Genomic DNA, 72,089 nt, shown 5'->3' with positions numbered 1-72,089 from the left:
TGGATAATATGCAATTTGCTAAAACAATTTTAAATTTTCTTTGAAATGCCATCACACCGTTCATTTTCTTGTCAGTTGTAATCTTAATTCACTTCTCATTTTGTCTCATTTTCAATTCGCAAATGACAAAATCCTAAATTATTCTAATAATGCTTCTGAAAGCATGAAAGTCAACTTTCTAGGTAAATAGAATTAATATCAAAATAATGTTCCCTTATGTTTACACAAAAAAATTCAGAGAATATGCTACAGAAAAACTCTATTGAAGAAGCATTTGTATGGAAGTATGACTTGAAATCCTTTCATTTTTCACTTACAGAAGGATCCTACCCTTAGCAAACAACTGTCCCTCCTTCCTGATAATGCTGTGTACTCACAATCCCATATGCAGCATATACTACGGCAAAACTTGGTCAAAGGGTTAGTTTATCCATGAAAATACTAAATCCAAAATTTACTTAATGGTAAAATCTTACTATTAAAACTAGTGTTTTGGTTGGTTTGAAACCTGGTTCCAAAGAAAACATGAACTGAAATATCAATTGGGAAATATAAGAAAAATGAACACATAAAGATTTAGTAACTGAAGGCCGTTACTGTAGCTATTGCACTTTTTAAGTACCTATGATACTCTCAGAGATGGTTCTACCTTGATTAGGGAGAACACAAAGACAGGACTTACTTGATTCTGAAGCTGTCAGTCAAGGAGGTGGGAAGTCATTGACTCTGTGAAGCCTCTAGCTTCAGGCCCTTTTTTTGACCCAACATGTCTTTTCTAGCAATGATGAGAGAGATGTTGTAAACACATTGCAGGGTGACTTCCAGAAAGGAGGAGACCTGGGAAATCCAGTGCAGTAAACTAAGAATGTAAAGGTGATAGCAGGTGGTACATGAGTGACTGACTCATTTTGTTGAATTTAGGGTGCTGGGGAATTTGTGATTCTTACAGTATCACAATCTGAAGTGCTGTGAGTCTCATACTGTGAGGCTGTATTACTTCCTGCACAAACTGTAACTATTTTAACTTCTCAGTTTTTGTGCCTGTGTGGACATACCCATGAGGTTAAAATCTCTGATATTTTTAATAAGATATTACTTTATCTACCACAAATAATAGTGCCTAGACCTTGATAAGAATCTAGGTGTAGAACCTTTGTAGGGGTAAGTAGCTTTCTGTACACATAATAAGGTTTTAACTTTAAGTTACAAGTTTTAGGTTGGAGACTTTTGTCACCCAAGTTATCCTTTATACACATTTATGTAAATAAATCTAATTTTTTCTATATGATTCATATTGAAAATTTACTTAATGGTAATATCTTACTATTAAAACTAGTGTTTTGGTTGGTTTGAAACCTGGTTCCAAAGAAAACATGACCTGAAATATCAATTGGGAAATATAAGAAAAATGAACACATGAAGAATATTTATGAAGAATTAAGCACATAAGCAATATTATAAAATAAAAAGTAAGAACAAAGTAGAGAAAGATTTCTATGAAAACTCGGCCTAATAAGAGAAAAGAATTCTTAGCTAATTTAGTCTAAATTTCAGAACTATACAAAATGAGGAATATAGTAAATATCTGCCCTCTGAAAGCATTTTGGGATGCAATTTCTATAGGCAGAAGTGGAATATAATATCCAACATTCATGTGAACCCTCAGAAAATTGAACATTGCACTACCTAAGGACCCAGCTATACCTCTCCTGGGCATATACCCAAAAGTTGTTCCAAGATACAACAAAGACACATGCTCCACTACGTTCATAGCAGAAGCTGGAATAATAGCCAGAACCTGGAAAGAACCCAGATAACCTTCAACAGAGAAATGGATACAGAAAGCGAGGTACGTCTACACAATGGAGTACTACTTGTCTATCAAAAAATGGTTTCATGGAATGCATGAGCAAATGTTGTAACTAGAAAATATCATTATGAGTGAGGTAACACAATCACAAAATACACACACAGTATACACTCACTGATAATTGGGTATTAGCCCAAAACCTTGAATATCCAAGAGGAATCCACAGACCACATGAAGCTCAAGAAAAGAATGACCAAAATGTGGATTCCTTAGTCCTTCTTAAAAGGGCCAACAAAAATATTCATAGGAGGGTATATGGAGACAACGTTTGGAGCAGAGATTGAAGTAATACCCATTTATAACCTGCCCCACTTGGGTATATAGCCACCAAAGCTAGATAATATTGATGTAGTCAAGAAGTACATTCTGACAGGAGCCTGATATAGCTGTCTCCTGAGAGGGTCAGCCAGAGCAAGTCAAGTACAGAGGAGAATGCTAGGAGCAAACCATTGAACTGAGTTCTGGGTCTCCGTTGGAGGAATTAGGGAAAGAATTGAAAGAGGCGAAGGGGCTTGCAACCCCATAAGAACAACAATGCCAACCAACCAGAGCTCCCAGTGACTTAACTACTGCCCAAAGACTACACGTGGACAAAGCCATGGCTTCAGCTACATTTGTGGCAGATGATGGCCTTGTTGGGCACCAATAGGAGGGAAAGCCCTTGGTGCTGCCAAGACTGGACCCCTCAGTGCAGGGGTATGTCAGGGCGGGGGGCAGAAAGTACAGTTGTTGGGGAGGGAAAACACACTTAAGGAACAAGGGGAGGTGGATGGTATAGGGGGCTTATGGCCAGGAAACTGGGAAAGTAGATAACATTTGAAATGTAAATAAAATTATCCCATATTTAAGAAAAAGATAAAAGTCCAAGCCCAAACTTTATATAGCAAATGTAGAGTCCTCCTGTCCTGTAGAGACACTATCTCAAAAATACAGACAGAAGAACTAATAACAGCTACAAACCTTTGCTATTTTAAGCCTTTCCAGTAACTCAGCATGCATAGTATACGTATGTAGAATTGTTTGATGCTTTTGGAACTCCAACAAAACCACATTAATCATGAGGAAAGATATATGGAGCTGAGGCAGAAAAAACTGAGAAGCACAGATGTAAAGGAAGAGTTGAATAAATCATCTGAAGGTTGTCTATTATCTTCCACCTAGGACTTTGGACTTTCATGTTGCAAAACAGAAGTGCAAGAAAATGACTGAACTAGAAATGGGGACTATTATTCCTGAATGCTATTGTAAAACAAACTAAGTACTTATTGATAGGAATCACTACTGACACAAAATGTGTAGAGACAATTCTGAAGGGTGCCCTGTGATGGAAAGGGACTAAGAAGACAGAAATAATTACCCTTTCCTGTAAATAGCGAACAACATATGAACAGGGTGTTAGGCATGGCTGCTGGCCTATAATCCTCTGACAGAGGCACAAACAGAAATTTAGGAGCCACCAGCTAGCTGTCCTGGTCAAAGCAGCTAGCTCAGTTTATAAGACAGAGATCAATCAAGGAGGAAAGCCATGCCAGTCTCAGGCCTCCCTACACTTTCACAAGTGTGTGCCAGCACATGGGACATATATACAGACATGTATACTATTACACCCATGTGTATCCACACAATGTTAACTCAAGTCATACTAAGTATAATAACACCAGAAGTCAGATTGCCTCACTATTAGAACATGGGCTTTAATAACAAAGAAAGAATTATGAACAACTCCATACACTTTCTCTTACTGATTTTCATTAACATGTAGGCATATTTACAGAGGAAGTTTGTAATTTTGTTTCCTGTATGAATGGGTTTCCCATACCTGGTGCATATTACTTTCTACCTGACCAAAGAGGTGGATTTGTGATCTATGCAGGCAGGTTTGCTGGACAGCAAATTCGCAGATATTCACACTTCCTTACACACAACCTTACTGATTACCTCAGAATCGACCCTGTCTCAGGCAGAGCTCTTCTCTATGCTGCAAGGCAAAGCTGTCTAGATCAGTACCTCAGCCTGTTGCATTTCACCATATTACAGGGCTCAGGAAAAAGGCTCAATGAAGGAAAAGAAGCCTCAGGAGAATGAAAGGTTGTTCAATCTGAAACTCAAAGGCTTCTTGGTAATACATTTACTTTTCATTGTTAAAGAACATGATTGTTTTCATGTGTGAGGCCACATTATAATATCTGAGAATGTGTTTACACAAGTCCCCCATCTGAGGCCATTATTTTGCTGCATTACCACAATTTCTCACTTAGAGATTGGATATCGCTGTCCCTGAAATTTTAGGACCTGCAAGGGTCAAGGACATGTGTTTGAGGTCATGATTTTATTATAAGAGATTAATACGTATGTCATGTGTCACTCTGTTTGACTGTAATAGTACATTAACCAGCATAATCGCAGACCCACTTACTGTGCAGATTTATCTTAAATTCTGAGGTAAAATTCTGCCCACTCTATCTTTCTTGGTGTCTTCATCTCTCACCTTCTCTCTTTTTTCTTATCCATGAGCACTGGCCCTTTCTAAAGTATTCAGCATAAACTTTGCATCTATAGTGTTTCAATTTTCTCAGTTCTACTATGACACATAATTTTGCACAATGAGGAGCATTTTACTCATATTAAATGAAGTAAGGATAATTGGTACTATAACTCAGTTAGCAAATTACTTGCTTAACATGCATAAAGTCTTGACCTTCATCCTCAGCATGATATAAAACTTGCTTGTTGGTGCATGTTTGCAATCTTGGTATGCAGATCCAGGGAAAAGAAGAGAAGAAATCCTGTATCTTCTTATATTACTTATTATGTCACCCAATACTCCAGGGGTTCTTTATAAACAAACAAACAAACAAAATTGGCTATTCTAATATTAATGCTTATAAACAGGTTTTCTTGACCATGCAGCCAAGTGACCATGCCTCTTTTGTGGGTTAAAATCTACAATGACAGCTTCCTAGATATGTAACCTGAAGTAACAGAAAAATGAAGAAAATTTGCACCTTCTGAGTCATTGCACTCACATTTTGTTATGTTTTCATATGTATTCCCTCACCTTCTTTTCTTGAAGTTGCTGGCTCCTTTTACTGAAACACGCAGATTCCACATGTATCATATATTATTTGTTCATTGTTGGTGAAAGACTAGATTTATTTCATTTTTTTTCTATAACTACTATAGCACAGAAAAAAACAGAAAAAAACAAGCTTTCTGCTTCTTAATTAGTCTATTGCAAACACACATTATATTTTGTTGTCCCTAATCTTGATATACCCCTTTGTCACTTATTTTTATTCCAGAGAGCATTTTCAGGAAGTGGAGTCACATATTGCCTAAATGGCCTAAATGCAGAAACAAAGTCACACTGTCTAGTGGTCACCATATCACTTCCAAATCAATTTGTGTTCTAGGTCAATGAAGTGAAGAGAAGACTATTAAGTTGTATCTAATATGGGTTTATCTTTAAGCTAGATAAATCTGATTGGCTTTCATTACATTTATTTATACTTGTGGACATTTTTAATTTGTAATTAATATTATGAAGTAAAATCATAAATTCTTAATGAAAAATTATAAAAGTATCTATTTGTGTGTCTTTATGATAAACATTAATAATATTTTCTAGATTCATTTACCATTTTTAATTTAAATGTCTGATAAAATTAGTTGAAATTAGAAAATCATTTTTCCAATCTTCACTTTTTAAACTCATAATTTCTAATAGTGCCTTGCGGTAGTATAACAAATAGAATCACATTAATTGGCCAAAGTTTTACAGTTAGACAGGTAGATTGGTAGATAATAACACTGGTAGAAGTAACATAATTTTGCACTGTAACATGATGCTGTTTTTTCCTACAATGTATCATTCAGTTTTTATTCTTTAAGATTTTTTTGATTCATGATGCATTTCTGCAAAAGTGAGGTTTTACAAACTATTTTATGTAACATAGATTATAACAAAAGAAAAATATTAAGCGGTGTTTGCTATAGACTTGAGTCTCCTTGCTTCATGAAATCTTAGGTTAAGCTGTAAGGAGTCAAATGCCATCCTGAGTGAGGTAGCAAAGGCCCAAAATACATACATGGTGCGCACTCACTTATCACTTATAAATGCATAATAGCCATAAAGTATAAGATAACCACACTATAAACAAAGAGCACCAGAACCAAAATAACAAGGGCCCAAGTGGAATGTCTTTCTCCAAAGGGAAATGAAATAGATGTATGAAGTGTATAGTGGGAGAATGGATGAGGAGGGTACCAAGTTAGAGTGGGGTTAATCAGATATAGGGAGAACAGGAGAGAGAGAGAGAGAGAGAGAGAGAGAGAGAGAGAGAGAGAGAGGGAGAGAGAGAATCTGGGGTGGTAGGGACAATTTCTAGGATGTATCCACCACCTGGAATGAGAGGAAACCACAGGGGGTCTATAGAGAACAGTAGCTGAGACTCCTAGCAATGGGGAATATGGATTATGAAGTAGCTACTTTCTGTAGCCAGGAAAGACTCCCAGTGGAAGAATAAGCATAACAACCCACCCACAAAACATTCAGCCCAAAATGTGTCCTTCCTACAAGTTGTACAGAACAAAGGTAGAACAGAGACAGAGAGAATGACCAGTCAATGGCTGTCCTGAATTAAGACCCATCTCATCGGCAAGAACCAACTATTAATTATGCTCTGTTATGTTTGCAGACAGGAGTCTAGCATTACTGTTCTGAGAGATTGCACCCAACAGCCAGTAAAAACAGATGCAGAGATCCCTCCGGGAGTCTTCTAAAAGAGTTGTATGAAGGATTGAGGAACTCAAAGAAAAGAGGGACTCCACAGGAAGAACAACAGAGGCACATATCCTGGACTCTTGGGTACTTCCACAGACTGAATCACCAAACAAAGTGCAAACATGAGCTCTAACTACGCTCCATGCACACACACACACACACACACACACACACACACACACACACACACACACATATATATATATATATATATATATATATATATATGGACTTGATGGGCTTGGGGTTGCTGGTAAGGGTGATTCTATTGCTGGGAGATGGGGATGATACCTAAAGGGGGTATACCTCTGCACAAAGCAGAAGGGGAGGAAGGAAGGAGAATGATCTGGGTGAGGAGTGATGGAAGGAAAAATAGGGTTGATATTGGGGTAGAAAAATGAAAGAATAAATAAATAAATAAATAAACAAACAAATAAATAAAGTTAATAAAAATAAAAGAAAATACAAAGACTACAAGTAAACATCAAATTACATAATGGGCACTGTGGTAGGGCTGTAGATAAAAAATTGGGCTGAGGAATTGACAAGATACATGTTCATTCTTTTAAAAATGGCTTTCAGACAATTTCAGGGAGTTCAGCGCTTCATGCTCAGTTCCCTTCACTAGCCTATGTCTCTGACCTGCAATGGTTCCTACCTCTAGCTGATATATTAGACAGCTTCCACAAAACCTGTGTTCTAGTGTGGCAGCTTTTGCCCATCTTGCCCATAAGAACTAGAGTTATAGAGTTATGAATATGATATGTGGTTAAATTTGGCTGCATGTAAACTACGTTAATCCTCTAAGTCTTCATAGGCACAATTAACAATAACTGACAAAAATGCTTCTCTTAGAAATTAATTTCTGCTTAATAGAACCACTGGTAATGCTAATAAAACTTTTACAGCATCAAGGGCTGGAGAGATGGCTCAGTTATTAAAAGCATGTGCTTGTCTTGTAGAAGACCTGAAGTAAAATTCCTGCACCCACATTGTCAGTTTACAACCACTTATAAATACAGCTCCATGGGGAGCCTAATGCTCTTCTCCTCTAAAGATATCTGTGTTCATAGGTGATTGCCCACTGACATACACACATGAACATGGCTGAAAAATAAAAATAAAAATAAAAATAAAAATAAACCTTTAGCAGGTTACATATATCAAAGTATTAATGAGAACCTGAGTTTGGTTTAAAAATAATTATATTTCTATGATAATTCCAGGAACTTTAAAAATCTTTTTGTACATTTGACTATTTTTCCATCATATAGGTTTATTTTATCTTTAGGCACTGAAGACATTTTATATTTTGATGACCCTAATTGAGACAATTTGAACTATATATCTTGTTCCATACTGTAAGCAATCTGAGGTCATTCATATATAACCATATTTACATTAAATATTCCTTTTTTCATCTTTATTAACTTGAGTATTTCTTATTTACATTTCGATTGTTATTCCCCTTCCCGGTTAAATTGTCTCAAAAAAGTGCTAGCATGGTGCATGTGTAAGGGGTTGTGTGTGTAGTGGTCACTGAATTTAAGTCCAAAAATAGAACAACAGTCAGAAAGATAGCATTTGTGACTCCCATACAGGAGTTTCCCTTGAAGACAAAGGCAAGGTATTATATAGTGTTAACATAAAGCAATGTGATTCACACGGTTAGGCCTCATTTAAAAAAGACAGAGAGAGGGGGGAAGAGGAGGGAGAGAAGAAAGGAGAGAGGAGGAAGAGAAAGAAAAAAAAACAAATGGCTAGAAATTTAAATACTCTATAAAAATCCTTAGCTGATGAATAGACATGGAAATGTACACACACACACACACACACACACACACACACACAATATTCAGCTGGAAGCACTATAAAAGTGTATATTGAATTTTATAAAGGAGACCCAGAAACAGAGATCTCATGTTCTCTCTCTTATGCAGTTTCTAGTTCTAAATCTTTTGATGAGACTATATAAGTCAGAGTAACAGCAGAAAATTTGAAACTCAGACATGACTATGGGTCATAGAGCTAGAGAATAGTATACCAGATACAGACAACTTGAAGATGGAAATTTGGAAAAACAGTAGTTGGTGTTATTTGTAGAAGGAAAGGGGGGAGTAATCCAAGGGGAGTGGGAGGAAAGAAAACTGTTCATGGGGAATCACATGGCTTTCTATTCACCTGAAATTACATATAATATAATAAATATAATACAATTAAAAAATGGCTCTCAGATACATAAATTTCATGAGTGAGAGTATACTTCTAAATCTAAGACAGTGAGAAGAAATGAGATTTAAATTATATTTAGTTTCATGAAAATAATGCATTTATATATTACATACACATTTTAAACTTTATATCTATCACATGATAGATATTTGTATTAATATATATAATATATATAAATAATGTATTATATCAAACACATATTTGTGATATATAATGACTATAATAAATATATCATATATATACATATGTCAATGTTCATGTATATATGCACACACACATGTATATCATACACAAATATATAACATGTATTATATATACATCTATGATAGATATTATATATTTTATGTTATACATGTAGCATGATATGAACATAAAAACATAATGTTTAATTTAATATTATATAATAAATATTACATATAGGAAATGCTACACATAAGATATATACTATTATGCTTTAAAATATATAATAATCTATATATTTTATCTATATCTCTCTACATAGACATATAGTTACATAAGTAATATATATATAATTTTATATATGGTGTGTTTTATACCATATATGTCACATATGCAATATATAATATACTATATTATACATATTAAATTATTTGTGATTTGTAATACATTAAATATTATATACTATAAATATGTGATTAACAGTCTGGAGGTTCCTCAGAAAATTGGACATTGAACTGCCTGAGGATCCAGCTATACCTCTCTTGGGCATATACCCAAAAGATGCCTCAACATATAAAAGAGACACGTGCTCCACTATGTTCATCGCAGCCTTATTTATAATAGCCAAAAAATGGAAAGAACCCAGATGCCCTTCAACAGAGGAATGGATACAGAAAATGTGGTACATCTACACAATGGAATATTACTCAGCTATCAAAAACAATGAGTTTATGAAATTCGTAGGCAAATGGTTGGAACTGGAAAATATCATCCTGAGTGAGCTAACCCAATCACAGAAAGACATACATGGTATGCACTCATTGATAAGTGGCTATTAGCCCAAATGCTTGAATTACCCTAGATCCCTAGAACAAACGAAACTCAAGACGGATGATCAAAATGTGAATGCTTCACTCCTTCTTTAAATGAGGAAAAAGAATACCCTTGGCAGGGAAGGGAGAGGCAAAGATTAAAACAGAGACTGAAGGAACACCCATTCAGAGCCTGCCCCACATGTGGCCCATACATATACAGCCACCCAATTAGACAAGATGGATGAAGCAAAGAAGTGCAGACCGACAGGAGCCGGATGTAGATCACTCCTGAGAGACACAGCCAGAATACAGCAAATACAGAGGCGAATGCCAGCAGCAAACCACTGAACTGAGAATAGGTCCCCTGTTGAAGGAATCAGAGAAAGAACTGGAAGAGCTTGAAGGGGCTCGAGACCCCATATGTACAACAATGCCAAGCAACCAGAGCTTCCAGGGACTAAGCCACTACCTAAGGACTATACATGGACTGACCCTGGACTCTGACCCCATAGGTAGCAATGAATATCCTAGTAAGAGCACCAGTGGAAGGGGAAGCCCTGGGTCCTGCTAAGACTGAACCCCCAGTGAACTAGTCTATGGGGGGAGGGCGGCAATGGGGGGAGGGTTGGGAGGGGAACACCCATAAGGAAGGGGAGGGGGGAGGGGGATGTTTGCCCGGAAACCGGGAAAGGGAATAACATTCGAAATGTATATAAGAAATACTCAAGTTAATAAAAAAATAAATAAATAAATAAAAATAAAATAAATATGTGATTAAATATCATTTATATTAAAGTATATCATATATAATATAGAGTTTAAGTAAAATATTTATATTAAAATTATTTACATCATATATAAAACAATATATTGTATATTTGATACATAAATATTATATATGTAAGTATGGTAGATAATGGGAGAGTCGACATCCAAGATATCTGTATAGATGTAATTATTGATATTGTTACTAATGTAATGTTGCTAAAATAAATTTTGCTCTTGTTATAACATATGTTTCATAATTACACATGAATACACATATATACAAAAACATACATGATTTTTGATGTGATATATTGACATATAGTAGGAGACATACCAACCAAGAACTTTCAAGAAGTCAAATGCAGTGACTCCAAATGGTCAGTGGCCTCAGTAATGTAACTGAGAAGATGAAGGTGCCTAGCTTGAACTTGTCTGCCTCAAAATTACTCTTCATTTCTGGTCTTTCTCATGATACATGTTTCTCCTTCTTTTGTTTTGTGACTCCATCATACTGAGTGTCTTTTAATATATGTTGTGGCATGTCTGAATAAGTGTAACCATTCTCAGAGGCTGCATCTCTTATCTGCTTACTAGTATACAAAAATTACTAGGTTATCTTCCTGACATCTATTCTCCACACACATGGTGTCACACACATGGTGCAACCTCTGATGATTCTGTAGGTAGTATTGCCTTCAGACCGGTTCCATATTCATCATCTTATGGTGATGGTGTTGGGCAGGGTTATTGTTATCAGCTCTGGTCTCTTTTAAGACGGGTGAGTTTGTGGTATTGCTACTCAGTGACAGGAGCCTACCTCTGCTTTCATGCAATTCTTCCATATCTTGTCTGACTTCTTGTGAGCTATTTGTGGAAATTTAGGGAGATAGTTTGTTTATTTATTTATTTATTTATTTATTTATTTATTTATTTATTGCTGCTTTGCTTTATGTCCACATATAGTTTTAATTTTCTAGCTGATTTTATATTTTTGACTCTATGTAAATGCTTTTTAACTGTTTCTTTTACTAGTTTTCTTGGTCAGTCAGCTCACAGCCAGCATGAACAATAAGTCAAGAATTTTTACCGCTCCACTATCTGCTTTCTGAAAATCTCCATAAAATTTTTAATTTTCTTTTTGGAGAACAAGCGAATGCAATAGTTAAGTCACATTCAGTCACATGTTAATACCACCATCTTGCTCCCCCTCTCCAGTTCCTAAGATGCATTGTGTGACTATAATTTTACTTTTTGAAAATCATCTTGAGAACAAGGTGTCTATCATAAGAACATTTGGAGTTTTAAACCCGTAGTTAAAGTCAATGGTTTTACATGTACATGAAGCTCAAAGATAAATTTTGATTTGTTTTTATGGATAATTATGCAGTAAATGCTATTAGGTGTGTATTATGTTACATTTCTGGTGGAGGGGTGTGATAAAAGTGACTTTTGTCCTGAACTATGGTATTGATGACACATCAAAGAAACAATCAATAATAAAGAAACTCAGATTGCTGAACTAGAATGCATTGGAGTTCCTTACATGAGTATGAATTAGTACCAACAGAATAGCCACATTTGTAAATATTCACAGAATTCACAGAAACCCTATTCTGGGAACCCACTGCACAGTTTGCAACCAGCTACCCTGAATCCTCTCGTCTTTTATAACCATTTTCTGTGAATACGTCCTCCAGGACTGGTTCCTGATTCACACAAATTCCTTCTGAGTTTGAGTAACTTCTAGTACTTCTCCATTTAGGAGGAAACTCTTCCGAGGACATAGCTATCGAGCAAACCAAAGAGTTTGTGTATAAACAAGATGATGATAAATGTGAATAAGAATCTCAAAAGTATTTTGAAAAATATGGACATATGAGAGGTAAATATGTGAGTACACACCGCAAAAAATGAAAAATTGTTGATGGTGTTGAGGACATTACAGAAGGTGCCCACCGTGCACCACAACAGAAGTACACACTGAAGTTATAAACATGATGCTAAGAAATAAGTCCCCAAATTATATTTAAAATTATTACACTTATCTTCAAAATACTATTTCTGGATATGTGATTTGTTGGCAGAGAAGAATATATACAAATAAAATAAGAGCAGAAGAGATATGAATTTTTTTAACCCATATAACATGAATGGCGCATGATGCTTAAGTTCGATAGATGTACTGAAGTCAGGCTCAAACGAGGCAATATAGCCAAGATATAAACTTATGTATCTGAGCTCTGTGCTGTGTCTAAGATGGAAATGTATCTTTTATTTGGCAAATTTAATTGGTGTTTCAGAGGCTTTTTGTTGAATAAACTCACCCTGCTCTTTCTGAACTTTTGTTTTCTGGGTAAACTCAGGGCTTCTGGCCCAATATCTGCTCCAAGCAGACTGATTCAATCTGGATTCTCTTGGCTTCTTATGGAACTCCTCTGCTTGACTTAACTCTGCTTAACTCTGGCAATCTGTTCTATTCTTATGGCTCCTTCTCATCCTCTGGCTTATTCTGTCTTTTTGTGTTTATGGTTTTTTATTTGGCACTTGTCTGAGTAAAGCTGTCTAATTAAAACACAGGCACACACATACACACACACACACACACACACACACACACACTCCCAATGCTGCTCTCATGTATTTACTCTTTCATATCTGTTCTTAGGACAGTTAGGTGTATCCTATCTCTGGCTCAGTCTGTCAACTCTTTCTCTGATTCATTATCACTTTGTCTGTCCCACAATTAGAAGTCAATCTCAAACATACATGCTTCCTTCTACAAACTAACCTTACCTTTATTGTTAGGGATTAAAAGTGTGCATTTGGTATTCTAGTCAGATTACATAGATCTTAAGGGTTTTTGGCTAGGATCCTTTGCCACAGCAAGCATATCACTGGAATAAAATACCTCTATACTAAGAACACTTTCAAAGAGGTCACCACAGAAAATTATAACACAGAGATATTTACATAAAAATTCAAAATAATTGCAAAACTACAGTTATGAAGTACTTCATTAAATAAATCAGAAGTGCATTCTTTGTTTCTCTTTTTGTTGCCTGAAGAGAACCCTCCCACACCAAAGACCCTAGGACATAAGGGTGAAGGTTTCAGGTAGGCATCAGCTCAACTTCACTTTCAATAAACTCTGTAGGTCTTGTGTTAGGCAAATGAACTGCACTTTCAGTTGACAGAGGGTAAACAGTTGTCTTAGCCACAGCCTGGGTTGCTTATGTTATAAGACCCTGACTGTCAGTCAGTGGCACTTAACTTCATGGCATCCCCAGAGAGGCACCAAGACACAGATCGATGCAAAAGCAAGAGTTTTATTTTGTGGCACATTGGGGTCAACAGAGGAATGGATACAGAAATTGTGGTACATCAACACAATGGAGTACTATTCAGCTTGTAAAAACAATGACTTGATGAAATTCATAGGGAATTAAAGAAACTAGAAAATATCATCCTGAGTGATGTAACCCAATCACAAAAAACACACACAAGGTACACACTCATTGATAAGTAGATATCAGCCCAAAAGCTTGGATCACCCAAGATACAATCCATAAACCACATGAAGCTCAAGTAAAGGATGACCAAAGTGTGGATGCTTCAGTCCTTTGTAGAAGGGGGAACAAAAATATTCATAGGAGGGGATATGGAGACCAAGTTTAGAGCAGAAACTGAAGGAATGGCCACTCAGAGCCTGTCCCACCTGGGGATCTGGCTCATACACATATAGCTACTAAACCCAGACAATATTGCTGATGCCAAGAAGTGCAGGCTGACAAGAGCCTGATATAGGTGTCTCCTTAGCTGCTTTGCCAGAGCATGACACATACAGAAGTGAATGCTTGCAACAACCATTGACCTGAGAACAGGGTCCTGATTGGAGGACTTAGAGAAAAGTTGAAGGAGCTGAAGAGGTTTGCAACCCCATAAGAACAACAATAACAATCATGCAGAGCTGCCCAGGACTAAACCACCATCCAAAGTGTACACACAGACAGACCCATAGCTTTTTAGGGGGACAGATTACATCTGCAAGGTTACAGTTCAAACTTACTGGCTAAGCATATTGACCTTTAATGAGAAGATCATGACAAGCATTTGAACATTATCTGAAACTCTGCAGACAGTCAGGAGACTGTCAGTAAATTCTGTGGTTTTTCAAGAATGCTCCTGCTACTTCAAAGAACTGTAAGTAGAGAATAAAACTTGGCCTAGCCTTGACCTGAGGCAGGTGGGTGTAAGGCAAGTGAACGCTCCTATTGTTCTTCATTGTTTAATCACGAGCTGGCCTTATCCAACATAAAGCCATATACAGCAAACCAGTTGCTAACATTAAACTAAATGGAGAGGAACTTGAAGCAATCCCACTAAAATCAGGGACTAGACAAGGCTGCCCACTCTCTCCCTACTTATTCAATATAGTTCTTGAAGTTCTAGCCAGAGCAATCAGACAACAAAAGGAGGTCAAGGGGATACAGATCGGAAAAGAAGAAGTCAAAATATCACTATTTGCAGATGATATGATAGTTTATTTAAGTGATCCCAAAAGTTCCACCAGAGAACTACTAAAGCTGATAAACAACTTCAGCAAAGTGGCTGGGTATAAAATTAACCCAACATCTCAAATGAATGCAACTCAGTCCCTTTACTGGAAGCCTCTCTTGCTGACAAGAGATGGCCAGTTGAGACTTTGTATCTCCCATCATTGTTCCTCACTAGAAATGCCTTCCTTCGATTTAAAGTCTTCCACTGCACTAGGTTTCCATATCATGCCTCAAATGCACTGCAATTCTAGTTATCTCTCCCAGGATCCTCTCCCTCTAACCTCTCTCCCATCCCACTCCTCACCTGATGCATTCATTTTCTTCCCACAGGTCACCAGACCACCTGTAAAATCTATTCTATCTCCCACTTCCTTGGACCATGTGTCCTTCCTAGTTCATTTCTCTATACTCAATCTCTGGGTGTATGAAATGCAGGTTGGTTATTATCATTTATCAACTAATATTCACATGTAAGTGAGTATATATAGTATATTTCTGGGTCTTATTTATGTCACTCAGGATGCTGTTTTTTTCTTTTTCCATCCATTTGCCTGCAAATACCATGCTGTGATTTAAAAAACAAACAGACATACAAAACCACAGCTAATCCTTCTCTATCCAAATCTATCACATTTGCCACTAAGGAGCTTTCCAATACAGGACACAATGCTTTGTTCCTTGAAAACTGCCCAGTGACATTGAATGGAGAACTTTCAAAAGGAAAGCCTTTGTTCAGCCTAGTGGTTTTCAAGAATGTTCCTGCTCCTACTGAAAGACCCCCTCCCCCCTGAAAGGAAAACTATACACAACTATAAAAGTAAAAAAACTAAGTTTTAAAATTCACAGGCTCAGAGCTGAAACAGGCCCGGGCGAGCCCAGGCACGCCCAAGGCCCTGTGGGGCCTGCCCCGCAGTTAAAACGGACAGACCACAAAGATAAGGAAGAAGGAATGCAGAACCAGCCCCAGGTATCGGAACTGACTCATAGGCCATCTGGCAGTAAGGGATAAGCCCCTAGTCCCTGACATTCCGGACGCCTCAGCCTGCATGTAAACCATGCATCCGGGCCTCATTTGAATCCACCAATCAAGTCCCTGTAACCATGCATCTGCTTCTGTATGCCTGCTTCTGCTCCCCAGAACCCTATAAAAACCCGTCCCCAGTCTTGCTGGGCGCACCAGTCCTTCCGAGCTGACTGAGACGCCCGCAATACTGTGTACCTGGACAATAAACCCTCTTGCTAATTGCATCTGGTGGTCTCGGCCTGGTCATTGGGCTTGGGGATCTCCTTCCTGAAGGAAGATTCTCTATGAGGGTCTTTCACTACTTAGAACTGTGATTAAAGAAACCAACCTCTACTCCACTTCTTGGGGATTTGAATGAGAATGGCCCTACAGACTTACATATTTGCATTCTTAGTCACCAGAAATGAAGTGTTTGGGAAAGGATAGAAGTTATAGCCCTGTTTAGATTATAGTGCCTATTGAAAGAAGTATGTCACTAGGGATGTCAATTGGAGGAAGTGGGTCACTGGGAGACTGGGAGTGCCTATTGGAGGAGGTAGGTCATTGGGATGACTATTGGAGTAAGTGTTTCACTGTGTTTGGTTTTGAGGTTCAAGATACCACTAACAGGACCAGTCTGTCTGTCTGTCTCTCTGTCTCTGTCTCTCTCTGTCTCTCTGTCTCTCTGTCTGCCTCTCTCTCTCTCTCTCTCTCCCTCCCTCCCTCCCTGCCTCATTTCTTCACTATGAAAAGCTCTTACATGACATCATAGATTCATTGTGTAAAACCACAGCAAAGCCCCAATTAAATGCTTCCTGTTTAAAGAATTGCCTTGATCATGATAGTTCTTCACAGCAATAAATAGTAACTAAGACACCTGCTGAGGACATGTCCATGAATATAACATATACCAATATTATCAGTTGAAATATGTAATTACATTTCAATGATACATGACTTTAATAATGACCACAGGTAGGTAACACGTGACACTCTTTCTGAACTAAGAGTCTTAGAAATAGTCATCATCTTCTCTGGGTTGTATGCTTTCAGCTGCCCACATTGCAGCCAGGAAGGGCTGTTTTTGCCTTCCATTCTAGCTTGTTTTGTACTCTGTCCCTTTTAAAACATGGTTTCTGAGATTATGATTGGCTTTAATGTGCCTTATGACATCATTTCCCTCTTAGCCAATCAGCACCTAGTAGAATCTTAAGGTTACCATGGAGCTGAGTAAATAATTCTGGCTCAGTGTTTAGCTGATCTGCTTCAATGCACACGTGATTTTTTCTTGTGAAACCCAATAACCCATTTTCTTATCCCTTTATCCAGAACCTATACCTCTATGAATATTCCCGCCTCCACAGTGTTAGGAAGGAAAAGAAACTAACATGTTTATTTAGTAGGACAGTATTGCAAATTGGGAAACATCAAAATAAGGTGAGATTGAGGAGAAAGTACTGAGAGACAAGATGGTGCCCTATCCATTGTCTTGGCTCTGACATTTCCAAGGGTTGGAACTTTGGACTGAGCATTTACTTGCTCTCTAGGGAATTTTGTCTTTAGGATAGAGAAGGAAACCAGATAGTTTGTGGACTATTTCAACGGATGTAGAGAGAGAACTGGATATAGACACATGAGTTCTGAGGGCCAAGATGCTTATCTTTTGTTGACTGCCTCCACAGAAATTTCCACAATAGTACTTCACAGTTGGGGCTATTCAAGAGTAATGTTGAGTTGAAATTCAATAAGACATCTGCCACTATTCAAGCAGCAGCTAAGATTGACTATACTTTGCCACCTGTGTAGATGTACATTTCTCCTCGATGGTTGTGAACAGTTGTGCTCTCCCTGTTTCACACACTGGATTAAAGATGGGTACCTTACTGATGGAGAAGGTTGAAACTTAGTTTTGGTAAATGGCTTACAGATTACGACACATACTGACTGACAGTAAAAACAAAGTCCTAATGTGATTAGTTAGGATACGGTGGCATTTACCTGTAATGTCAGCTCTTGGAACCTGGAGGCATGAAATCCAAGAACATCAGAGTCTCTGTTGTACAGTACTTTCAGAAGAGCCAATCTGGGTGTATAAGGCAATTACTCAAGAAATAAAGTGAAACAAAAAATTTAAAAATTAGCATTCCTGGTTTTAGAAAACTGCCTAAACACCACTAAGTTAGAAGGGGGGCGGGGATCACTGGCAGTAAGAAACCTAATGCTCTTGAGACCTTAAGTTATGGGTCATTTATCAAAAAGTCAGACCAACTGTACCTGGAGAACTTGAAGAAAATTAAAATACATGATGCAGGGGATGGAGAGGAGAGAGTATAGAAGCACAGGCAAAAGGTAAACATAGAACACAGAAGAGTTAACCATGTAAACCAGAGAGCTCAGCAGAGAATACTGAAGTCAGACAAATGACATTAAAAAAATTAATTTAAAAGGACACACTGGATAGAAATTGTTCAGCACTTAGCAACAGAGAAGGATTTAGTGAACATATAGGTCAATAGACCAATAGACCACGAAGGAACCTGAGGCTGGGACAGGGTGAGAATTGCAGGACAAGCTTATCAGCACCTTTGGTTTTTAAATTTTGTCTTCTGCATCCTTAAACACTGGTGATGCTTGACAATTACGAAAACGAGTATTCGATGAATACACTGTGGTACTAATTCTTAGTGCAGTGTCTGGGCTCAGCAGTGCAACTCTAGCACCCAAGTGGCTGAGGTAGAAGGACTGGTGCTGGTTCATCACAACTCTACGATGAATTATGAATTACAGGTCAGTTCTGGCCATGAAGTCAAAATTAGTACACATACAAAAAGAAAAATAGAATTCTTTCTGAGCACATGTTGTTGACATGTCCCAAAGGGCTGAGATTACTGGGGCTTTTCTTTCCCTCTGACCTTCAGAGAGGACATGAACAGGAGAAATCATTGTGACCTAGTCTCTCTGTGATTGGACTTTAAGCTAAAGCTCATTTCCCAGCTTCACAGTCATTTACTTCACAAGACAGAGTTTGACCTTTGCAACCATAAAGAATTATAAAGCTACAAAGCAATGACAGGAATTCAGTAAGACTCAGTTGTACATCTCTAATTTATCTGAGTTCCCCCCTACCAAGAAATTCTGGAGCTAGGATTACTAGTACAGCTTTATGATATTAGTCTACCTCCTAGCTAGTCCACACCTGACTCATCCTGGGGTCCTTATGATGAGGACGAAACTAGTCAGACACATGTGGTCTTTTGTTCATGAAATCTGACAGTGTCCTTAACTCTCTGATTCTTAAAACTGTTTTCATATTACATACCTCATAAAGTATGATAAGGAAAGACATTTAAACATTCCTTCCTTGAGTTTTGTCATATATTTTGAGAAAACCCGACAGAGTGGAAGCATGAGCAAAAGTACTGAACTAGAATTTGGTGGCCTAGCATCAGTTTTGGCCCTGATATATTTGACCTTATGATTCTGGGCAGAGAATTTTCTTTTCCACTAACTGGATCTTCACATTCCACAGTGGAAATGTGAAGGCTGGTATCTGGGCTCACTTGGAGGTTGAGTGTTTAGGAAAGCACAGTGTAGAGAAACCACCCAATTGGTCTATGAGATGATGTTCAGAGAAGCAGACAGAGAGCTGGGGTGTACACAGGAACTCTTAGAGCCAAGATGTCTTACTGTGGCAACCATCCTCCACCCACTTTCCACATTAGCATCTGAATGTTAGCACTGTTCAAAGATAGTGTTGGGAAGTGAGGAAAAGCTGCTGCTAAATCTGCCAACCTTCCATGAACAGGGATGTCCTAGCTGAAGTCTCTGGACAGGCAGCTATTTCCTACTCAGGAATGAGATTATAACTCTCATCAACCTTGGGTTTATGGTGTGAATGGAACCTTTAGAACAGATCAATGGGACTGGGTATCATGCCTAGGACCCAGGGACAGTTGTGTTCATGCTGTGGTCCCCCAGACTTTGTAAAAGTAATTTCAGAACCAGGATTCCTTGTTCAGATGTGCTTTCTGAGCACTTGGTGGCCATGGAGATTCAGGCTTTTAATCCTGCAGTTCGGTGAGTGAAGCAGAATGGTAGCCACAACCTGCATTGTCCATTGATACACTCAAAATTTTCATTGAAAAATAGGCTTAAGCCAATGTTTTCTTTTTTCTATAGGAATTATTAATGGAGATTCAAGATGGCACACCAGGCATTACTTTAGCAATGCACACATTAAAATTAATTAACAATCATTCACAGAGAAGCAAAGGATCTCCTTTCCTAACTACTTCTTTATCTTATCTTGTGACAGGAGGGAACCTTTTGATACCTAGGCACTCCCAACAACAGAGTCTAGGTAATAAAGGACCTGCCTCTGCTGGAGCAACAAATGTGGTATGTCTCAATGCAGTTATGAATAAAGATAATATGCATGAAATTATATGAAGGAAATTTAAAATCTCAGTGTCTTTTTCTGTGTTTAGACTAATGTGTGTGTGTTTGTTTGTGTGTGTGTGTGTGTGTGTGTGTGTGTGTGTGTGTGTGTGTGTGTGTCTGTTGGAGAGCTGGAATGGCAGCATGGCAGAAGATGTGTTTAGACATTTCCCTGTCTCTTATGTCTTAAAACATTCATAGACATGGTGATGTCTCTCTCCCTCCAAACAAGCGGTTCCAAATATTAAGTGCTCTTGGGCAGAACATTGAAATCAACAATAATTCTTCCTTGGCCATGTACATGAGTCTGAGGAAAAACCTCATCAAAATGGCAGCCAAGCAGGATAAATGAGGAGAAGAAGAAACAACCTTTGTGCTATATCATAAATTTCTAACATGAGAAACCTGCAGTTTCTCTCTCCTTTCCTGGGACTGTTTACTAACTGATCCTGCTTTTCTATATAGGTTCTTTCCTTGGTGACACCTATGGAACTTTAGGATGTAAACTTGTACTCTGATTTCCGGCAATACACACATATGCTTTTCCTTGCAATCCAAAGACATGAGGACCAAAGATGCTGATATCAAAAATAAGGAATTTCACTAGTAGTATACTTGTTCGTAAGCCTTGTTCACACATAGTACAGCTCCCAGGGAAAGAAAGGGTGGCAGAAAAGAAGGGTGTATCTGAACTGGTGAGTATTTAGACCTCCAAATCTACTCTCAGACAGATACAGGATTGTCCCTGATGGGTGGAAAAGCCTCTTCAAAATGGCAGCCGATCAGGATAAATCTGGACAAGACATAGCAGCCTTTGTGCTATATCATAAATTTCTAATGTGAGAAAACTGCAGTTTCTATCTCCTTTCCTGGGACTCTTCACTGGCTCATCCTGCTTTTCTACATATGGTTCTCTTCTTTTCTGACAGCTATGAAACTTGAGGATGTGCAGTCCAAAGATAAGAGGACCGTAGGGGATGATATCACAAATAAAGAATTTCACTAGTAGTACACTCAGTTCTTAAGCCTTGTGCACACATAGTAAAGCTCACAGGGTAAGAAAAGATGGCAGAGAAGCAGGGTGTATCTGAACTGGTGAGTATTTAGACCTTCTAATGTGCTCTCAGTCAGATACAGGATTGTCTCTGTTGAGTGGCCAAGCATATTGAGTTGTATGGGGGAGAGGTACGAATTCCTGTAGCTATACAATCACCAGATGGTGGACCACCTCGGGTCAGTGTAGTTAAGCACAGCTTGGCTTCCACAAACTGTTCATTATATTGGGTAGGCAGAAGAAAAAAGAAATTACAGAGTTGTTCCCTGGAAAAAGCCTATATAGCCTCAGTGACAAGGGTGATTTGCCTTTGAATAACAGAATAATAGAAAATGTCACACCAATCATGAATGGCCCTGAGTTTGGTCAAATAGTACATATGGAGTTGCCCATGACCGTTAGGTACTCAGAGACTGGGGAAGAAGTGAGGAGTTTTCTGGACATGACTTGATCTTTAGAAGACTGTGTGCGCATCACCTTCCTCTTTCACAGAGGAAAAAGCTCTGATTTACAGATGAGCTCAGGTACCACAGTTTGCATTATCATTGTTGTTCAACTCCTAGAACTGCAATGGTCCATTGCTGGTTTTCATTAAAGTGCAGGCATTCTCCTAAGATCAAACACACACACACACACACACACACACACACACACACACACACACACACACACACACTAGAGTATGGTACTAAGAAGATTGAGACCAAATTCTTCTGAAGATAGATAGATATACAGAAACTGAGTAAGGAGGAAATAGTGGTTTTCCACCACACCAGGGATACAGAACCTAGGCTACGTGCCAGATCTGAACAGAACTACACTTGGGTAATGTCTATACTAACAAGACTTTTCTTCCAAGAATTGAAGTATTGATCCAAATCCCTTTGCCTTCCTGCAGAAGAATAAAGAAAAGGACTAGCCCAGAAAGCAGCCTTCTGGGAGGACATAATGGAAATCCTGCTGAGGGCTGGATTTTTAAGTGGGCTTCCTTTCCTTTTGCTCAACCTGGAGCACCATTACCATCAAAAAAATCTTTGCCATATTCACTATCAAAAAGAACCTTCATTCCACCATCAGCATCTTCAGGAAAAGAAGCCTATGATGAAGCAACCCCAAGAACATCAGCATCTGCCAGGGAGGCTGCAAAAACTGTCATCAAGGAAAGGCCAGGTGAGTCACCACAGGTTTCTGACTTGGAGAAGCCTGGTATAGAAGTGGTTCCACTGCATCTGTGTCAACCACACAGGAGTGAGACTGAAGCTCAAAAATAATGTAAGGTAAAGTTGTCTAAAGTCTGGAGCACTGAGCCCCACGTAGAACATTTGTGGATCTGTTAATCACCTGCCATGTTCTCAGACTTCTCCTGTGCTGAGTGGTGTCTTTTTTTTTCCGTTTCTTTTTCTTTTTCTTTTATTTCTTTTTCTTTTTTTTTTCTTTTTTTGTCTTGCCAACTTGACTGCCTTGATGTTGGCTTGTGAAGACATCAATATTTCTGGATGTGTCTGTCTTTCGATTGTGAAGAAATTTCTAAGCTTGTGCAGTTCTAAGGCCACAAAAGGTCTTCCTCATCCATACAATATAGCATGGCTAAAGACAGACTTGGTGGTCTGACCTTGAGATCAGACTCTGTGTATATGTTTGTCCTGTCTGCAACATTTTAATACTTGATGGGGTTTCTCACAGCCTCATAGCACCTGGGAAAATGTTCCACATTCCCACAGCAGGTTTTCTTCAAGGTGGATACTATGGAATGCTTGGAGTTTGGCTCATTCTATGTCTGGAAATCACAGACCCTGTAACTCACTTGTGTGGGGCTGAGTTTAAGACAATACTCAGAAGTACATAGGACAACACAAGTCTAGACCTCAGAGTCCACAGCCAAAAATCTAGAGATGGGAACTAAGAAGAGAGAAGACATGTCTGTGCCAGGGGAGACACAGCAAAGTTTTCCATTGCTCTGGCTGTTTAGCTTACAGGACACTTATGGTGCTCACCAGAGTTAGGAGAGGACGTTGCCCAATGACTCTAAGCAGATACAGAGAAATTTTACAATCAGCTGACAGTTGCATCCAGAAATATTGCTCAATCTACAAAAACTGACAATAAAATCCATGGCCACATCTCCCAGGAACCATGATCCAAAACTTGGAGAAAGAAACTACCTACCCATTATAGGAAGGGGTTGAAGGAGAGAATCTCAATAACTTTGCACTTCTCTCCTAAGCTACCGGACTGAGTTCTCACTCAGGGGCACCAGGTCCTGTCACTTCAGACTTTTTTCTCTTTTGAATTACAGGTAAGACCAGGAGAGGCCTGCAACAGGTGGTCCTCCCTCAGGATTTATGTGAGAAATTCCTTGCTTCAGCAATGAAGAACACTAAGGAAGGTATTGAGACATGTGGGGTGTCATGTGAACTCCTGGTAAATATATAAACATTTCTTATTCGAGGCACTTTTTTCCCTCTTGCCTTTCCATGACTCTCAGGGAACATATCGAGGCTGTCTATCTATACATATAACCCTCCAGAAGGAGCTATGAGTGACAAACCCTGTCAACCTTGAATTTGATGACTTTGTATGTGGTTGCTTCTCAGAATCTTTGAATTCAAAAATTTGGGCCAATGCTATAGTTAGAAATGTTCTTTTCAATTGGGGATCATGCCAGTAATTCCAATCATTGGCATATTGAGGCTAGAGGCTTCTTACAAGATAAAATCAGACTCACAGAGTGCTATAAAGCCTTAAAGAAAAGAATGCAGACCAAAAAGCAGAGAAGCAGACAGTCAGGTATAAGGCAGGGAAAAGTCTTGTTGTCAGTTGTGAAAAGAAAAGGATGACTGAATTGTTTTTGGTTCCTGGTCTGATTACCTAATCTGGTTAACCTTGGAATGTAAATTTTCTTGCCACCTCTGGAATTCTAAGAAGACCTGCAGACTGACTCAGGGAAGAGAATAGGTTCAGGAGGTGTCAAGATGGACATCTCAGGTTCTACTCAACATCTGTTCCTTTATACTGTACCTCAGCAAAAGGGAAGACCATCCAAGGTCTTAAAGTACCAAAGGGAGAAAAAACACTGAGATTCATACCCTGGTGTGGGCTGGGACTTCATGAGTGTTATGAGTGGGTCTGAATTGTGACAAGTTGTTATCTCTTGACAGGTTGGAGAAGGGTATCAAGTGATGATCATTCTAATTCCTGACCAGGAAGTAGGCCCAGATTACTGTTTTGCTGAAAATGAGGAGGAGTTTTTTCATCCAAGAAGAACTGGGCCTCCTTACATTCGGGTGGATTCATGTAAGCAAATATACCTTCATGACTGAGGGTCCCTCTTGTCTGTCTCTTAGAAAAATCCTGATTAAATCTTGCTCTAAATAGAGTCAATCCATTCCAGATCATCTCTGAACACAGTCAATAGTGTGCAGTTCGAGTCAATAGAGAATTTCCTAGTACTTTTACAGGTCCTTTTATTTTACACCTTTGAAGTAATTCTCCAAAGTTACAGTTCCATGTGTGTCTGCGAGGAGAGTTGTAGGTTGCCAAGGTGTATGAGAATGATATATATAGACCATATGCCTAAAAGGTGTAGAAATAAAATTTAAATAATCAAGGGAGTCCTTTCTGATGAGTGTAGCTTTTTTTTAATTTATGAAGAAGTACTTTGTTTCTGCATACCCAAAATCTTCTACATGCAAGGTATTCAAGTGTTTGTACCTGTCCAGTACACTTCTGTTGATTTTCAAGGGAACACTTTAACTTGCCTAGGGAGTCTTTTAAAGTGTTCTCTCATTTTTAAAGACTGGAGCTCAAAAAACATACAACATTTTTTGTAATGTGACAAGTATAAGCCCAAACCAGGTTATTTATTTGTAGCTTTTGTGAGATCACATATACTTCTAGACAGACCTTAGGAAGGCACTCTCCTGGGACTTCATGATCTTCATCCTGGTTGCATAAATTTTTGTGCTATCCCTAACTGAATAATATACTTTGCCCAATGGAAATTTGGTGTTTGTGTCTTGGGACACAAAAGGGAGATCACAAAGAAATTGTGCACCAAGTCAAATGAGGCAAATATTCTTCAGCATGGAAATAGAGGTCAATATGGGTAGCAGAGAAAGAACTATAATGCAGTGATTTAGTATGACTTGGGAAGAGGGACATAAAGTGTTCATGGGGGAGGGGACAGTGTTGCAGAGAGATACACTGTGTTCCTGTATCAGTGAGCATTGCTGTTGACTGGGATTTGTGGATTCTTTAGAAAAGAATGCCTAGGGTGGGAGATATGGCTCAGCGGTTAAGAGCACCAAACTGCTCTTCCAGAGGTCCTGAGTTCAATCCCGAGCAACCACATGGTGGCTCCCAACCATCTGTAATGGGATCCGATGTCCTATTCTTGTGTATCTGAAGACAGCTACAGTGTACTCATATAAATAAAATATAAAGAAAAAAAAAGAATGCCTAATATGTGCTAAAATCACTTATGAGAACCATGCCATCCATTGTCTTGTATGGGCAGGAAAATAGTGGTAATTTTGAGTAGAGGGAAAACTCTTTGGGTTATTCTGAGCAAAAAATTATGTGACCAAAGCCATACTCTAGAAGTTAAAATTAAGGAGCTACCAAGCTACTTGTGAAGGGAAGGTCAGGTAAGTTTTAGAAGCTGATACTACAGACTGATGATAAGGGGGGTAATAGCTGTGTGGTCAGAAGGGTGGTTTTTGGGGAATTTCAGAGATCTAGGGAATGGGCATAGTGGTTGAAGGATCGCTGACAGGGCAGGATTTCAGCTGTACTTATGGAAGTGACAGTGATGCTCTCATAAACACGAGTCATGTTTTTAGAGGAGGACTGAGTTTGGAAGTAGGGTTCAGTCTTAGAGTGAGGAATTTAAGGCATCGTAGAGATATTAGACATTATCATTGGGAAGATGTTGTGGGAGGCCAGGAGAGGGAAATTGTACACTTATATGTGATGATGGCTCAAGAACCCAGGGAAATTGGAAGAGCTAGCTGCAAGAGAAATAATTCCCTGGCAGATGAGGAGGTATAATGAGGCAAGCAGGGAACAGCGTGGGAATGAAGAAGCGAGAAGGCTGCAGTATATCTAGAAATGAGGGTCACAGAAGCCACACAGCACGGACCCTGGAAAAAAGCATTCAGGATGGAACTCAGGGACAGCCTCCAGCAGGAAGAGCATACAAATCTCCTACAGAAGTTCAGAGGATATTGGATTCATGAGTTTTAAGCCATGGAGGGCAGAGACTGCAGAGGTGAAGAAAATCAAAAAGAGCTGGGTTCCTCCTGGAACCCTAGCATTAAGTAGGATGAGACTGCTGGGTGGAGACATATGCTAACAACCAGAGCTAACCTTAATAGTGTGCCTTGAATCGAAAGGTCACTGTTGAGTCTGCCATGAATGTCATACTGAGGCTTGCATCTAGGCACTAGTTTCTATGGCAATTTGAAGTGCAGATGAATTCTTTGGGAATGGGTTAACAGAGTGCTGATATGCAGGAACTCTGAAATGGTTTGGACATGGTTTGTTCTTGGTTTTTGTTTTCTTTGACTTCACTTTAGTTTTTTAAATGCTAGATATTTTAAATTATAATTTACTTGTAAGTGTACATACACGAACTGTGTTGTTTAATGGCTTATGAAGGAAATATTTACAACGGAGAGAAAGCAAAAAGAACTTGCCAGGAGTCTGCTCCAAATTTCTCAATTTCCTCCTCTGATATCAAACCCCTTCTTGATCTCCCCATCTCTTCCTTGATTTCTTTAGAGTTCCCATTTTACATGCACCCCACTTCCATGGTAACAGTGCTTCAAGTGCAATGGGTAGAGATGTAACTTTTACAACTGGCTTGCATGGCTTATCATCTGCAAGATTCATCCCCACTCATGCATGCAGTTGCATGATGGGTTTTTACATTTGGTGATCCACTGAAGATTGGAAGGGAAGGGAAGGAGAGGAAAGAAGCATAATATTATCACATCACGGTAGTACAGTACCACATCAGAAGAAAAGAAGTGGTTCTTCTTCTTCATATAAGGAGATAACCCATGGATCTCAGAGGAAGGAGTGAAGGTAGATAGCTGAAGACCCAGAGAGATTGTTGAACCAATGTTTGTAGTAGTTATCAGAAATATTTTTTGAAGAAGAAATCAGTCTGATGTTGGCAGGAGGGAAGCAGAGTGTCGCATCCACCTCATCCGGCAAGGGAGACGCAACACCGTCGGATCCTTGTCAACAGCCTTTATTGCAGGACACCTTCATTGCTGATACGGGGACCTCGAGCTGCAAAAGCGCTCGCCTTATATACCCAACAGTATGCTGATAATCCTTCAGGGATTGGCGGGGCACGGGTCATCCCACTATCACCCCACTCTCATCCCACTATCACCCCACTACTTGTCCTCCAGGGATTGGCGGAGAATGAATCACCTCACTAGCATGGTACCGCCCCCTCATTAGCATATTACTGGCCAACTGACACCAGGTGCAAAACCTGTGCATGCACAGTACCGTTGTTCACCACTGGAGGGCGCCCTACAGCAGAGGTTGTTTAAAAGCTGAAGGACAAAATTGAAAAGGTTGCTGTCTAGACATCAGGTTTAACTAGGCATGGATGAATAAAAGCATCTTGTCTTCAGAAAGTGGCAACCTAAATGTAACTGTATTAGTTTGAATACTTCTGGCCCAGGCAATGGCAATATTCAGGAGTATGGCCTTGTTGGAGGTAGTGTGTCACTTTGGGGATGAGCTTTGAGACCCTCCTTGCTGCCTGTGAGATAGTATTTTCCTGTGTGCTTTTCAAAAAGAGGTAGAAGTCTCAGCTCATCCAGTGTCATGGCTGCCTGGATGCTGTCATGATTTCTGATATGATGGTATAGCCTGAACCTTAGGATGATAAGCTAGCTCCAATTACATCTTGTCCTTTATGAGTTGCCTTGGTCATAGTATTGCTTCACAAGAATGGAAACATTACCTAAAGTCAGTGAAAATACTCAGTTCATTTTGAAATTTATGAGTTTGGAAGACAAAACAGATGGTTCTCTCTTCCTTCTCCACATGATGTGTATCTGCATGGTACGATTTTGGAAATCACAGAGAGAACAGTTGTTAATGTTCCTTGGGTCTCCCTTCCTTGGTGGATTATACATAATTGGCAGATATAGCTTGGAATTCTTGGCGTTTTTTTGTCTTCTCAACCCATCCAACCTAAACAGACTTCTTATAAAGTGTAGACCTACATACACATTTTGAATACTGAAAGATGCTCCCTGAATTCCTAGCTGTGGTCTGTGCCCCCAAGTACAAACAGTAAGTATATGAGATTCAGGTCTGGAAGGTACAAGAACAAAATCATCAATGGCTCAAAACTATTTAAAAACTAACTATGTATACAATGCCTTAACTGGCTGCTAAAAAAGCCTTCCTTTAAGGGGCGTATTCTAGTGATCATCAGCTGCTGTTAAAAGATATGATGACACCACTGCTAGTTTTCTAAGAACACCTCTCAAGAAGTGACCTGAAGAGGCAGAGATTCAAGAAATTCCACAGGAAACACTGTGTAAGAGTTTCATGTCTTTTCATTCCCAATGCCATGTTAAACTGAATTCTTCAGCAGGGGTAGTGTTGAGCAAGCACTGAACCATCCTGCTTTCTCTTATAATAATTTTTGTACACTTAATGTGCTATAGGAACAAGATGATCCTGGTTTAAGAATTTTGTCCCTTTTTCCTAACATTGATTGATTAAAATAGACCTAACTCATAGCTAGGTTCTACTTAATAGTTATTTCTACTATTGAGTTCCTCTGCTCACTTAGGATACTGTGTAAGAAAGAGATCCAGAGAGTGTGTGACAGACAGAGCCGAATGTACACAGAACGGGACAAGAGGAGGACATGTGGAAGAGAAAGTGGAGGTAGAGAAGGGGGAGGAGAAGGAGGAGGAGGAACAGAAAAGGAAAGTAAAATTAAATAAATAAATGAATAAATAAATAAATAAATAAATAAATAAATAAATAAATAAGGAAAGGAAGTGGAGTTACCAAATAAAAGAAAGGACAAAAAATATGAAAGAGGGGGCAGTTAAAACTAGGAAAGAGATAACAAGGTCAAGGATGAGGACAAATATGACAAAGATGACTAGCAGTAGGAGAAGGAGGTCCACAAATTCTAAAAGACTCCTGTGACTCCTAGAGCACTGTGTAGAGAAGATGAGAGGAGAGATGTCAAGAGGAGAGTGGAGAAGAGATGGTGAAAAAAAGACCTGAGGGATCTAAGAAAAGAGAAGGGAGAAGAGGAAAGAGGAAAGAAATAGTGAAAGAAGTGAGGAAGGTGGAGAGTAAGGTAGAGGAGAGAGAGGGAGGATAATTGGACTTGGAGTCAGAGCTGTGTGACTGAAAGTCTGGTTTTTCTCATTTCAGAATTGGAATTTTCACATTGGCACCTACTGGACTAAAAGAAAATATCCCATTGTCCACTGAGGGGGTTCCATTCCCACAAACAGGACACAGGTCTCTTTTGTGTACGTATCTTCATACAAAATATCAAGACTGTGTTCTCAGTCAGGACATGGTGCTGACTGGGTTTATCATTTTTTTCTTACAGATCTGGCCGTTCATCCTCATCACTCACCTTTCTAAAAATTCCATAATAACCAAATATTTAGGAAGCAGGCAGGAAGTGGACATAAGTTTTCTCATATTTGAAATCTGGTCATTCACTGTCTCTGGGGGTGCTAATCTTTTCTCTCCCTTTGTTCTGATATCTGGGTATACTGATACTCTCTGGAGAAGATAAAGGAAGTAGGATTTGGGTGTACCTCAGGGTCAGAGTGTGAGAGCAGCATGCTTGAGGTTCTGAACTCCCTCCTCAATAATATGAGGAAAAAAGTAGCAGACAAGTATAGAATCCAGTAGCTCATTCAATGTTACTGTGTTTTTCATCTTTTCATCTTGTCAGTTACTAGGTTTCAATCAGCAATATGAATGCAAAAGAAAAAGCCATGTAAGATTGATAAAATATGTAAATTTAATTCTGGAATTTTGCCTGGAAAAGTATGGTTGTCACCTGCCTAGAGAGCTGGTTCCTTCTCCCATGTTGTGTTCTGTGATAACACACTTAAGAACAGATCTCAGTGTGTCAGATCAGCCACAGATCAGCAAGATTCTATCACTTTATTGCATTTCACCCAGGACTCTTCCACTGACTTTGATTCAGAGGAAATGCAGCAACATAGTGAAAGAACTAGAACGTGGGTCAGACTAATAATTCCAAGAGTTCTTTCTCTCTCAATCTCTCTCTCTCTCTCTCTCTCTCGCTCGCTCTCTCTCTCGCTCTCTCTCTCTCTCGCTCTCTCTCTCTCTGAGTGTATGCATGTGTGTGTGTGCATGTGTATTTGCTATGTGTGTGTACACAATTGTATTATATGTGTTATAATAAATGTGTATGTGTATTTATACTATTTATACATAATTTTCTTTATACTCCTGATCATAACAATATGACATAATAAAATTTAAGTTCTCTTTTGTAAAACATATCTATTTTCTTTATTTTTACTTCTATACCTTCATCGTGCAGTTTTTTTAAAAAACATACCATTTTCACTTTAACCTGGTATTTCTGTGGATTTGTGCATATGGACTCAGTGCCTGTTATAGTGAGAAGAGTTTTTCAGATGCACTAGATCTGGAGTCAGGTCATTGTGCAGTGCCTGCTTCCCAGGAAAAGCAGTGGATACTGTTACACAGTGAATCATCTCTCCAGATCCCCATTGTGTATTCTCAAAGATCAAAAGCAGATAATGGTTTTCACTTGAATGTGAGGAGGAAATTTCTAACAGATTTGTCCCAAAATACATAGCTCCAACTTAGGTCATAATAATATTAACGTACTGGGATGTTGAAAGAGATTTTTAAAAATGCCTAGAACCCCAATTCCAAAGTTCCCAGTTGGAAAGACCCTTTCTCATTTGGCCAATGTAAAACATAACTGCAATGCCAGTAGTTGGACAGTTACAGCAGGTGAATCATGAGTGAGCCCATCTGACACTATATAATTAAACTGTGTCAGACTGATTAATTCTTATGTCTTTGTATGCCATATTTGATCATTCTCTCAAAGCCTATTAGATCACTTTTCACATCTGATTTACATCATGGCTCCAATACTACACTGGACTTAATGGTCCTTTTAATAAAGCCATATTTCTCACTTGACTCTGGAAAATATGTGTCAAGATACATGGTGAGACAAGAACTAAGCAGGTGCACTGGGACCTGTAGCTGCCACCAACATTCCAATCTCAGCTCTAGGCTGAGAACTACTGTACTACAATGAGCTTCTTAAATTAGAGCCTGGGAACATGACTCAGTAGGGAGAGTGCTCCTGTTTTATGCACTGTATTCAATTCCCAGCACATCTGGAATCTGCAATGGTGAAGTTTGCTTATAACAGAGCACTGGGAAACAAGTGTCAGTAGGATTAGCTCAAGATACTCCTGTCCTATCTAGGATGTATGGTATATCCTAGTTCACATAAGACTCTCCTTTGGAATAATATGAAAAGTATAAGTGTTTTCAAAATGGGAGTTTTTCATAACTTATCATTTCCTTTTCTCTAATTTCAGGACTGTTTCCATGTCACCATCCAGAACACTATGGTGACTATCACAGTTTTGAACCAGTGGAAGGGAAAGCCCTTGGTCCTGTCAGGATTGAACCCCCAGAGAACGTGATTGTTTGGGGGAGGGTGGTAATAGGGGGAGGATGGGGAGGGGAACACCCATATAGAAGGGGAGGGGGAGGGGTTAGGGGGATGTTGGCCTGGAAACCAGGAAGGAGAATAGCAATTGAAATGTAAATAAGAAATACTCAAGTTAATAAAGATGAAAAAAAAAAGAAATGAATCGAATCCCACAGACTTTCATCAGTAGGAATGTGTGTGTGTGTGTGTGTGTGTGTGTGTGTGTGTGTGTTTGTGTGTGCATGTATGACTCTGTGTGTGTTTATATATATGTAACTATGGTATATGTAGGACTGTAGAATGGTGTAGATATCTGTGCATGTTCAACGTGTGTTATGCATATTACTTCAATGAATATTGGCCCTGTGTCATGTATGTTTACCAATGTATGGAAGTCTCACTGAGGTCCTATATGGTACCCAGAAGAAAATACTGTCTATATAAGGATTGTTTAAAGGATTATTTAAAGATAGAATAGTATATTAGTAGTTCATAACAGTTAGAAATTGATTTTGTTATATAACATATTTATTAAGATATTAAGAAAATATTTTTTGACCATGAATCAATATGTGTATAAGGACCCAGTGCACCAAACGCTGGTCTGCCTCACTTGACACAGGGTGGAAAGGAGGAATATGTTGTAATGTCATCACCCACTAACCAACTGCAGGAGAGAAACGTTTCAAAGGTTCCAGAAATTGGCCTACATTTTTGGGTCTACTCAACAGTGTTGCCTTACATTTTTGAAGAAATAAGAAAATTTACTGACTGAAGTGAACCATCTTTGCTTTTGGATTGAATTTCATCTGAGATGAGGCTACCACCAACATTCACTTTCTAATACAAACAGCATGATATTATGTCCCCCTACATTAGATGCTTTACTGTAGTCTGGTCCCCCAATATGGAAAACTGAAAAAGGTGTATTTCCTGGAAAATATCCTATTGATGGGTGTTTCTGCTGTGGGCTCCCAGAAGAACCCTTGAGGATGCTGTTTGAGGCTTATACCATTGAAGTGGGGAGCGTTGAACTTTCACGTTACTGCATATTGAATCTGCAGTGCATCATGGGTGTGAAAAGAACTTTGGAACAAAGTGACCACCTCAAAAGCCTTGGAAGACCAGAGGAGATGACTACAGTTGTGTGGAAGGTGTCACATTTATATCATATAAATAAGATGAGGAATCCTTACTCTAGTCCTCATACGCCATGTCAGCCACTCCAGTTTGTTCATTCCTGCAATCAAATTGTCCTAATGTCCATACTCCGGACTGACCAATATGGCCACAAAAAACATAATACACCAGGAACGTCTGTCTGGCCTAGACGGTGTAAGGTACCTACTTGAACATGTTTCCTATAGCATGTGATTACTCTGCAATTTTTTTTATTTATTTTATATAAGTACACTATATCTGTCTTCAGCCACACCAGAAGAGGGCATCGGATCCCTTTACAGATGGTTGTGAGCCACCATGTGGTTGCTGGGAATTGAACTCAGGACCGCTGGAAGAGCAGTCAGTGCTCTTAACCACTGAGCCATGTCTCCAGCCCTACTCTGCAATTTTAATCACGGCACCACTGAGACTTACATCCAACTCACACAAAGTTACTGTCCTGAACAAGGAATGATAGGACAAATTCACTGTTGGTGACAGACTGACACAAAGAAGCTATGACCTGTTGGTGGATGACCATTCCCTTCAATGCTTCTCACTTTGAAGTGAAGGTACTCAGAACATATTGATGTTTCCCACAAATTTCACAGAATCTCTCATTCACATAAGTATAATTTCAAACAGATTTATACTTTCTCTAAAATGTTATTTTAATTATACAGTAAAGTTAACTGTTGTGTCAAGCTCTTGAGTCTTGTCTCAGATCAGGTGTCCCATAAACATGTTAAAGGAGAGATCTGAGAGGCAGCAATTAGGATTGGCAGGTGCTGGGGGATGACCTTGTCCAGGTTCTTATTTACTTCTCTTCTCTGTCATTTCTCTCTTTTCTGTCTCCCTTGTAATCCATTGTGACTGGATTTCAGGGTTAAGTGTTTTCTGAAAGTCACTACGTAGTCCAGGCTTACATAGAACTTAAAAATTCTATTCCTGCCTCCCAGGTGCTGAGATTAAAGTCTTTTTGATCACTATGTTTGTAAAACTTAAAATTTATCTTCTGACATTGACACAACACTTGTTCTCAATACTTGAGGAGTAAATAAGCCTATGCATTAAACCATATGCATGTGAAAGGAGTCTACAATGTATTGTGATCACATTTACTCCTCGCTGTTTCTTGCATGCTCTGCCAAGCCCATCTGAAACCGCAATTCTAAAATGAGAAAAATATGTCCTATTATGATGTCTTTTTTCCATTTTTATTAAATTGGGTATTTCTTATTTACATTTCATATGTTATTCCCTTGCCCGGTTTCTTGTCCATAAGCCCGGTTTGTGGAGGCGCATGCAGGTAGGGTTTGCTAAAGGAGGCAGAGGCAGGAGGACCACGAGTTTGAGGCCAGCCTGGGGTATAATGTCTTGTTAAAATGTACATTTTCTCTCTCTCTCTCTCTCTCTCTCTCTCTCTCTCTCTCTCTCTCTCTCTCTCTCTGTGTGTGTGTGTGTGTGTGTGTGTTCGCTCAGTTTCTATGTGGGAGTATGCTATAGGTTCTTTGGAATTCAGTAGAACTTGTAGGTGTTAGGTATTTTCCACTACTATGTGAGATCCCATGATTAAACTCTGCTTGTCAGGCTTGGTGCAAAGGCCTTGTCCCTGGAAGCCCAGTGACCTGAACCTGCTGTGTTTAATCAAGCTATCTTGTATGTCTTGCTTTTTACATCCTATGGATCCTGAGCAAATTCCAAATCTTTATACCCCTAAAAAATGACTCCTTATCCAACTGTTGCTATCAAAATTTCTTCTACTGAGGCTGGAGCAGGAGCTTCTAACATATGCATGGTGGAATACTGAAAGAGCTTTACTTTGTGAAGCTGTAGTTAATGTAATGACAGTAGCTGGGTTTTTTTTTTTTTTTGAGTGTAATGGTTGTCTGGAACAGAGTTTTTTTATATACCATTCCTTCTGCAACACCTCTTTTACTGTTTTTGTCTCATGTTACACCATGCCCTCTGAGTAGTGAGGTTCGTTGTGTGTCTGTAAGATATAAATGTCTCATTTGGGGCCAAACACTCAACATTTTCCCTGAACAACTTGAGGAGTAAATAAGTCTATGCATGAACAAATCGCAATGCTAAAGGATTTTCTCTGACCAACGGAAAAAGCAGCACTAATCTATGCACACAAACATATTTAGGAAGCAGTATGACATGTCCAAAATGACAGTATTATGTCTCCTCGTGGTCTGGTAAACAACAGAGTGTATGCTTAAGACAAGATTTAGAATAACAGATATGAATTCCATTCTATTAAATGACCACAAACTCAACCAGAATGTGTTGGTTACTTTTATAGCAACAGTGCCACAATTGTATCTATAGGCATATTCTCCCCAACAGGTCAACATTACAGCATAGCAAATCCACTGCTGTTCTGAACACAGATGACTGTTTTCTCCCAGAACTCTGCATAACACCACCCTGCACAGAGAAAGCTAAGCAGCAGGGAGGAAGTTTGCCAGTAAGTTTCAGAATATTTCTCAATGTGCTAAGATCAAATGGTGGTGTCTTTAACTGTAGGACCTTACCATCCACTTGTGGTATGAAACCAAGAGAAAAAGTACAAGTCTATATTGTTTAGGAAGTTTCAGGCTTCCCTGAATAAAAAGTACATAGGTTTTTTACACGTGGGACTGAATTTTTCAGTCATAATCAATAGTTGCTGAAAGTAGCTTGATGTGTTCTCCCCCATGGATCTTCTCTTTTTCTTAAGACTCCTTGTCTTCAGCTTGGACACTGAAGCATGTTAAGAGTGCCTGAATACATACAACATAATGGTTTATTTGCCTAGACATCCAGCTTCCTAAATTAACCTGTAGACTCTTAGGTCTTAGATCTTAGACTAAAATGGTGCAAAGCTGGTGACAATACTAGACTTTTCTTTCTGAACTGAGCTTGTTTCCCAAGGTTGCCTAGAAAATATGAATATGCAACAATGAATATCTTGTGAACAGAATGATTCCTACAGGATTCTCAAGTGTAGACAGAGGCTCATGAGTCATTACTGCCTGAGAATAATGTGCTCTCACCTATTTCCACAAGTCCACACTCAGCAAATGGATCATACACGAAAACTATACTGATCATCATTCCATCACTACAGGGCACAGTTTTCTTACCCCTGCCCCTTGGATGTCTCTGCCTTGATAAATACAGGAATTGAATCTGTAGGTTTCCTCTTTGCAATGCTCCCATTCCAGTCCACATCTATCCCAGAAACACTTTTTCTCCACTTTAGTTCTAGGAGATCTAATTCCCTCTGGTGACCACAGCTGTCATCAGGAATGCATATACCTACCTGTAGACCAAACACTCAAATGTCTTGTAAAAAAGCAAGAAAAAGGAAAATCCATAAACATGGGATTCTACAACCTAGTACCTGCTCACAAGTCTCCATAGGTTTCCTCAGTTTTGAGGAGATCCTTCAAGAAATGTGGGGTGGGGCCTTTGTCAGTGAAACCATGGAGAAGTGGAGAGTTTGGAGTTCTAGTGGACTCATAATGTGACTGAATGCAAGGCAGGAAGAGATGGAGAACATGGACTATTTTAGCCAAGTTTCTATGAACTTTCTCCTCAGTCACCAGTTCTCCCTGTTTTGCACCACACAAAGCACAATTGCTCTCATGTTGTGAGGATTGAATGAGTTTTTATGGGGACACCTTGGGGCTGCCCGTTGAGAACCTGAAGGAAAAAAATAATAGTTAAGACACCTTGTCAAACTTCTTATTGTTTATTGTCCTGAGTGCAGACCCACAGGCTTTGCTCTGGCAATTTAGTCTGACTGGGATAAACTTTATGTACATATGTTCTAGTCTGAATTAAATACCTAATTTAAACTGTGTCTGAAGGTGAATGAAATGAGGAAATTCAGCAATGAGGAAAGAACGTATGTGCTGGGATTCCTGAAGTTTTAGGTAAAAGGTTGCTAATATCTTTTGTTTCAAGGTAATTAGGTAACTCATCCAGAAAACAAAAACACATGTTTTCTGGGTGTGCCAGCCTACATCTGAAGTCCTGCTATTTGGCATAGAAGCAGGAGTACCATGACTTCTAGCCTGTCTGTATTACAGTGAAACCTTGTTTCAAATAAATCCAATTCTAGAGAGAGGGGAGTCACCCTCTAGCTGATATGGTGGTGCTCCTCCATCAACAAGTACAAAGAACCATTCAGGTGCTTTCCATAACACAAGTGAGCATGGAGCTGATTCTGTTCCTGATGATGATGACATTTTCCTATTAGCATAGGAGGTGGTATTAGATATCTAGGAGATGTGAGACATAAAGTTTAGTCCTGCAGTTTTAGGTAGGATATCTACATAAGGCAGACTAGTCTCATGTTTTTCTTGCCTCAGCTTCACAGAGTTTTGAGTGACAGTGATATTGGTGTTCTGTTTAGGCCAGAGTTGGTGATCTAGGATGCTCAATTCTGGATTCCCAAATCCCACAAATCATCACTATAGTGTCCAGAAGCTAAAAATCCTACACAGGCAGGGAAAAGGCACAGGTGGCTAAAGAAATTCTGATTGCTCATAGCCCAGGGTCAATGACTTGCTCTCTCTGGCCTCTTACCTTTCTATTGTCAAGAGAGATTTATAAGCAGCAGAGGATCGAAGTTCTTCACAGACTGACTGGAGCCACCTGAGGATAAAGAAATTCGAGGCTGATTGAGGGAAGTGATATGCATGTCCCTTCTTGTTAAATGCTTCTCCCCTGCCTGCCCTGTGGGAGCCCCATGCATCCACCTCCATCTGCGACATGGGTTACTTGACAGCAATAGTAGCAGGCTGAAACACTGGCTACCACATTGGTTGTGTAGTTGGCATTCCAGGCCCTTAGCTTTTTTGATCCAGGGAAATCTGAAAGAGAGAACATGATTGGACAGCTGTTTGGTTCCCTCACATTGTGATGGATGTCCAGAAAAAGGAGAAAGCCATAGATCCAGAGTTATGAAGAACTGACACACAGGTCTAGTTCCATGATGATAAGGGGCAGTTTCTCTAGCAAAAGAGTGCACAGTAGAGGAAATGGTCACAGAGGTATAAAAGAAAGCCTGTTAAAGCATGTGTATATACATGCGCCTTTATCCCAAATGAGGGGTCTCCACCTGTGTGAGATATGAGTATGCATATAGGTGAGGGACTTCATGAGTGTGAGCCTATACTTGTAGCTGAGAGCATTCATACATGTGTGGTTGGCTCTGTGTGTGCTTTCCCTGCCTTTACGCACACAGCACACGAGAATAAAGCAAAGAGCTTGTTGTCAAGTGATCTACTGTTGTCCTGGGAACTTTTTATCACAGCTCAAAGACATTCGAACAACAGAGATATGAGAAGGCTGGACTGCATTTGGAAAGCAGGAAGGTAGATGGTCTTTACAAGAGGGATGGACACTTCTCTGCATTCTGTCTGTAGGAATAGGCTGAAAGTGTCTACTTCTCAGGTTTCTCCTCCATATACCCAAATAAGCTGCATCACATCCCTTTTTGGGGGTGTGCATTGTTGCAGGCATGGGTGAAAGCACGGCTTTTCAAGATCAACTTACAGTATAAATGAATTGGAGACTTCTGTGTAGGCCAAAACTGTATACATATTGATAGGACAGATTCTCAGATGGCACATTTAATCTTACCTTAACTTGTAGAACAACCTGTCTCGCCCTGTGGTTCTCACTATCTGCTCTGTTCCCTATCTTCTTCCTTCAGTATCTTTTGATTTTTCTGCATCTGCTTTTGTCCCTTTGGTCTCTTTCCTGCCCAGGTAAACCCCAATGGTTTCCGCCCTAGCTATTGGCTGTCTGATATTTATTATTATCTGTCAGCAGTAAGACTGTGCCAGAATATCCCTTCAGTTACCTTCAGGCAATGACATTCATGTTTTGAGCAGGTGGGTAAGGACAAAATTTACAGATCTGAAACTGTATGATGGGTCTTAGAAATGTCAATATTAAAATCCTGCCATCACTTAGCTCTTTGACAGTACAGAATTAACAATTGAAAATACAGAGACACACCTTCATACAAAGTAAGAAATGTCATCCAAACAATGGGTAGATGTGTGCACAGCATGCAGATGTGGAGCTCAGAGACAAACTCAGATGTTGCTTTTCAGGAATCTTCCACTTTCACAATTGTGAGGCAGCTGTTGTGCAGCTAGAAACTGAAGTCACCTCTTCTGCAAGAGCAATGTATGCTTTTAGTCACTGAAGCCTTCAGCCCTCATAGAAGATCCACGATGTTGGTTTGTTTGTTTGTTTTTTCTGGGGCAGTAAATGGATGAAATTTGCAGGTCAGAGGACAATTTAGTGAAGAGAATTCTCTTCTTTAATCTTTAATAAACATCAAAATTTGATAATGAAACTTAGGCTGTGAAACAGAAAGTCATCACAATAAAGTAGGACTTTTCAAACCAACATAAGATAAAGATCTTAAGACACAAGAATGTCAGACACATTTTTACACATTCTGGAATCCGTTAAAAACATTAATTTAAAAGCTATGTTTGTGGAGGACCTCTTTGTAAACCCATGTAGGCCCTATGATTCCTGTTTCAATCCCCATGTGTACATATAAACTCTAATCAGTGGACTTAGAGGGCTTTGTTCTCCTAATGTCTAATCTCTCCTCTGGCAATGATGCTATCTCTGCTTTATTTTCTACTTCTGGGTTCCTTGAGCTGTGAAAAGGACTATTTACTGTATATTACATTTAGTGTTGTGTTCTCTCTCCTTCTCTCTCTCTCTCCCTCTCTCTGTGTCTCTCTCTTCCTCTCTGTCTCTGTCTCAGTCTCTGTGTGTGTGTGTGTCTGTGTGTGTGTGTGTGCGCGCGCGCGCATGTTTGGGTGCATGTCTGTCTGTCTCTGTGCCTGCATTTATTACCATCAGCTGCAGGAGAAGCCTTCTCTTATGACTGAATAAGGCACTAAGCTATGAATATAACAGAATATCATAAGAAGCAATTATGTATTTACTTGTATTTATTCACTTTTAGATCTGTAGGATTGATTATTAACCTACGTATTTTGGGTATCTAGACATTCTTTCTTGGCCTCCCAAATAGTGTCAGATATGCCTGTAAATCCCTTGAGGTACAGGGGTGGCACTACCAACTGCCAGATTCCACACACAGAACATTGTGCCCTACAGGCCCTCCTCAGCCTTCCCCATTCTTACAGAGCAGCCCAAGTCAAAATCCCCTGAATCCCCACCCTGAAAAGCTTTGTTCCAGCCCCAAGAACAGGTATACATGCCTGTCTTCTACTTAGCTCTCTATTGTTTCTCAACTGAGTTGAGGCAGTTTCTCCTATAGAGGTTGAGGTTGGTTCTTCCTCCCAGTCCCATGCTTTCAGAAGTAAGTTTCAGACTCAAAACATATTTACAATTACCTAGTCATATATCTAGGCTCATCTATGACTAGATCGTAACAAAACTTAACCCATTTATTCGAATCTACATTTTGCCATGTAGCTGCTTACCTGTGCTCCAGCACCATGTGCCTGTCTTGTCACATTTTCTCAGGTGAATCTTCCACCTGGCTCTCTCCCAGAATCCTTTCTGCCTCCTGGATGCCCCACCTCCTATGTTCTGCCTATATAGGCCATCAGATTTTTATTATCAAATGCCTCATTCATAGAGATGCAAGATATTCTTCCCACACATCCCTCCGGGTTTTTCCCACCCAATAAATCTCTGGTGTGAGGTTTGTTGTACTGTGTGACTCTGTGGTATTCCTTGCCTTCTGACTGCCAGGATACCTTTGTAACCTTGTGGCAACACATACAGTGGGTTCAATCTCATATGGTTTTCCCTTGACTCAGATTGTTTGTTTACTCCCACATGTTTTGTGCCACCATTGCACTACCATAATTTGCAGTCAGGATATTAAAACTATTTTTAACATTTTTGGTGTTCTGAGCACAAGCGTTTTGCATGAATGTGTATGCTCCATGTGTGTCTCTATTGACTATAGAGGTCAGAAGATAATTTCCAATAACCTTGGAAAAATATAGAGTTAGAGGCAATTATGAGCCATTTTATGAGTGCTGGAAACCAAATCTAGGTCTTCTACAACAACAGCAGTGCTTTTAATCACTAAGTCAATACTCCAACCTATTTCTATTGTTGTTCTGAGTCAACAGAAAGAAATCATATTTTATTTAATGTATTTTTATCTAGTGTAACAGAATGCATCTATTTTAATAAGTGTAGGATCCAGAATATCAGCTGCCAATCATGGAACAACTATTTCATAAACACATATCTTCCTTATGATGGAGAGTAATAGATTTCAGGGCGGGGACTGCTTGGAGCATATTTACATAATGTGCCTTCCATTGTTATGCTGCTAAATGACTGACATATCAAGCAAACCTACATTTTAATTCAAATAGTTTAGATAGTTGCTATTGGTCCTTTAGTCTAAAATGGAATTGCCTTAGTTAGCTTATACTATGTGGTCATCGAAAAATGGCAATGAAGTCAAAAGGCATGTGCCCTTTAACCGTAGTAAAGACAGATATCAGCCATGTGCTTGTTATTTAACACATTTATTTCTTTTTTAGTAAATCTGTTTTAAAGAAAGTTGAATTAAAGTTTCATTTACAGTATATTTTAAATAAGAGTTTAAATATTGTAATAAGATTACATATGCATAGATTTTAACTGAGAGTCATTTGTTACAAATTTATAGCAATTTTTGTAGTGGTGTGAGGTGAAATCTCAGGGTTGTTTTGATTTGCATTTCCCTTATAACTAAAGATGTTGAACATTTCTTTAAGTGTTTCTCAGCCATTCAGCATTCTTCAGCTGTGAATTCTTTGTTTAGCTCTGAACCTCATTTTTTTAATAAGGTTATTTGTCTGCCTGCAGTCTAACTTCTTGAGTTCTTTGTATATTTTGGATATAAGCCCTCTATCAGTTATAGAATTGGTAAAGATCTTTTCCCAATCTGTTGGTTGTCATTTTGTCCTATCCACAGTGTCCTTTGCCTTACAGAAGCTTTGCAGTTTTATGAGATCCCATTTGTAGATTCTTAGAACATAAGCCATTGTTGTTTTGTTCAGGAAATTTTCTCCAGTGCCGATGTGTTAGAGATTCTTCCCCACTATTTTTTCTATTAGTTTGATTGTATCTGATTAGATGTGGAGGCCCAAGTGATTTTTTAACTTATCCTTTTCACATATATCTCTCAAAATGACTCAAGTTGGGGGACCTGTCAAGAGAAAAAGGTTAAACTGATTTTGTGATGGTTGTTCATTAGAGGAATCAGTTCTTGGAAGAGAGTCCTGGAAAATGTTGTCATGGAGATAGACTCTAATAATGAGCTAGTTGGGTCCAAAAATTACTTCAGTCATCAAAATAGACAGTTATACAATTATTTACCAAACATAGAAATTTCAATGTTTATGCTTTTTGGGAATGAACTATGTTTCATGAGTTACAAAATTATTATAAGCTGCATGTTGTAATTTGAGCTAACATAATCTTTCCATACTCTGAGCACTTTGTGCATTAGGAGGGACTGATTTCAATATGTGTCCTTCAAGAAGCAGTGTTCGGGTCAATATACTAGCAGCAGAGTTAGATTTATCGAAACATTCCAGGACCTCAGCTAGTGATATTGTTTATACTGGTTTAGGTACTGTGTTCTCTTTCTAATTCAGAAATTTTACCTATATAAATATATGTTATATAATATGTATATATTAATTATATACAATAATGTTATATATTGTAATATATAAAATACTATATAATTATATATGGGACAGAGATATCTATCTGTCTGTCTATCTATCTATCTATCTATCTATCTATCTATCTATCTATCTATTTCTCCCTCTCTCTCTTCAGGAAAGAATGAGCATTTTCCATCATAAGTACAAAAGTATTTCTGCAAACCACCTTGACTATGAACCTTGCAAAGTTAATTCTCAGACAAGGGCATGGTCCAAGAAAAGAATATGAAAGTCTTTCCTTCAAATATTTTAAGACATAAATATATTTTTATATCAGCATTCATTAACAAAAGTACACACTATAGCTTTTGATGAATTACCCTTGCTATGTTCAGAAAAAATCACTCAATCTAATTATGTGACCTTGGGAAAGAACAGTGTCTTCATTTTCTTTGCTGAACAGGAAGAATCCATCTTTCAGATTCTAACATTGTTATTTGATGCTTCTGATGAACACTGATCTCTGCTATAGGGAATGTGTCCAAAAGTCATGTCAGTCCTTCTGGTTTCACAGAACAATTATGATGATGTCATTTCCTGCATTATCATAAACCAGTCAGTTCTGGAGGAATTATAAAGAAGGCTGTGCTCATAGAGATGAGGACAGACATGAGTCACAAGAACACCACACAGATGAAAAAGGAGTAGAGATCTGAAGATGGCTTTAACATCAGACATGGAGATGTTTGGAGTGTGCCCCTCTGGTTTCCTGACTTGCTTTGAGAATTACAGTTAAATGATTGGATGAATGAGAAGAGACCTTGAACTTTGGACTTTTAACATTCTTGAGACTGCTCTAGACTATGGGGACTTTGCATGTTGGACTTAAATGTCTTTTTTATTATGGCTGGATATGGCTCCAATAGACTCATATGTTTGAACAAGCCTATGGGGGTCAGGGAGTGGAATGTCATGGTTTTAATATGCTTCTCCTAGAGAGAGGCACTATTTGGAGGTGTGGCTTTGGTGGAGTAAATGTGTCACTGTGGGCTTGGGCTTTAAGACCTTTACACTAGCTACCTGGAAGTCAGTCTTCTACTAGCAGCCCTCAGATGATGTTGTAGAGCTCTCAGCAGTGCTTGAACTGTACCTACCTAGATGCTGCCATGTTCCTGCCTTGATGGTAATGGACTGAACCTCTGAACATGTAATCCAGTCCCAATTAAATGTTGTCCCTTATAAGGGACTTGGTCATGGTGTCTGTTCACAACAATAAAACTCTAAGGCATTAAGTGATTTGCTATCCTAGTGAGATTTTCTAGTCACCATTTTTTTGATATTTCATATATGATCTTCAGACATCAACCACAAGATCCTATAGAATTATTCACACATGAAAAAGTGAATACATATTTAATTTAATGCCCTATTAATCATCTTTGTAATCCTGGTTTTCATTCCAGGTTTTCTCACTCTGTATTACTGTGTGTGCATGAAAATTTTGTTCACCTACCATTTTTATCCTTCCTCATTAAAAGAATAAACTTCTGGGGCTTAAATCATAAATGCTTCTCCTCTATAATGGCTACTGTTCTCTCATTCAGAAAGCTATCTAGATTACAGATGTGTCTATTTGCAATATAACTCCAGCTGGATAGTATACCATGGTTCCATTAAAGTTAATTCTTCTGGTTTAGGGCACAGCAGAAAGCCTGTTTTGTTTTAATCACTACATATTTATTTAGGGGTGTGTGTGTGTGTGTGTGTGTGTGTGTGCATATATGTGTGAATGAATGAATATGTGCTCTACTGTATGTACGTGGAGGTCATAGAATGCCTTGCAGAAGTTGGATCTCTATTTCTACCATACAAATTTCAGGGATCAGACTTGGGTCATCAGCACTGGCAGCAAGTACCTTTAGCCGATGTCATCTTGCTGGTACCGTAGGTCATGTTCTAACTTTTGATTTCAAATTATAAAATTTTAGTTATTTATTTTGTTGTTTATAATGTTGAAATATTCCAAATCATTCACTCAGCTATCTGGCCTCACCCTAAGTATGTGTTTACATGTCAGCAAGCTGATTTAATACAAATAGAAATTAGGGTTTACTGGGATACAACATGCACCCTACATACATTTTCTCTCCTATTCTGTATTGTTCGTGCTTCACCTTTTCACACAATATATTTCTTATGTGTATTATATTTTTAAATTAACCTTTATTTAATGCAAAATAAATTAGTACTTTGAAAAGAAAAATGCAAACTTCCCATTCTGTAATGCATATTTATTTAAGCTTGTATTTTAATACTCTTATTGCCATGTTAGAGTTGAAGGTCACATTGTGTTGTTAATTTTACTATGTATGTTATATTACTATTAAGCCCACACTTAGAAAGTATCTGATGTAAGGCACGCGTTACACACACACACACACACACACACACACACACACACACACACACACACACATACACACACTCACCCATTTAGCTGTGGCATCTATACAAAATATGGATCATAAAAATAAAAGTGTTAAAAAGTCTTGAAGGTTAAAATAAACAAACTTTAAGGTTTTTTTTGTCTCTCACAGACACAACAATTAAGTTAATGGAAGTTCTTTGTTGTTAGAAAAATATCATCGAATTTTTTATGACATTAATCAGAAAAGACATAGCTTGTGAGGTCATCTCCAGTGAGTGCTGAACCATAAGTTAGAGAGAAAGTTAGACATAAGTTTGATAGTGGAATTTAAACTTACTAGTGAGCAATTCCCTACATAATATGAGCAACAGAGCAGCAATGACTTTTTGAAATTCATAGACATATAACAAGTTTAAAGTGTGTACTAAAGTGGGTCACTGATTGCTTTTCTATATACTCAAATAAATTTCAGGATCTTTTGGCATTGTAACATTGAAACATTTTTATTCCATTGGTTAAGAATATTCAATAAAAACAGTTGCTGTAGACCTCATGTCTGAGCTCTGACTAGAATTGACAGTGTTGACTATTCTCTAGACTGAAGATTGTTCTGTTCAGATTTGATGGTTGAATGTATGGCAGGAATTCATATTTGGAGTGCTTTCTAAACCATGACCAAGGCTTTTTTACATAGCAGTCTAAGATCATCCTTTGAGTTTGAGCATTCAGCATTGGTTATACAAATACAATTATATCAGCTACTTCTCTGTTGTTGTGATAAAATACCATGAAAAAGGCCACTCATAGAAGAAAGAAATTACTTGGGCATCTCTTTTTTTTTTTTTTCGGAGCTGGGAACCGAACCCAGGGCCTTGCGCTTGCTAGGCAAGCACTCTACCACTGAGCTAAATCCCCAACCCCAGGGCATCTCTTTCCAAGAAGAAAAGAGTCCATTATGGCAACCAAGAGGAATGGTGATATGGATGAAAGCTAAGAGCTTGTATCTTGAACCTCCAGAAGGACACAGAGAGAGTGAACTGGAAAAAGTTCACAGTTTTTAGAACTTCAATGCTTGCCTTCAGTGAAGCACTTCCAACAGTAGTGCCATTCCTCCTAGCCCTCCTCCAACAGTGCTACCAGGGATCAAACATTCAAATACATAAGCCTATGGGGGACATTCTCATTTAAACCATCACCATAGCTCATGATAGCAAAAGCACATAGCTCCTGAGTTTGGTCAGCTTGCAAAATGATAGGAACATGAGTGATCATGGCAAAGATTCTGATCAGAAGCAAAGTGCTCTTCATGTGCCCCAAAGATGAACTTTTAATAATGACCAATTACTAGGATCAGTTGTTGAAATGTTTGTTCTTCTGTGTGTGTTTGTGTGTATACTTGTGTGTGTGTGTGTGTGTGTGTGTGTGTGTTTGTGTGTGTCTACAAATGTGTCTGTGTATGCCATGTCTGTGCATTTCCCTAGTGAGGTCAGAAGGAGGTGTCTCATTTTCTAAACTAGAGTTAAGGGTCTTTGCGACCTGCTGGATTTTGTTCTGGTAATCAAACCAAAACTCATCTTCTACAAATGCAAGTGCTATTAACTGATGATTCACTTATATTTTTATATTATGGAAACGCTCATCTGAAAAAAAACGCTTTCACTCAAACATACAAAGGAAAATATATAATCAATGGTCCTATAGAGCAACCTTTAGAATAGGCCTAATCATCTTAATTTGAGAAGCATTTTATTAATTTCCTTGGGAAATTATTTCTGGTTACATTGAATTATGCATTTGTATCTTTCAGTCTTTCTGACTTTTTCAGGACTGGTAGCAAAAAACCTTGACTTGTCACAAACGTCCTTTAATGACAATATTAAAAAGTAGTATTTTGGGATTACCTCCCCCTTCCATGCTGGGGTTTTGGGTTGTCATGAACTTGTATGTGGTCTTGAGCTTGTGGTCTCAATCAGTATGAGCACATATATACAATTGCCCTGCTGTGCCAGAGAACTGTCTTCTTGTAGTCATACAAGGATATTGGCCCTAAGGATATGCCCCAGCCCTGGCTGAGGAACTATTGTTAATTGATAGTTGCTGGAATAAAAGTCAGTGTTTTGTTTTTTTGTTTTTTGTTTTTTTTTTTTTGTTTTTTTTTTTTGCAATTGTACCCTCTAGTGGGTTAGCTAAACTCCAGTGGAAGGCCCAAGAGTATATGGGCAGACGAATTGAATTTGAAGGGTGAAAAAATTAAAAGAGAGTATTATTTTAATGGAAGATCTCTCTTAAGGGAAATTAAGGTTTATTTTCAATGGAGAATTTTATTTTACTGTAACACACTGAAAAACGAAATTTTACTACACGGATGCACTAAATTCAAAGCAAATAAAAGCTGATATAATTGACTTAAAAATCACAATTTAAACCATTTAATATTCAGTCAAGTTCTTTTATGCATGTGATTAAATATAATACCACTTATGTATAATATTTTCAATTGTATGACTGTATCCATGCCTTTGTAGAAAACAACCATTTATGTTTACAATAGAAAACTTGAAAAAGAAAACATATGTTAACTGAAGAAAAGTATTAAATAATAAGATTAATTATTTTCTGTCATTTTTAGGAAGGAGAGGGAGCCGTGGCTCAAAGATTAAGAATATGTACTGCTCTTGCAAAGGTTGTGAATTTGGCTCTTCGTACCCATGTCTGGTGTATGAAAACCACTGGCTTCCCAGCTCCAGGATGCAAATGCCCCCTTCTGACCTGCTTAATCAGCTGCACACAGATACCTATTCTGATGTCAAGACATACATCAAGAATAAAAATAAATTTTAAAATAAAAATAAAATAGTCAAAGGAAAATGTCACAGTATATCTATGCCGAGGTTCTTTGAGCACAGGGAGCTTGTGTTGCAGAATTTCAGAAAGATCTATGTGTTTCTATGTTAGCTCTTGGAAGACCTGCCATGCCTTCTGCTGCTAACAAAAAGTTCACATGTGGTCCATCTCATACATTGTGGTTTTCTGTTTCTGATAGTACTAGTTTTTCCATCTCTTAAGTTTCAGTTATAGTATTTGAGATATTTTCTGTATTCTTCAATCAACATGCCCAGGTTTTCTTCTAACTTCATAAACTATACATTGATCAAATGTATCTCCAGGTCTAGTAATAACAATTATATTGCATTATTAATTAATCCCATCATCGGCCTTTGATGTTCCTCAATTTGTTTCTATTAAATAAACGTTTCTATTTTTGTTTGCTTGCCAAGCAGACAGTAATTATGTGTGGAAAGCCATCATTAATTCGATTTTCTTTGATGCTGATTTTTTTTCCCTATATAAATGTCCTTTAATGTTTAATGAAAAAAAAGAAGTTATGCTTCATTGGATAATTTGATCATGTGGAGGCTGATATTAAAATGTTGCAGTGGTGAACTAGTTAAACTACTGTGGCTCCAGGCAGGTGGCACACATGTGCCTCCTGCCCAAGAACTCTCTGGATTCACGAATGAAAGACACACATAAACCAGCTATTTGTGATATGCCTTTAGTAGCTCAATGGTGGGGCACTTATGATTTCCCCCTGACTAGCAAGCACTACCTCCTAGTATTCCTGTGCTAACATCTTTTAAAATCTGTATTTCATCTCTGCCACCCCAGACCCAGTCAGGGGAAGTAGGCCTGGCTTAGGGCCATCTTTCAAACTCGTGCATGCTTGGATGCTTTCTTCCCTGCAGCTTTACATCTGATCCCTGTCCTTCTGAGTCCTGATCTGAGTCACGATGAGTCTCTGTCTTTCCTCTCTCTCCCACCCATTGCCCACACAAGCTAAGTGCCCTACCTCCATCCTTTTGTCAAGCCATTAGCTATACGGCAATTCTTTACTGTCAATTGAAGCCAACTGGCAACAGGGACAACCAGATATGGAAGAGCAGCTATTTGGGAGCCAATATAAGACAAAGCATTAGATTCAATCCCCAACATCTCACCTTTTCTGTGCAAAATTATTAAAGAAGACTCTTTTCTTTGACACAAACTGAGCATAACAATAACAACTATGTAAATTCAAAAGTATGATATATGATTAATATGTAACCTATCATATTGCTCAGTTTGATAAAGTACTCTAACATTGATTCTAGCTTAAAGAGTTTATAATTATATACCTGAGTTATGTCCTGATTTTAGCTTCATTTCCATCTGAAAACCATCCTTTCAAATCTACATTGTCTCTTTCAATGCTAAACAATTTAAATTTAATTATGAAACAGATTATTACGTGAATATGATAGAAGCACAAAAACATATCCTCCAAAACTCAACACATTGCAGAGACAGATGACTATCTGGTCAGTCTCCTAATTTTTTATAATGTCAGAGCATCTGTCTTTAGCCTTCTGGCCTAGAGTCATCTGAACAACATTAAAATGAAGCAGAAATTTTGAAGGACTAGTTTGCTCTGTCTTGGCAGATCTAAACTATCTGTAAGCCACATTGTGTGTTCTTTCCTGGAAAATACTTTTTGTCTGTAGTTGAGTAGGGTGAGTAGGGCAATTTTTGTTCAGTGTCTACCTTGCCATATAACAGGAACAAATGTCCATGGAGGTTTTGATGCTCAAATTCTACTATGAAGGGGAATGAGGGAGTTGTCAGGAGCAGACACATTTCACTGTAAATGATCTTTAATAATTAAATAATATTTAACGTCATATTCTGTGAATTTCTGATGTTTTTGAAGAGTATCTATGTAAAGTACATCTGGACTGTTGAACCTTGACTACTCTTAGCTATTTCTATTTGAATATTGTAGAAAGCACCTTGATATAATTAGATCAGAATCTAATATATCCATGAGTTTATTATTTTCCCCTTAACTTTCATTACTTAATCATTCTAAAAAGTTTTTAATAGCAGTTATTAGAAGACTGGATCTAAGCCAGGAAGGAAATCCTGGTTCACCCCATCAGTGTATAAAATTATAATTTTACATTGGTACAGAATTAATACACTGTTCTAGATTTAAGGTTTTTATTGATATAAATTTCTTATATTGATCCAAAATTGGAAATGAATATTACATTATGCTTATGCAATTCATTTAAGAGTACAAGTCATTCATGACTCAAATATTTATTTATTTTATTTTTTAATTTTTTTTATTACATATATTTCTTTTCTTATATTTCAAATAGTATTCCCTTTCCCAGTTTCCTGTTCATAAGCCTGCATCCCCACCCTCTCCTCCATACGGGTGTTCCCCCATCCACCTCCATTTCCCCCCTTATCGTTCCCCTGTACTAGGGGTTCAACCTTGGCAGGACCAATCACCCTGCTGCCCCAACAAAGCTATTCTCTGCTACATATGCAGATGGAGCCCTGGGTGGTCCATGTATAATCTTTTGGGAGCAGTTTAGTCCCTGGAAGCTCTGTTTGGTTGACATTGTTGTTCTTATGAGGTTGCAAGCCCCTTCAGCTCTTTTAATCCTTCCTCTAATTCCACCAAAGGGGGTCCTGTTCTCAGTTCAATGATATGCTACTAGTATTGACCTCTGTATTTGACATGCTCTGGATGTGTCTCTGAGGAGAGATCTCTATCCAGTCCCTTTCAGCATGCATTGCATTTCTTTTATAGCTTCATCAATGTTAGCTAGTTTTGGTGGATATATATATATATATATATATATATATATATATATATATATATATGCCACATGTGAGACAGGATCTGAATGTCCATTCCTTCAGTTGCTGCTTTAAACTTTGCTTCCATATCTCCTCCTATGGATATTTCCCCCTTTCAAGAAGGAGTGAGAACATCTTTATTTTGGTCATCCATCTTCTTGAGCTTCCTGTGGTCTGTGGATTGCATCTTCGGTAATTCCAGCTTTTTGGGCTAATACCCACTTATCAATGAGTGCATATCAAGTGTGTTTTTCTGTGACTGGGTTACTTCATTCAGGATGTTATTTTTTAGTTCATTCCATTTGCCTATGAATTTCATGAAGCCATTGTTTTTGATAGTTAAGTAGTACTCTATTGTGTAGATGTACCACACTTTTTTAATCCATTCTTCTTTCGAAGGACATCTGGGTTCTTTATAGCTTCTGGATATTATAAATAAGGCTGCCAAGAACATAGTGGAGCAAGTGTCTTTGTTGTATGTTAGAGCATCATTTGGGTATATGCTCAGGAGAGGTGTAGCTGAGTCCTAAATTAGTGGAATGTCCAATTTTCTGAGGAACCTCCAGACTGATTTCCAGAGTGGTTGTACCAGTTTGCAATTCCACTAACAATGGAGGAATGTTCCTCTTTCTCCACATCCTCGCCAGCATCTGCTATAACCTGAGTTTTTGATCTTAGCCATTCTGACTGGTATGAGGTAGAATCTCAAGGTTGTTCTGATTTGCATTTCCCTGATGACTAAGGATGTTGAACATTTGTTTAGGTTCTTTTCACCCTGTACAAAGTTTAAGTGCAAGTGGATAAAGGACCTCTACATCAAACCAGATACACTCAAACTAAGAGAAGATAGAGTGGGGAAGAGTCTTGAACTAGGGAAAGTTTCCTGAACAAAACACCAATGGCTTATGCTCTAAGATCAAGAATCAACAAATGGGATCTCATAAAACTAAAAAGCTTCTGTAAGGCAAAGGACACTGTCATTAGGACAAAATGGCAACAGATTGGGAAGAGATCTTTACCAATCCTACAATTGATAGAGGGCTAATATCCAAAATATACAAAGAACTCGAAAAGTTAGACTCCAGAGAACCAAATAACCCCATTAAAAACTCGGGTACAGAGCTAAACAGAACATTCTCAGCTGAGGAACATCGAATTGTCAAATATTTATATACACAGTGATGGGATACACCAGCATTTTCAATCCTGTTCCTGGGTGGCTTTTTCCATTACATCCATATCGGTCCTTGGTTCTGTGCTTAGGGAGAGCCTTACTGGCCTTTGAAGCTCTTCCCATACTGTTCCCTTCTTTGTAGTATTGTCATGGCAAACTCTTATTGCCCTTCATTTCACATAAACATGTTCTTTGTTCTCAACTCAGCAAAACCACTGGGTTTTTTCCAAACTTTCCAACCTCTGATGGAGCTTGGCAAAATATCCACAAATTAGCAAGACCATTTCTTTTTTTTTAAGATTTATTATATGTATTATATAGAAGTACACTGTAGCTGTCTTCAAACACACCAGAAGAGGGCATCAGATCTCATTACAGATGGTTATGAGCCACCATGTGGTTGCTGGGATTTGAACTCAGGACCTCTGGAAAAGCAGTCAATACTCTTAACCACTGAGCCATCTCTCCAGGCCAGCAAGACTCTTTGTCTGTATACTCTGGATACTAGGCTATATTCAATATGTAAAACTTTCAAGTTATTCAATGCTTATACTATAACCCCATCATATTATGAAATACATGTGTTAAAATTGAGTATAGAACTCATGAACATTTCTTTCTGCATATTGTTCACATGTTTTGGATATATATATTTATATATTCTGTATCACTGCTCATCTGGAATCCCCACTGCAGTAGTTTTCCACTTGTGTAGTCTTGAATTTAGACACTTTGTTGTAATCCACTGAAATTTATCTTTGTATATGCTGTGTGTACTGTGTGTGTGTGTGTGCGTGCGTTCGTGTGTGTGTATGTGTGTGTGTGTGTGTGTGTGCATTACTGCTCATCTGAATTTCCCCCTTCAGTAATTTTCCACCTGTGTTGTCTTCAGTTTAGACACTTTTTGCCAACCCACTGAAACTTATCTTTGTGCTCTGTGTATGTGTGTGTGTGTGTGTGTGTGTGTGTGTGTGTGTGTGCATGTGCATACTTGCATTACTATTTCTCTTTAGAATTTTAGTGGAGAATTGCCATACTCATCATGTCAAAAGGTCTGATCTTCTGAAAATGAAATAGAAATTAAAAATAAAACCCCTCCAGAGACAAGAGAAATTTATAACTTAAGTTTTCCTCACTGTGTAAATGCAGAGACAAACCTAGACTTGAGTCTTATAGTTTCAATCTAATTCTTTAGACAGACACCTCTTTGCGTGTTGCCTTTACATATGGCAGAATATGAATTTCAGAAGAACCTGTTGCTTGTTTTCCTTTAACACCATGATATAATAAAATTTTCTCCTGATCTTTTCTAATTTCTCCGAAAATGATTTTACAATGTATATTTTTAAGAATAGTTGATAAACGGTTATCTCATCATGTACACTAATGATCTTCCTGTCGTGCTTACAGAGTATATATGAGGTTAGTTATAAGTGGTCAATTTTCCTATATGGAAATATTCCTATAATTTTGCATGTAAAATATTTGCATTTGATTCAGTGCTGAAACAGCACAAAACAGCTCAGAATTATGTACAGTGAATGAAAATGTGCTTCAATTTTCCAAAACAGTAATTGTGCACCATTGACTTTTTTCTTTTTCTTTTCTTTTTCCTTTTCTCTTTTTCTTTTCTTCTTTTTTTTTGAGAGGGGGATGCTGTATAGTGAAGGTGTAATTGTGAACTAAGTGGAACTCCAAGATTCCGGCAAAGTTGCTCATGTTTCTTCACTCAACAGAGCTGAAGATCTTGAGTTTTCAGTATGCATTGAGAAAGAGTTTCATTCTGAAGTCAGACTGATGTAAAGTATCACCAGTTTAATCTTTTGTGTGCATGTGCTGGAGCAGAAAAATATCAGCAACTTTAGCTCAATTGTTTTATGAGAAAAATTGAGACACCAAAACACATAGCTGAGAGGACTTATGGGAAACTAGGATCACAATGTAAAGCAGTTTGTTACTTTCATACTCGGTGCTACTGACACATTGCTTATATATGAATGCAATTGCCTTGCTTATACAGGAAACACAGCTTCCCCCTGCTGAGTTCCATGGGGCAATGAAGCAAACTGCTATCAGATTGAGACCAGAGTGATGAATGGGTATCGGATCAGTAGTTAGAAATTCTCCTTGATATAGAGAAAGGAAATAGATGCATTTTTGACATTAACCAAACATTAGTAATGAGGGATAGAGAAAAAGGAGTAGGAGAAAGAGAGAAGCAGAGAACTATAGGAAGGGGGGAAGGAGGGAGGGAAGGGAAGTGGGGAGGGAAGGGAGGGAGAGGAGGAGAGGGAGAGAGGGAGAGGGAGAGGAAGTAGGAGAAACAAGAAGGGTGGAAGAGGAAGAAGAGGAGGAAGGAGGCAGAGAAGGAAAGAGTTTTGTTTCATGAACACAAGGTTTTATTAACAGAGGGATAAGCTCTGTATCTATTGAAAGAACATGCTGAACCTCATCAACAAATACAGCTAATACAGGTTTCTTAAAGTAAAACAAGTTTTTATATCTGGAAATTTATTACAGTCTCATATTAAGATAAAAATTATATTAAAGAAGCACATTTAAGTATCAAGAAAATGGCATTTTCTTGTTGGTTTGAGCTGGTTCTTCGATTCAAGCCAGTCTCAGACTATTGTTTCCTTCAGTTGTCTGCTGTGCTGTGGGCAGGACTCTTTCCATTTACAAATGTGGTCTACCTTATAGTTGTCAGCCTAACTGATACAGCTATGTAGCCAGATAGAAGCAGTGAATACAAAGTATTTAAATGAACACAAGTAAAATAATAACCAAGTTGAACCTGTGAGTTGCAAGCCTCTTGGCACTCACCACAGTGTAACAGGCTTGGTGATATTATAGTCTGTGCGATGACTAACGGGTACATCTGTTTGTGACTATTGGCTTTGTTCTTAATCAAGTCATTGTGCTATCTGATATTTTCCCATGAAAAGAAGTTGGTGTAGAGAAAGAGAGAGCATGAGAGAAAGGAAAAGGGGAGAGACGGAAACCAGAGACAAAAAGATAGACTGACTGGCTACACTGGGAAGGAGAAAGAAAGAAAGGTGGACCCTACGAACTGGGATCCAGTTGCTCAGCTTTGCTCTATTCTTCTTACATGCAGCTTGGTTTGTAGCTATGTTGGTAAAATGAATGTCTAGCATGCAGGATTCCCAAGACACCAGTCTAATAGAAGTGAAAACAAAATTTGTAAATGCATGCTGCTCAGGGGTATATATTTAAGATATTGTGGTAGTAAATTTCCAGAAAGAAAAAACGGGATCTAATCAGCAAATTCAGTGCACAGCTTCACTATAGAGATTTTGGCAATGGAATGGTATGTCTAAAGGGAGGATGAAATGGAATGTTAGGGAATGGCAGGAAGGTAGGAAGGTCCTCAGTGGGGTTATGTGCTTGTTTGTCACAGACTTCCCCTTGTGGTTTGTGTTCTGTACCTGTGGGAGCCTGGAAACTAGAGGAGGTTACATTCTTCCTTCATTTATTTGGAGACATGGTCTCATTTATCAAAGGACAGCCATAGGTTATGTAATTGATGATGACTTTCAGCACCTGATCCACTTGTCTCCACTGCCTGAGTTCTGATTTATAGGCAGTATTGCTATAAAATGAATAAATTTTCCCTCAAATAAACTAGCATCCTTCTCATGCTGTGTTAGCAGCTAGTGATTAAATCCTCTGGCTTCCAGCTGCTCTGAAATCCTCACTGAGTGGAATGGGAACAAATAAGAAACCAGGGAGTATACAATAGGCTTTTCTAATCAGTAAAAAGGCATAAGAAAATTTCAAATGTTTCTTATGGATGTGAAGGAAACTGTGAGTCAAGCAGAATGTGTTATATAGGAGCAGACACTGAGTACAAACACATCACCTATGGATACCCTTTGATTTCAGGACTAGGACTAGTGATTAACCTCTACTGGTGTGCTGATCCCTGTGTGCTAAAGAAACAATCCTTCCTTCAGGACAAAGGTATAAGGAGGGAGGCTGACCAAAACATTGTATGCGGAAGGTAATCTAGCACACAGAAGATGAGCAGATCCCTAAAGAGATGGCAGATCCCATGATCCCATGGTGATGTGTGTGTGTGTGTGTGTGTGTGTGTGTGTGTGTGTGTGTGTGTTGAGGGGGATGCCTATCTAGACAGAAGAAAATGTATAATAACCCCTTGTATTTGAAAGACTAGATTAAAATTTATATATAGGACACATTGTTGGCACTGAATGCCATACTATGTCCCTAAATAATTTCCATTATTTATTTGAAATTCGAATTTCACTTAGCCTCCTGTGTTATTCCTGCTAAACATAAGATAAAAATACTTCCCAGAAATATAAACATTTGTATTGAGGCCTAAGAGAGAACAGAAAGTGAGAGAGCATGAGCTCATTGTAGACAATCCTGTCTGTAGACACTGACTTTGCACTACATATCTTCACATATATATCTATCTATACCCACCCTACAACAGTATTTATGAGCACATTTTACCATTCCCAAACAGTAGCTGATGATGTGGCAAAGTAAGCAATGTTAAGGTACTAAAAGGCATCGTCTGATACAGGCCTTTTTAGGTGCAAAAGTACAAATGTCAGGGAGAGACAACTTTGCTGTCTCTACTGAGTTTGGTAGGTTAGTCAAAGAAATAAACTGCCAATGGATCTAGAGAAATGAATGCATGCATGCCAGTCAGACTCAATATCACAAGCACAGTGGACCATAAGAAGAGGGCTGAATGCCCACAAATTCTGAACGTTTGTGAGCTCATATATCATCTTAACCACAGACAAGGGGCTGGATATAACTGGGAAAACCACAAAATACAGAAGATGAGTGGATATTCTTCTCTATGCCTTTAATAATTCATTCTTTCCTGATAGATGAAACTCCTAAGCAAGGTTGTGAGAATAGTGTTTTTCCTGGATGATATGTAATTGTGAAGACAGAGATATGGCAGGGAAGACATCTCTGGGCTTTTCTACTCTTTTAAATATTTTGCACTTCAGATATTCTCTAGGGACAACCAGCATGCCTAAGTGGCATGCCATATTATAAAATCTCTTGTAGACATGGTTTAGGGTTTCATATTTTTTCTTCTATACACATAAAAACAAATGAATATATACATATAATCTTACATATACACAAATATATGTGTGAACACACTAGCTTAAATGCTATGGACTTAAAGATGTCCAAGTTCTGCAAAGTGCCTCCATGACACTATAGGAATTTGGGTGGTGATGAGGAATGATTTTCCACATAGGGAAGGCACTGATACCACAGGAAGCACAGTGGGGACATGGGAGACAGATGACTGTTAAAACCCTTCTGCAGCTCTCCCCCAGTTTTGAAGACAGTATTTATTAATTATCTTCAGTTATTAGGAAGTATTGCATTTATATTACATTAGATTTCATTGATGTCTATAAAACAGGATGCAGACATTATGCTCTCTGTTCTGATGTGACCATACAACTAAAATACTGTCCTCTATTGACACAGAACAAATGACATCACCAAACACATCTGTTAGCAAATTGACAGATAAGTGGCTTCTAAGTATGGTGAGAAATGATTTAATTTTGGTTTTAAGTGTCATTGACTACAATTATTTTATATAGGCTGAATAGGCTAACATATATACTATGCATAAAAATAGATACATACATTTATATATACATTCATACATATACACAAATGTGTGTATGAACATACAAACATTTGATAGAAGGCACTAGCTTAAATGCTGTGGACTTGGAGAAGTCAAAGGTCTACAAAATACCTCCAGATCTCCAGTCCTAGAACAGCTGAGTGTGAGGAGAGTAAGGCCAGAGCATCAGAGGAGAGCTGAGGCTATAACCCATATCACATGACTCTAGGAAGGTGAGGATTCACTGTGAAGTGATAGGCAGAAGACAGCAGACATCACAGGTGAAAGTTTACCCTCCTTGGTGTTACATTGAGGGAACATTGTCAATACTGATTTAGAAACCTCCTCAGCCAAAGATCCAGTGTGACATCATTCCTCACAATTTTTCATTTGTGATCTATATGTACAGGGAGGGCCTAGATTCATCCCTTGTATGTTCTTTGGTTGGTGGTTCAGTCTCTGAGAGGCCCAAGGTTACTTGAGTCTGTTGGTCTTCCGGTGGGGTTCTTATCCCTTTAGTGGCTGCAGTCCTTCTTCATGTTCTTCCATAAGAGTCTCCCACTCCATCCATTCTTTGGATATGGGTATCTGGGAGGGGTCAGGATGTAAAATGAATATGTTATAAAAAACTATATTTCATAAAATTTCAGATCACTGTTTAGCATAAACATGGCTTCCATTTTCTTTATAATACAGGTTATTCACTATTACTTAATGACTGTAGCTATGGTTTCCTTGGTTTATTCTGTCTCCATCATCCCTGAACCCCAGGATTATTTACATTTTTCCTAACAATTCTTTGATCTTAAACAATACAAGATATTTCTTGTATGCTTCTTAAAACTCTTTTAACGCCTATACTTTCTGCCCAAGTGAAATGATTCAGTCCAAACCACATTTGACTCCTAATATATCTGGGAGTACAGCTTTAAGACATTATAAAGATATATTAATATATCTTATTATATTAATAATATAATATTAATGATATATATTAATATATTATAAAAATATATTATAATACTGGGAAGTCACTTCAACACAGGAAACTTAGTGATTAAAACAAACCACCTATGTTGTGTGTAAAAGTTAGAATATAAAACGAACCATTCCTTCTTACCCACCCTGCTTGTCAGATGTCACCCTCTTGGTGAGTCTAATAATGCCAATATACCTCCTCTCAGGCAGGAAAGTGTCTGCTTCCCACACTCTCTTGACAGGTTGATCAGGAGACAGGACATTCCAGCTCATGGAGACAGGTCACGAAGGGCTAAGGCCTTTAGACTTCTGATCCAAATTATTCTGTTCTGTAAGTTTTTGTCTCCAGTATTTCTCTACATATCTAGAACAGACCAAAGCAGAACCTGGGTCTGACAAGAGCCTGAGTCTTGTTAGCAGCTGGCTAACAGTGAGAGGGCAGAGATGGAGTTCTCTATCCTGTACTTTCTTAGTTTTTCTGTCTTTCCTTATCTCTCACTGGCATGAATAATTCAGTTCCTGCCACCCCTGCTGTCTCTTTTCAATACACAAACATTATTATGCAATTGGGATTTTTTGTTCTATTAGAATTTATAATTTTTGCTTTATAGTGAAAATTATATTTTCATATAATCTGAGATATCCTTGGCTTCTATTTAGTTCAAATGGTTCTGAGGTAAAAAGAGACTCAAACCTAGTTTCTGTGGCACATTTGGACAGATATTAGGAAGTATCTTACATTAGTGGAGGCTATGCCAGATGCTGTGGTGAATACAGTTTTTTATCTTATAGGATGCTGTGGTATTGACATTTAAGACAAACCTTCCACTGAAAGGCAGTGAATCATGGTATAAACATAATATTTCCATTACTTGTAATCATTGATTAACTTTGCCTTCATAGAAAGAAAACCCATATCCTGTGGTAAAGCAACATTTCCAGTAATCCAAGTTAAACAGGTGTGTTGCTCAAGGAACTTCTCAATGATAAAGTGAAGGACAGGTTTTGACAAAGCAGACTCTGGAAGCAGTGTGCCTTCTTCACACACCCAGCCATGTCCTACAGCACAGTTGAACTAATGTTAGTTCAGGGCTCAAGTAACCTATGCTTTCAGAGGATAATTATGAAATAGGCCAAAGACAAATGTTATGATGTGAGCTTTTGTGATTGTACCATCTTAGATACTCATCAGGTGTAACTTCACTTCATCATGGGAACAGGGAGAAAGAACAGATTAAAAGCCCAGGTCTCCTGAGTAGTAGAGCAGTAATGGTTTGGTTCACTGTTCGTCCACTCTCTGGGGGCACTGATATGCATTCCCCATCTCCTTTGATTATTTGATTACCTTGCTTACTGAAGCAATTACTGATAAACTCATTTTATGGATAAATACGTTTTCCAATTTTGAGATCACATATTGAATACATTCAATATTTTTTCAACTATGGTTAAGTAAGTGTGTTTTATTAATTAGAATTGTGTCCACTTAAAATAATAAATCATAATTACAATAGTAATTTCAGCTTTAACTCATGAGGAAGAATTCAGAAGCAAGAATGTTGTGGCTTCCTGGTGAAATGAGGGTTTTTCCGCTTTGACGTTTCTATGCGTGTCTGAGGAGGTGATCCTCACATTCCTTAACAGATGCTGTGAACAGCTTGAATTATAACTCCTGCCTATGCTTCTCTTTGCAGAACACAATAATAGATTCCAAGCTTTCTTTTCTGCTAACCTTCTGTCTAATATTAAGATACATTCTCAAGTCCCTTCTCTACACTCTCAGAAGTGTATCAACAGATAGGAGTCTAAAACATAAGCAGTCTTGGTCTCAAGGCGGGGGCGTGGTTGTTAAAATTACAACACTGTTTGAGCAGCTCATTAGCATAGACAAATAAAGGCTATAATAATATAAACGGGAGAATACATTTTGAGGCCACTGAAAATCAGGGTGGACTATACAACAAGAACAGATAGCTTTACATCGGAACAACTGTAAACCAAGACCCTTCCTAGCTGTGTAGCTTTAGTCACATTAAAAGCTTAGACAGAAGACAGAGATGACAGAAAGGGACAGGGTGAGAAACCTGTGGTCCTCCCAGATGTCAAACATGTCTAACAGCAGTCAGGACGCTTACAGATAAAACTATTTCCATGTGGTCAGCTGTAACCGCAGATGGAGAGCGCCTCTGTTACAGTATCCTCTTCTAGTGGCAACTTGATAAATGTTCGGTTTTGACATGCTCTTTTACTTGACTGAACTGCAGCATGACTGTCAGAGAACATTGAGGAATGTCAAAAACTGGCAAAACACACATCATCAGTGTAATAGAAGGTGTATTTTGGAACAACATCTAAGATCACCAGTGCTAACTTTTTCCTCCCAGCATTATAATTTGGGAGCATAGAAACATATTTCTACAAAATTATCTAGGAAAAAGGTTTAATTTTATAAGTTAAATAAATTGCTCAAATATTAGGTTTATCTTTTGATCAATGTACATAATAATCATCTATTTGTGATACAATACATGATGATGGTTGTTGGTTCTTTCTAGCCTTTAAAAAACTCATATAGATCTGATTATATAATTCTGTATATGAAATATATAAAAATAATACATTATTAAATATGATAAAGATGAAATAAAGATTACCTACAATTAAGTGTGTTTGTGTTTGTGGCATCTGTGTGTGTGTGTGTGTGTGTGTGTGTGTGTGTGTAGTTATGTTTGTGTGAATGGTTTGTGTATACTTATTATATGTATGTGGTATGCATGGTGTGTGTGTGTGTGTGTGTGTGTGTGTGTGTGTGTGTGTATGCGTAGTATTTAATGCAGGCTGGAAGATGGAATGGGATCCTGGAGTTGCAGATAGCTGTGTGCCCTACTACATGGATACTGAGAACTGAGCCCTAGTCCTCTGAAAGAGAATCAAGATCTCCTAACTTCTGTGCCTTTCTACAGCTCCTATCAGTTTACTCTTAGTCAGCAATTTTCATCTTAACTGAGTCACAGTGCTTTGTTGGCTCCTACCCAAGGAGGATTCATTTTCCTTCCACACCACATCTTGTATTGAACAAATTGGCTGAGAAAGTATCTGGGATAGGTGCATTCTGTTTAATTCAATGAGACAGTTCCTTAATTTAAGTACATTGCAGCGCATCAGCTGAATCTCCCCTGCTGATTTAATTAGATAGAGCTCAATGTTAATTATTTTGAATCTAGAATTTTGAAGTCCCACAGATGGAAAACAAATATATAAAGAAAATTGCAGTAATAAAGGTTTCAGGAGTCTTAGGAAATGAGGATATGCTAAACACATACTGAATTATTCATCACTGTCCTTCTTTTGAATGACATGCAGTTTTTAATGACCTGTCTAATTTTAATATGAAAATTTCATATTTTTATAATAAGTTATGTTTCCAGAATGGTTTACATTAGAACAATGTATTCACTATGTTACTATGTCTTGCAAATAAGAGTGGGTCAATTCTTTGCTTCAGCATGTGTTATAGGTTTTGCTTTAGAATAATGCATTGGTGAGCTTTTAAAATCTGCACCTGCCCTGTATAAGAAAGTAGAAGATATAAATGGAAACCTCAGTTTGTTTGGTTTTTGTATGGAAATCATATGCCAAATGACAGCACAGAACCCAATTTAAAAACATGTCAACACCTTGGGCTATTTTAGTATTTTTCCCTCTTGAGCTACTTGGTATAGAGGAAATGCGGTTGGAGTAACTACAGGTTATATCTGCCTTATTTGCTCTTTATATTTTTACCAGAGGGAGAGGAAAATATCTATTGGCAAACAAAAATTAGGGCTTTTTTTGCTATTTCCAGGTATTTCAGTCCATGAAGAATGAATTTTTTAAATCCCAAATGTATTTGGGTTGTGTCCTTAGACCCAGATATCCTCAAAGTAGGAGATGTACTGCTGTCGCAACACAACAGATATAACTGGCCAATGGGATCCTGCAGTATAATACTATGCAAATATATTTTTATGTAAGTATATATTTATTTTCTCTCTAAGCACTTCCTGGGACCAGTGCCATAGAATGTGTCCTATGTTCCACTGATGAACAGTCATGTCCGCAGCTATGAGGTAACCTCCCACTCTGTACTCAAGGTCAGCAAAGGAAAACAGCTTCACCTCCCTCTTCCACCTCTGTTAACCCTGAGCAGGTGCTTTCCAGGGAGTTAAAACTAGAAATTTACATTTTGTTATGCTTCAGGTTGGTGGAAATGCATCAGATATTTTAACAGCTATAGAATATGTAAAAGTCACTAGGATTCTTGTTAAACTTTAAAACAGAGTTTCTCACATATTTTAGTGTGTGAAAATACATTTCCTGAAGGTTTATGCCAATGTGATTGGGGCTGGCATTCTCCATGGTTTTTATTGGGTATTTCGTCATTTCACTCTGTCAGCAGTGGCTTCAATAAGATGCAGATGGGAGAAATGCGCTGTCAATAACCTGAGCTTAAATTCACTGAAGGATGTACCTAAGATTTAATTACAAAATTGTAGCTCTGGAATGAGCAAAGGAAGAAATTACAACCATAATTAATTTTTCATTTTTATCAGTTTGTTTTTCTTAGTTGTAGATATAAACAACTATATTACTAAGTCTTGATATTTTACTCCAATTTTTGTAAATGATAAGAGCATGGGAAAATTCAGCTAATTCATACTTTCTAATGAAATGTTGAAAATGATATGACGCTTCATCGTTTGTTGATTTGTATTTATATTATATTTGAAAATTGTGTATCTAATTTAGTTCGGTAAATATAAGACTGTTTTCTGATTGTGAAAGCTTATTAATCTTTGGATAAAGTTGTGACTGGTTGCAGAGTAAGGAACTGTATGTAAGTTTTCATGTTGCACCATCGTTTTTCCTCAGAAGCTTGCACAGTGGAAGTTTAAAGTAAACTGTCACTTCAATGGTGATTGGAATGAAAGAAATGTGTAAAGTTGTTCAAACCCAACCTTAGACTTTGTTGTTGGACTGGTGAGGATAGAGCCCTGGGAAGGCTGATTTTATGCTATCATGTCTCTGACTTGACCAGAGGGACAGATTTCTTAATGAGGGCATGAAGTAAAATGCTTATGTTGTTATGTTATGCTCTATACATTAGAGTTCATGCCTTCTCCAGAATTCATAGGAGAAAATTTATATGGATCCCTTAAAAGAAATCCTATGTGCTGGCTAGTTTTTGACAACTATACATCAACCTAGATATACCTGATAAAAGAGACTCCCAGTTAAGGAGAAGTACTTCTATCAGATTGTCCTGTGTGGACATGAGTACTTGGCATATTCATGATTAATGATTAGTGTGGGAGATGCCACTCCACTGTGGGTGGTGCTGCCCCTGGACAGGTGGTCATAGGTGTCATAAAGCAGCAAACTTCAGAAACCTTGGAGAGCAAGCCAGGAAGCAGTGTTCCATCATGACTGTGCCTCTGCTCCTGACTGAGTCCCTGCCCTGGTTTCCTTCAATCATAGAGGGTGATTGGGACTTGTAAGCCAGATACACACATCCTTCAACAGGAATTATTCTTTTGAAACAATGCTAAGACACCCTATGACTACATTGTAATTTTTATAGACATAAAGTCATATGTGTTTATCTAATCACTTGTCTCAGGATGGAAAATGTCTTGCACTTTGTAGAGCTATCACAAATGTCCTTAGAATGTGAAAAGTAAGGTGTTTTTGCAGACTATGGAGTATAAATAAAGCACCTATGTGTTGGTAATTTCAGTTACTTCAAGCTTTCTTTATCATTGTAAATACAGGTCACTGATTTTAATTTATCTTCAGAGTTCTCTGTCACTAGAGCCACACATGACTTTTGGTGCTAGAGATGAGCCTTCAGGATGAACAGAAACAAACCTGGGACCTGCTGGTTCCGTGCTGCTCTGCTTTCAGCTCGTCAGGAACATGGACAACAAGGCTGAGTTCTCAGCTGACTCAGCTTCGAAGGCGTTGAGATTAGCTGATATTGTAAATTAAGACTCAGTCCAAGAGTCACTAAAAGTACAAGGATCAACTCTCTGTCCCTGTTTAATTCATCCTGACCATTAATTCAATAAGAAAACTAACAGCTCAGGAGGACGTCTGGTTCTAGGTTATTTATCATCTTATTCAAATCACGAATTTTTGGAATTGATACCATCCCACAGTTCCAGGCACCCAAATCCTGTGGCAAAGAGACTGGACCACCCAGGAGTGCAGACATCCCAAGGACTCAGGAAAGACTGCCCACCTCGGCCCACATCCCTGGTCCAAGGGGAAACTGCACAGTCCCTAAGAACACAGGGTCATAGGAACAGACTGCTGCTGGTACCCGCAGTTCTTTTCTGCATCCAGGACCGAACTGATCATGCCAAACAGCTCCCTGTACCCAAATCCCATGGGGGAGAGAGCTGGAACCTCAGAAGTGTGGATACTCCTGAGAAGTCAGAGGAGAATACCCTCTACCAACAGTCCAGACTCAAGAGGGAATCACATAGTGCCAACTGTGTCCGCAGGGTGCAAGGACCTACATGAGCAATCAGGGGCAGGATTCCTGCCACGCCTAGAGCTGGAAGACAGTCTCCAGAAGCACTGCCACAGATGAGAGCAGAGGTAAGAGCCATTTTCTGCTACCAAGTGGCCTGCCTGGTGGATTCAGGATACACAGAGGCAGAAGTCCACTGGATCTGGGCACTTCCTGTTTCTGGGTCGGCCCAGAAGTTGACTGATACCATCCCACAGTTCCCTGCAACCAAATCCCAAGGAAAACAGAGTGGACCACTCAGTAGCACAGACATCCTGATGCCGCAAGACAGACTGCCACCTCTGCACACCTCGGCCCACATCCCTGGTCCAAGGGGAAATTGCACAGTGCCTCTGGACACAGGGATATAGGAATAGACAGCCACCAGTACCCACGGTTCTGGTCTGTTTTCTCATCTTTAAAACATGATAAAAGTTGTTGATAGCTGTTGATGATGCTTAGATCAAATATAGTAAGACCCACAGAGCATGCTTTTCTCTGAGGGAAGAAAACATTACTTGTAATAAAAGTAACAGTATAACTCTAAAACACATTCATATTCCATGTAAGTCCTAAGGACATCTGGCCATCTCCTACCATGACTATGATGGTGTTGTTGGCAGATTAGCCAACAGCTTTTGTGGAATGCACTCAGCCATCCTGGCATGACTAGGACAGAGTGTGATCATCTACCATCAACAAGCAGCCTTCTTCCTCACTGATCCTAGAAGAGCGCTGCAAGATTAGGTTACACTGTTTGGCAGCAGTATATGCTGACAATGCACGATGCCACTAAACTACTACTGTTCAATTTTAATAGAATAACTGTTCACCTAGTTATTGATAATGCACCTAGTTACTGAAAAATCTACGTTGAGATTTTGATTATTTTTCAGTTATACATTTAAGATTACCACTATGAGCAGTAAATATGTCAAAAAAGAATGATTGATTTAAAAGTCAGAAACAAAATTTGTTCAAATGATGTTTCTTGAATGTTTTTAGCTTTGGCATAGTGTGTATTAAGATTTAAAGCTGGCATTTCTTACTTAAGGCTCTTAGCCAGACAGACATGACGGCTGAACTCGTTCTAATGAGTGCCCATTGGAGTTCAGTCACTTTACCCACATTAGTGTGCTAGCAAACTTGTCTTAGTTTCATTTCATATGCTGAAAATGTATGAGAAAATATAAGAAAAATGTCTTTGAAAATATTTTTATTTATTATTTGGTGAATGATAAGAATCAAATATAAAAAGTGACTCTTTCTCTGCCCGTGGGGTGTGTGTGTGTGTGTGTGTGTGTGTGTGTGTGTGTGTGTGTGTGTGTGTAAAAGGGAGAGGCACAGAGAGAGAAAGAGATGGGAGCTTACTGGAGAAGTATCTACATTCTGCTCTGAGGTTATCTATCAGTGATGCCTGATAAGAGCAATGTGTGCCCTTCATTTTTGTCTGATGAAGTTGGACTTTCGACTCTATTCTGAAAGACTGACTCCTGTTTTAAAAGAAATCAACTCAACAGTGTTTCTACTCATAGGGAACTTCCAGGAGCTTTGTCATGCAGTAAAGCATGGCTTTCAATATCCTTAAATACAAGGTCTCCAGTTCGTCAATTGTGCAATAATAAAATAATCACTTCACACTTAATTCATGCTTGGGACATTCAGTAATAAACATGTGCAAAAAAGTGAAAGAGAAGGCAGATTGGTATACCATCAATTGTAATATTTTTCACAATTTTCTCTTTTATATGTTTAGCACACATGACTGGTTACTTAGGAGAACTAAACCATATATACATCTGCAAATATCTTTTTATCTTTTATAGGATATTTTCATTATTTCCATTTCAAATGTTATCCCCTTTCCCGGTTTCACCTCCTGAAACCCTCCCCATCCCATGCCCAGGCCCCATGCCTCCATGAGGGTGCATCCCGCCGACTCACCCACTCCTTCCCACCTCCCCATCCTGGCATTTCCCTACACTGGGGCATCGAGCCTTCACAGGACCAAGGTCCTCTCATCCCAATGATGCTCCACAAGGCCATACTCTGCTACATATGTGTCTGGAGCCATACAACTATCCCTGTGTACTCTTGGGATGGTGACTTAGTCCCTGGAAGCTATGAGAGGATCTGGTTAGATGATATTATTATTCTTGTGAGGTTGCAAACCCCATCAGCTCCTTAACTCCTTTCTCTAACTCCTCAATTGGGGACCCTGTTCTCAGTTCAATGGTTGGCTGCTAGAATCTACTTCTGTCAGTCTCTCGAAAAGCCTCTCAGGAGATATTATATCAGGCCTCTGTCAACATTCACTTCTTGGCATCCACAATAGTGTCTGGGTTTGGTTAAGGGCTGGATCCCTCTTTGGGGCAGTCTCTGGTTGGGCTTTCCTTCAGTCTCTCCTCCATATTTCCACTTATGAGATTCTGTTCCCAATTCTAAGAAGAACTGAAGCATTTCTTCAGACTTTTGTCTTTCTTCTTCTTAAGCTTCATGTGATCTATAAATTGTAACTTGAATATACCGAGTTTTTGGGCTAATATCCACTTGTCAGTGAGTACATATTATCTGTGTCATTTCATGATTGGGTTACCTCACTCAGGATGATATTTTCTAATTCCATCCATTTGTCTAAGAATTTCATGAAGTCATTGTTTTTAATAGCTGAGTAGTACTCTATTGTGTAAATGTACCACATTTTCTGTATCCATTCCTCGTTTGAAGGATATCTGGATTTTTTCCAGCTTCTGGGTATTACAAATAAGGCTGCTGTGAACATAGTGGAGAATGTGTCCTTATTATACGTTGGGGCATCTTCTGGGTATATTCCCCTGAGTGATATAGCTGGGTCTTCAGGAAATTCAATGTCCAATTTTCTGAGGAACCACCAGACCAATTTCCAGAGTGGTTGTACCACCAACAATAGAGGAGTGTTCCTCTTTCTCCACATCCCTGCCAGCATCTGCTGTTACCTGAATTTCTGATCTTAGCCATTCTGATTAGTGTGAGGTGAAATATCGGGGTTGTTTTGATTTGAATTTCCCTGATGACTAAGGATGTTGAACATTTCTTTAGGTGCTTTGCAGTCATTCCATATTTCTTAGTTGAGAATTTTGTGTATAGCTCTGTAACCCATTTTGTAATAGGATTAGGTTTGATGCTCTAGTCTAAATTCTTGAGTTCTTTGTATATATTAAATATTAGCCCTCTATCAGGTGTAGGATTGGTAAAGATCTTTTCCCAATCTGTTGGTTGCCAATTTGTCCTAATGACACTGTCCTTTGTCTTCTAGAAGCTTTTCAGTTTTATGAGGTCCCATTAGTTAATTCTTGATCTTAGAGCATAAACCATTAATGTTCGGGAAAATTTTCCCTGTACCTGTGTGTTCAAGATTCTTCTCCACCTTCTCTTCTATTAGTTTCAGTGTATCTGGTTTTATATGGAAGTCCTGGGTTGACTTGGATTGAGCTTTATAAGGCAAAAAGAATGGATCAATTTGCATTCTTCTATATGCGGACTACCTGTTGAACCAGCACATTTGTGACAAATGTTGACTTTTTTCCTTGGATGGTTTTATCTCCTTTATCAAAGATCAATGTACCATAGGTGTGTGGGTTCATTTCTGGGTTTTTAATTCTATTCCACTGATCTACCTACCTGTATCTGTACCGATACCACGCAGTTTTTAATCACTATTTCTCTGTAACACAGCTTGAAGTCACGGATGATGATTCCCCTAGAAGTTCTTTTATCCTTGAGAATAGTTTTTGCTATCCTGGGTTTTTTTTGTTTGTTTGTTATTCCAAATAAATTTGCAAATTGTTCTCTCTAACTCTATGAAGAATTGAGTTAGAATTTTGATGGGGATTGCATTGAATGTGTAGATTTCTTTTATAAAGATGGTCATCTTTAGTATATTAATCCTGCCAATCCATGAGGTCTTTCCATCTTCTGAGATCTTCAATTTTTTCTTCAGAAAGTTGAGGCTTACTTTTTTTTCATACAGATTTTCACATGCTTGGTTAGAGTAACACCAAGGTATTTTATCTTATCCACAGCTGTTGTGAAAGGGATTGTTTCCCTAATTTCTTTTTCAACATGTTTATCCTTTAAGAAGAGGAAATCTACTGATACATTTAAGTTATTTTTATATTCAGCCACTTTGCTGAAGTTGTTTATCAGGCTTATTAGTTCTCTGGTGAAATTGCTGGGCTTGCTTAAGTATACTGTCATACCATCTGCAAATAATGATATCTTGATTTCTTTCTTTCTAATTTTTATCCCTTTGACCTCTTTTTGTTTTCTAATTGCTTTGTCTAGGACATCAAGTACTGTATTACATAGATAGGGAGAGAGTGAGCAGTCTTGTCTAGTCCCTGATTTTAGTGGAATTGCTTAAAAATTCTCTTCATTTAGTTTGATGTTGGCTATTGGATTGCTGTATATGTTACTATATTTAGATATGGACCTTGAATTTTCTGATATTTCCAAGACTTTTATCATGCATATGTATTGAATTTTGTCAAAAGCTCTCTCAGCATCTAATGAGATGATCATGTGTTTTTTTTTCTTTCAGTTTGTTTATATAATGGATTACATTGATGGATTTCCATATATTGAACGATCCTTGCATCCCTGTGATGAAGCCTACTTGATCATAATTGTTTTGATGTGTTCTTGGATTTGGTTAGCAATAATTTTATTGAGTATTTTTGCATCGATATTCATAAGGGAAATTGGTCTGAAGTTCTCTTTCTTTGTATAGTCTTTGTGTAATTTAAGTCTAAATATAATTGGGGCTTCAGAGAACAGAGGTGATGTTCCCTCTGTTTATATTTTATGGAATAGTTTGAAGAGTACTGATATTAGGTTTTCTTTGAATGTTTGATAATATTCTCCACTAAACTGGTCCTGGGCTTTTATGGTTGGGAGATTTTAATGACTGCTTATATTTCTTTAGGGGTATGGAACTGTTTAGATGGTTTATCTGATCCTGATTTAACTTTGTTATCTGGTATCTGTCTAGAAAATTGTCCATTTAATCCAGATTTTAAAGTTTTGTTGAGTATAGGCTTGAGTACTAGGATCTGATAATTTTTTGAATTTCCTCAGTTTCTCTTGTTATGTCTCCCTTTTCATTTCTGATTTTTAAAATTTGGATCCATATCTGTGCTGTCTGGTTAATGTAAAAGTTTGTCTATCTTGTTGATTTGCTCAAAAAAAAAAAAACCAAAAAAACAAAAAAAAACAGTTCCTGGTTTTCTTGATTCTTTGTATAGTTCTTTTTGCTTCAACTTGGTTGACTTCAGCCCTTAGTTTGATTATTTCCTTCTGTCTGGTCCTCTTGGATGTATTTGCTTCTTTTTGTTCTAGAGCTTTCAGATATGTTGTCACGCTACTTGTGTATGTTCTTGCTAGTATCTTTTTGTAGGCACTCAGAGCTATGAGTTTTTCTCTTAGCACTGCTTTCTTTTTTTTTTCCTTGAAAAGGTTGTATTTATTTTATTTATTAAGTTAATTGGTATTCAAGATCTCACTATATAGCTGGCCTAGAACTTGCTATGTATGCCAGGCTTGCCTCAAACTCACAGATCCCCCTGCCTCAGCCTTCCAATTTCTGGGGTTAAAAATGTGTGCTACCAAGCCTGACCCAAAAGTTGTCTTTTTTTTCATCTTTATTAACTTGAGTATTTCTTATTTACATTTTAATTGTTATTCCCCTTCCCGGTTTCTGGGCCAACATCCCCCTAACCGCTCCCCCCTTCTCTATGGGTGTTCCCCTCCCCATCCGACCCCCATTACCACCCTCCTGCCAACAATCAGGTTCACTGGGGGTTCAGTCTTGGAAGGACCAAGGGCTTCCCCTTCCACTGGTAGCACTGCTTTCATTGTCTCCCACAAATTTGGATATGTTTTGCCTTCATTTTCATTAAATTCTAAAAAGACTTTTCTTTTTTTCTTTATGTCTTCCTTGTCCAAGTTATTATTGTGTAGGGCCTTCTTCACCTTTGATATGTTTGGGCTTTCTATTGTTTTTGTTGTTATTGAAGACCAGCCTTATTCCTTGGTGATCTGATAGAATGCAAGGGATTATTCCAATCTTCTTGTATCCATTGAAGCCTTTTTGACCAATTATATGGTCAATTTCATAAAAGATACCATGAGGTGCTGAGAAGAAGGTATATTCATTTATTTTAGGATGAAATGTTACATAGATATCTGCTAAATACATTTGTTTCATAACTTCTAGTTTCTCTGTTTCTGTTTAGTTTCTGTTTCCATGATCTGTCAATTGATGA

The 72,089-nt window shown here is 38.3% G+C and overlaps 1 pseudogene; it reads left to right on the top strand.

Moving 5' to 3' along the window:
- Window positions 1-20,252: 20,252 nt before the first annotated feature.
- LOC108349461 (uncharacterized) lies at window positions 20,253-32,446 on the top strand (annotated as a pseudogene).
- The last annotated feature ends 39,643 nt before the right edge of the window (window positions 32,447-72,089 follow it).

The sequence above is a fragment of the Rattus norvegicus genome, chromosome 1 (assembly GCF_021556685.1).
Source record: "Rattus norvegicus strain SHRSP/BbbUtx chromosome 1, alternate assembly SHRSP_T2T, whole genome shotgun sequence".
In the NCBI taxonomy this organism is placed as follows: Eukaryota; Metazoa; Chordata; class Mammalia; order Rodentia; family Muridae; genus Rattus; species Rattus norvegicus.
The sequence above is the reverse complement of the archived record's forward strand: the minus strand, read 5'-3'. Positions and strand labels throughout refer to the sequence as shown.